The sequence below is a fragment of the Ictidomys tridecemlineatus genome, chromosome X (genome assembly GCF_052094955.1).
Source record: "Ictidomys tridecemlineatus isolate mIctTri1 chromosome X, mIctTri1.hap1, whole genome shotgun sequence".
Classification (NCBI taxonomy): domain Eukaryota; kingdom Metazoa; phylum Chordata; class Mammalia; order Rodentia; family Sciuridae; genus Ictidomys; species Ictidomys tridecemlineatus.
This window is the reverse complement of record NC_135493.1, coordinates 83,868,892-83,940,980: the sequence shown is the minus strand read 5'-3', so window position 1 is coordinate 83,940,980 and position 72,089 is coordinate 83,868,892. Positions and strand designations below refer to the sequence as shown.

At 38.3% G+C, this 72,089-nt stretch overlaps 1 protein-coding gene across 1 annotated transcript; it reads right to left on the bottom strand.

Annotated features, from left to right (window-relative positions):
* Nucleotides 1-20,800: 20,800 nt before the first annotated feature.
* LOC120888333 (putative G antigen family E member 3) lies at nucleotides 20,801-62,171 on the bottom strand. Its single transcript, XM_040280870.2, has 5 exons — nucleotides 62,068-62,171; nucleotides 61,204-61,295; nucleotides 60,648-60,756; nucleotides 38,743-38,871; nucleotides 20,801-20,909 (listed from the first exon to the last, which is right to left on the bottom strand). Exons 2-5 carry the CDS (start codon nucleotides 61,285-61,287, stop codon nucleotides 20,872-20,874), a joined length of 360 nt encoding a protein of 119 aa, XP_040136804.1. The 5' UTR covers nucleotides 61,288-61,295; nucleotides 62,068-62,171; the 3' UTR covers nucleotides 20,801-20,871.
* Nucleotides 62,172-72,089: the final 9,918 nt, after the last annotated feature.

Below are 72,089 nucleotides of genomic sequence, written 5' to 3'. Positions count from 1 at the left end.
GAAGGATATGGAATTGACAACCCCCCCAAAAAAACTGTCTGACCCAGAGAAAGATGGAGGAGGAAGGCAATCAATAATCCTCTCTCAGTAAATTGTTTCCCAGTAACAATGGGTGCCCGAGGTGGGGGGGAAGCAAACTTTCATCTCTTCCTGGATTCATCCCCAGTGTCTTCACCAAAAACAAACATTCATCCCTTCCCAACCACAATGGGTTCTGAAGGGAGGAGGTGGATACTGAAATGCCGGCCCTTTCCCCATTGCCCATGAGTCCTGGAAGGAGAAAAGCAAATAGTGAAGCTCTGGGAAACAATGAATCCTGGAGAAAGAAGATAAACAGTGAATGAGTTCTGAGCTTTCCTGTGATTTCCTCACAGTGACAATGAGTTCTGGGCTTTTTACAACTTTTTTTCCCCCGACTGCTCAAATGGTTCTGCCTCAGTCTCCAATGATTAACTCACCCTCATTGTAAACTATAAAACTCAGAGCCCCTCTGTAACTGGCAGTCATTTCTCTATCCAGAAAATGAGCCCTTCCAGTGCCTGACTGATTATCTCCACTGCAGAATAAAGGAAAGCTTGCTGATCCGTTTGAGGTTGCTTATTTGTGTTTTCATAATGGTGCTGAAACCATGTTGATTATTTTTGCCTACAGGGATGGGCAGTACAGGGGAAATGTCTGTCTAAAGCCATTAAATTGTACTTATGTAGAATGATTTTGAGAGATCTAGTGTACATTATGATGATTATATAATAATATTGTTTTGTAATTGGAAATATGCTAATTGTGCAGGTGTCAGGTGCTCTTACCATACATATACCAAAAATGTAAAAATGTAACTATGTGAAGGGATGAATATGTTAATTGAACCTAGTGCTTCACAAGTGTGCTATTGCTGAGTCACAGCCCCAGCCCCAGAATAAAGGTTTATTAAAGGTAAAATAAAAGAGTTTGGAAAAATAGTTTTCTATATCAATGCTAGACACATGGCTGTTTGGTGTGGGAGGACCATGGGGAGAGAGGAATCATTAAGATCTCAAGAACTTCCAATTTCACTACCAGAAATAGACGCAGTTTAAGCAGAAAGGAGATTTCCTCACAGTGCAACAAATATGACCAGAACTGACCTTGCCACTGGAGACTGTAAAAACTGGGACTTGGAATCCATCTTAAAAGGGCACCTTTGTGTACCAGGAGGAGCGGGGGTCTCCACACTTTTTGTTGTATTATATCTATCTATATATCTCTATCTACCTACCTATCTATTCTGTTTACAACATCCATATGATCTAACAGACTGAAGAAGTCTCCATCTCTCTTTTTTTTTCCTTTTTCTTCTTTCTCTCTTACTGGAATGGCAAGTGCCCAGCCCAAAAGTCAGTGTGGAAACAGGTGTCTATGGCATAACTGCTGTCATCTCCGAACTGCAATGTGCTGAAAGGCTGAAGGCAGGACCATTGAATCAGGTGGCTTAGTTCCACACACAACATCCCAAACACAACATCCAGAGTTGGACATGATTTGGAAAGCTGAGTGTGAGTAGGGGAAATTCTTGGGGACTCTCAAAGCCATGCTGGCTACTCACAACAGTGGGGTGGGGGAGAGAGAAGGGGGAAGGGAGAGGGGAGAGGGGAGAGAAGAGAGAGAAGATGGGAGGAGAGAGAGAGAGAGAGAGAGAGAGAGAGAGAGAGAGAGAGAGAGAGAGAGAGAGAGAGAGAGAGAAAGCTGATATCAAGCTGGGATTACAGGTGTGTACCCACAGTACTCAGTAATTCATAATGTAGGATTTTTAGAACTACCTACCATGAGACATCTGACACCAAACCCAAAGACATTCTGAAGATCAAGTATCTACTACACCTTCCAATATCAGACCCAATCTAAAGCAGGAAGCCTTACTAATAACTCCCTCCATCTCAGAATTATTGGCAAAAAATATTTTGACTTTTTAATGTTAGCTCTTTTTATTCCACTGGTATAACTTTATATGCTGATTTCATAGTTTCCTCCACTCTATTGGAAATTGCATTCTATAATCCATTCTTGTGCATTTTTCATTGGTCATGATATATTAATTGGAAATATACATGTTACTGTTCTCTATTTTTATTATACTTTTTGCCCCCCTTTTTTCTCTCTCCTTGCTATTAACTCTCCAGCCTACCTTCTGTCTCCACTCCCACCCTCCTTTAAGCATTTTTCCTCTGTAGTTGCTTTATAATAGTTGTATTTTCTTTCATTTTGGTAGTTTGGGAGCTGGCAATTAAACCCAGAGGCACTCAACTACTGAACCTCATCCTAAGCTCCTTCTTATTTTAGTGCTTTGACAGGGTCTTTGTAGGTCTCTGGGATAGTCATCAGCCCTGTTATCCTATTGCCTCAGTTCTCCAAACAGGTGGGGATCCACATGTGTGCCTTTTACCCCCTGGTTTTTAAAAAATACCATGAAATTTTGTACTAATTAGAGCAATCCAATCTATTTCTCTCCTTACACTCCTCAACACTATCTTACACCCTCACTCTCACTTTTATTGTCCATGACTTTTTTCATCTTTTGCCTCTATCTCTGCCCTCTCTATCTACCAAGACTTAATTTTGATTTATATGTGGTTTTTAAGTGTGTGTGTGTGTGTGTGTGTGTGTGTGTGCATTAATGTATGTGATTTTTGAGGATGTGCATAGGTAAGTTCTATTTTTTGGTTTGCTTTTTCTTTTGCAGGTTATTTCATTTGTTTTTTGCTTTGGTTTAGACTTATTTATACTTTTTATATACTTATTTCTGTTCCACTTTGTTCTGTATGTTCTAGTTTTCTCTTGTTTGGTTTGCTTAGATGTTGTGTTTTTTCTTACTTTTTAGTGGGAAGTTGTTTGTCACTGTTATCTTCTTTAGGGTATTGTATTAATCAGGTCTATAATTATATCTTTTTATTTTTGCTATTTTCTATAGTATCACCCCTCATTTTTCATCTACTCATGTTTTCATCTTCTGCTTCTCTTTCTTCCTGCTACCTATTATTTTTTCTCTTTTTCTCCTTTTATACAGCCTCCTAGGGCTGAGGATGTGGCTCAGTGGTCGAGTGCTTTCCTAGCATGTGCAAGGCCCCAAGTTCAATCCCCAGCACCAAAAAAAAAAATACACAAAATACAGCCACTTCTTTCTCTTTGATTTTCATGTAATATGTAGTATAATAAGTTGTATTGCCAGCTAGTTGGGCTGGCAATCTATGCTGGGTTCACAAAATCTGACTGCATCAATAACTGAGAAAACAGTGAAGAAAGCACTCAAACACACAGAAAAATACCTTTTCAAAATACAGGATGGCTCTTGACCTCAGGGGTCCAGTGGAAAGAGAGAGCACGCCTGAGACCCTATTTATTAAGGGGAAGACTCTAAAGAAAGTTCCACCCAAATGAAGCAAGGAACTAGGTTTCAGGGAGGGTGTAGCCCAGTCTCATTGGATGACGCCCACTCCCAGAGTATCATTCCCCTGCCAAGCAGAGGTGAGATCCACCTGCTTCTGTGTGCAGTGGAAATAAGTCTCACACCTCTGTCACTCAAAGCTAAGGGTCTGTGCTCACTTCTGTGTGGCTGCTCCTGACATAGTTGCACTTTACCAATACAAATATTTCAGTCTATTTTAGTGTACTATTGCTCCTTTTCCACTTTGGACATAAAGGAGTTGTTGAAAACATATTAATGTTTTAAAGACTTAGTAGTATGTCATTTGGTCTTAAGTGTTTGTTGTTACAGGTAATCATAAGCTTCCCTTAAAGGGGTGTAAGTGATCAAAACACTGAAAATATGTCAACTGGACCCCTTGACATGGAGATATTCCCCTGGCTTGGACCACTCAGTAAAGTGGTCCAAGCCTACTAAGGAGTCATTGAGTTAACAGTGGGCGAGAAATTCACTTCCAGGAGACTGGAAAATCTTAACATAGAAATATATGAAATATGAGAAAGCAAGGAAATAAAATGCCTCCAAGTCTATAAACCCCCAAGAACTGAATCCTCAGATATCAATGTAGAGAAAATGCTAGACAAAGAATTCAAACTGATGATGCTTAAAGGGATAAGTAACTAAAAGAAGATATAAGGAATAAGCTAAAAGAGAAAATACAAAGGTAGAAAGACTATTTCAGTAAAGAGAAAGAGAGATCCTAAAAAGGAACCAAGCAAATATTCTGGAAAAAAAGAATCAATAAATCAGTTAAAAATTCAATAGAAAGTATCACTAAGAGATAGACTATGCAGAAGATAAATTTTCAGTCCTTGAAGACAAGGTGTATAATCTTGAAAATTTAGTTATCAATACTTTAAATGCAATAAAAGATCTATAAAGAATAGGAAATCTGGGACAATATAATGAAACCAAATCTAGGGGTCATTGGCATTGAGAAAGGCAGTGAGATACAAACTAAGGGTACGCATAAACTTTTCAATGAAATTATATCAGAAAATATTCAGAATGCAATGGAAATCCAAATAAGGAGCAAATAGAACACTACATATACAAGATTTTTTAAAAGCTCCTTTGTAAGATACCTTATTATTAAAAGACTTACAGATTATGGAAAGAATTTTAAATGCTGCAAGAGAAGAACAAGAGGTCTCATTTGGAGGTTAACCAATACAAATCACCACTGATCTCTCAGCTCAGACATTTTGATCATAGGATGGCTTGGAATAATATATATCAAGCTCTGAAAGATGAGGACTGCTAGTCAATACTGACTGCTTCATGCAGCAAAGCTATCCTTCAGAATTGAGGGTGACATAAAAGCTTCCCATGATAAGGGAAACTAAAAGAATTTGTGACTAGTAAACTGGCAGTACAGTAAAAATATAAATATTTCATGCACAGGAAATAAACAATAAGCTTCAGAACCAGAAAGTAAAGGAATCTCACTATAAGAGTAGCTTAGGAGATGACAGACAAATCTGAATAAAACATTATAAGTAAATCAAAATGTTAAGAATTAATTATCATATCTCTATAGTAAATAGTCTCAACTCATCAATTAAAAGACATAGACTGCCAGAGTGCTTTAATGACAAGATTTAACCACATGGTATTTTTAAGATACTCATCTTACAGGCAAAGATATTCATAGGCTGAAGGTGAAAGGGTAGAAAAAGATATACTATGCAAGTGGAGAACTAAAACAAGGAGGAGTAGCAACTCTCATTTGATAAAGCAGATTTCAAGCCAAAATCAATCACAAAAGAAAAGTAAGGTCACTTCATACAGGTAAAGTGGCCTAGCCAACAAGAAGATACAATGATTATAAATATTTATGTCTGAAACATTGGTATACACACTGATATGAAGCAAATATTACTTGAAATAAATTTCTAGGTAGACTCCAATACAATAATACTGGGTGATTTCAATACACTTTCTCACAAGCAGATAGGTCATCCAGATTTAAGGACACTAAGAACTCTTCAGATCTAAGAATACTATCAATCAAATGGACCTAACAGAATATTTTATGCATCAACAACTGAGTTCATTATCTCAGCTGCACATGGAAACTTTCCCCAAACAGGCCATTTTTAGGACACAAAGCAAGTATTAGGAACTAGAAAAAATTGAGGTAATGTATCATATCATAGTAGAATGAAACTAGAAAACAATGACAACATAAAAAAACAGAAATCTTTTTAATGCATGGAGATTCAGTATTATACTTGATAATAAAGATTATGTCATAGGAGTAACCAGATGAGAAATTTAACAAATGTTCTAGAAACATATGATAACAGCGATACAATATACTAAAACCTCTGGACGCTATAAAGGCAATTCCAAAAAGAAAGTCTAGAGCACTGAAAACCTACAGACAAAGAAAATATAAAGGTTCCAAATGAACAACGTAATATCCTAAGGTCGTAGAAGCATTAACAAACTAATTGAAAAACCAGTATAAGAGAGAAAAGAATTAATATTAGATCTGAAATTACTGAAATTGAGAATAAAAATGTAAAAGATCAACAAATCAAAGAATTACTTGTTTGAAAAGATGAACAAGTTTCTTGGATACTTTGTTAAACCAACCAAAAGAAAGAGAGAGAAAACTCAAATGAATAAAATCAGACATGAAAAAGGAGATATGGATACATGCTCTTCTGATACAGATGATTATTAGAAACTATTTTGAAAACTTATATTAACACAAATTGTTAAATCTAGAAGATACTGACAAGGTTCTAGACACATAAGACTTACCACAATTGAACCAAGAAGATACAGACCAATTTTAAACAATGAAATTGAAGCAGTAACAAAAATCCTCCCAGTGAAGAAAAACCTGGGACTGGATAGATCTACCAGACTTTTAAGGAAGAATTAACGCCAATCTCCTCAAATTATTCCATAATATAGAAAGGAAGGGAATACTCCCAAATTCATCTATGAAGCCAGTATTGCCCTGATACCAAAATCAGAGAAAGACACACCAAGAAAACTACAGACCAAGATCCCTGATGAACATAGATGCAAAAATCCTTAATTCAATACTAGCAATCCAATTTCTAAAACACAATAATATTGGACACCATGATCCCAGGGATGCAAAGCTGATTCAACATATGCAAATGAATTAATGTAATGCATCACACAAATAGAACCAGGATAAAAAATACATGTTCATCTCTACAGATGCAGAAAGAGCCTTGCACAAAATCCAGCACCACTTCATGTTAAATATACAGGGAAAACTAGGGTTAGAAGGAACTTACTTCAACATTATAAAGGCTATATATGACAAACCCAAACCTAACATCATACTGAATGGAGAAAAACTGAGAGCATTTCTAATAAATTAGACAAGATGTGCACTTTCACCACTCCTATTCAGTAGAATTCTTAAAACTGTCACCAGAGCAATCAGGCAAGAGAAGGAAATTAATGTGATACAAATAGGAAAAGAAGTAGTCAAATTATTTGTTTGCTGAAAACATGATCCTGTACTTAGAAGACTCAAGTACTCCACCAGAAGTCTTAAGGTCTGAAAAATTCAGCAAAGTAGCAGGATATAAGATTGATCTATAAAAATCAACTGCTTTCCTCTGTTCCAATGATGAATCAGCCAACAAAGTAATGAAGCAAACAATTCCGTTCATGATAGCCTAAAACAAAATAAAATACTTGGGAACAAATCCAACCAACATGGTAAAAAGACCTCTACAGTTAAAATTATAGAATACTAAAGAGAGAAATTGAAGAAGACACAAGAACATGGAAAGACCTACCATGCAGTTCAATATGCAAATTAACATTTTCAAAATGGCCATATTACCGAAAGTAATACACAGATTTAATGTGAACTCTATTAAATTACCAATGACATCCTTCACAGAACTAGAAAAAACAATCCTAAAGTTCATTTGGAAGAATAAAAAACTCAGACTAGTCAAAACAATACTGAGAAAGAAGAACAATGTTGGAGGCATCACAATAGCTGATTTCAATTATACTACAGAGAAATAGTAACTAGAACAGCATGGTAATGGAATCAAAACAAGCATAAAAACCAATTAAGCATAATAGAAGAAAAAGTGGAAACTCCCCCACATGTTTACAGTCATCTGAGAATTGACAAAAGAGCCAAAAAAACATACTTTAGAGAAAAGATAGCCTTTTAAATAAATGGTGCTGGGAAAACTGGATATCCACATGTAGAAAAATAAAATTAGATCCCGAACTATCACCTCACACAAAAATCATCACAAAGTAGATCTAAGACCCAGAAATTAGACCAGAAACACTTCAACTGCTAGAAGAAAACAGAGTCAAAGCTCCAACATAGAGAGTCAGTGGAATGAATCTGACCTAACTTTCCTTTGTACTTATATGAATATACCACAGTGAATCTCACCAACATGTACATCTACAAGACACTAATATAAAAAATATATAAGTAGCACAAAGAACAGTAGACTAGAGGGAAGGGAATAGAAGTGGGAGGAAATGAGGGGAAGGGGAAATACTGGGGACTGAAGTAGAACAAATTATATTCAATACTTTTATAATTATGTCACAGTATATTCTGTCATATATAGCTAAAAAGAACCAGTAAAAAGTGTAAAAATCCCCTCCAACATAATTGCATTAGCACCAACTTCCTTATTACAACTACTAAAGCTAAAGAAATTAAAATAATAAATGATAAGTGGGATGGCTTCAAAGCTTCAGCACAGCAAAGGAAACAATTATAACATTAATAAGAGCCTATAAATGGGAGACTATCTTTGCCAGCTAGTTTTCTAACAAGAGAATAATATCCAAAATATATATAGTACTTGAAAACTTAACAACAATAACAACAACATAGTATGATTGTGAGAGGGGTAGGGTCTTTTGCTACAACAGGGAAATGCTAGTCATTCAAGTATACTCCAGTCCAAGTGCAGTCTCTGCATGTGGTCTAGAGCTCAGGAGACCACATGCACTTGCTGGTCCTTTTGCCTGTGAGTTCTCATCTGTCCAAGTGTTATTTACCATGTGCATAATGGACACTGTTATCTGTAGTTAGAACCTATATTTCATCAAGCATTTTATATTTGGTGGAAGTCTTAAGGTGCCCCATATCAAAGATGACCGTTTGGTCTGAAAACACTGAATTTCCAATGAGCAGTACAAAATTGATTTCTCAGTAGCATTTGCAAATACTTTTATAGCATAGTATATTTACCTTTTAGGATGTTCTATTTTACCTTTAACTATTTTCCAAACTGTAGGTTGTAATGCAGTTGAAATGTTAAGAAATCATACATGAAACAGAATTATCTGGAGGACCATCTTATTCTTATGTTGATCAATGTCTATAAATTTTTTTATTTTGCTTTTTTTTATTAGTTGTTCAAAACATTACAAAGCTCTTGACATATCATATTTCATACATTTGATTCAAGCAGATTATGAACTCCCATTTTTACCCTGTATACATATTGCAGATTCACATCGGTTACACATCCCCTTTTTTACATACTGCCATACTAGTGATTTTCAGACTTTTTATCTTGCTAGTTGAGCAACTACAAAACCCACGAAATTAGAAAGAAAAAAAAATCTCAGCAAGGGGGGGCTGTACAAAAGTGCCCATTTCACTGCACTATAATGAATGACAAACATGGAACATTCCCAACTTTACATTTTATGTACAAAAGAATTTAATTGAAATACCTGTATAAAAATATCATCTCCAGACATCTTGCACTTCCTCAATGCCTGCTCACACTGAGGTCACAGAAACATGGCTGCTAAAATAAAATAATGGGAATATTCCCAGTTTTCTAAAAAAAAATACCAATGTTTGCTCATTTGATAAATTGCATCTATTTAATTTTTTTCATTTTATAATCTTGAGTTCTAATAATGTGCCAATTACTCTATAATTTGAATTCCTGGGGATCTACTTTTCTATCTTAAGTTTCTTTGATTTATTTTTATTTCCATGATGATTTAATTTTTCCTTTCAATGATTTCATCGAGAGTGTGTGTATAAAAATATTTTTTTTCTTGTTGGATGATGAATAACTTCCCTGATTATGTTTTTCCAAGATTCTTGATGATTTTCTATTTTTTCTTGATTTTTAAAAATTTTAATTGTTAAATAATAACTGCATCTATTTATGTAACATGATTGATTTTTTTTTGTACTAGGGATTGAACACAGGGGCACTTTACCACTGAGCCACATCTCCAGACTTTGTATATATTTTATTTAGAGACAGGGTCTTACAAAGTTGGTTAAGACCTCGCTAAGTCGCTGAGGGTGACTTTAAACTTGTGATCCTCCTGCCTCAACCTCCCGAGTTTCTGGGTTTACAAGCATGTGCCACCACACCTGGCTTGCTTATATGTATATGTATGTGTGTATGTGTGTGTGTGTGTGTGTGTGTATTTGTATAATTCAATATATATAATTATATACTTATGTATAATTTAACAGATAAGTAGATCATAAAACAGAAAGGACAGCCTTGCAACAAATTGTTTATTTTGGAGTGGTGTTGAGGATAATTTTTTATTTACTCTCCCATATTTTATAATGTTTTATAAAGAGCATCCACTGCTTTTTTATTCAGAAAAGAAATTGGCAGCTGGGTGCAGTGTAATCCTAGTGGCTCTAAAGGATGAGGCAGGAGGATTACAAGTTCAAGACAGCCTCAGCCACTTAGCAAGGACCTAAGCAACTTAGAGATCCTTGTCTCAAAATAAAAACAAACAAAAAGACTGGCCAATGTGGCTCAGTGGTTAAGTCCCTTTTGGTTCAATCCCTGGAGGGAGAGAGAGAGAGAGAGAGAGAGAGAGAGAGAGAGAGAGAGAGAGAGAGAGAGAGAGAAAAGAAACTGACATAATTTTACATCAAAAATATTAAATTCATTTACATTTTAGGCACCATTTGAGGCATGGAGGATAGGGAGGACCTTGGTTTCTAGTTCTTTTTTGGTTATTATTAATGTTACTATTAATATTATTAATTCTGTAACAAATAGCTTAGCTTGGGAGTGGCACAAAATATTGTTATGTTTTCACTGTAGTGAAAAAGGCAAATAAACTTAACAAGCAATAGATTACAGCCAAGTTTCATCAGTCTAACACTAACAGAGGTCTCTATGTCTCAGAGTAGACCCTTGGGAATCTACCTGAACCTGCATCATTCAAATATATGTCTTCATCTATCATTATTTATGTAGGTTTCAAAAATTGGCATATATATATATATATATATATATATATATATATATATATATATATAATTTTCCCAAAACTTCCTTAGGTTGGACCTCTAACAACTCCCAATCTTCCCAACTTTAGTTACAGTGGACCAGTCCCTTTATGTGAGGGAAGCATCAGTGTTTTTTCTCCTACTAATGGAATCTCTGATTTTAGCTATTACAGCAACTTGAAGTAATGAAAAGCCAGTGGCAACATGTTTTAGTGGGCCCTGAGCTAAGGAATGAAATCATTTATTTCCTCTTTTTTGCTACCTCAAAGCCTCTGGATAACATGTTCAAATGAAATTTCTAAAATTAAAATGGTATCAAAATATTATAAAATAAGCATTGGTGAATTTTGAAATCCCATATACTTCATAATTTAAAGAAACTTTGTTCAAAAAATGTGAAAATTACTTTCTTTGCCATTGTTAATCCAACTTGTTAATGCTTCCTTTAAATTTTCTCCAAATTTTTTAGGATCTAACACAATGGGTGCAATAAATGAGAAGTGATGAATATAAATTCAGAAAGAGAGCAAAACTTCTATGGTATACTGAATACAAGCACATAGACCAATGAGCTGAAGTGAGAGCCCAGAAATGAATCCACTCACTCATGGAAAATTGATGTTCAACAAAGTGAACAAGAACAAACAAGGAGAGAGGACATTCTATTTAATAAATAGTGCTCGGCAAGCTGGATATCCAATGGGTTTGTCAGTTTTCCTTGTTGTATTAAAATACCCAAGGCTGTGTACTTCATAAAGGAAAGAGCCAATTTTAGTTCATAGCATTGATGGCAGAATTTGCAAACAGAATGTCATCAGTCCTGGCCCCTAAGCTGCATCACCTGATAGATGGTGGAAGCACATGTGAAAGAGAGATTTCAAGGCAAGACAGATAGTCTTAGAACATAAGGGATCAGGTTTGCTCTCATAAATACCATCTCTCAAGCAATAAGCAGACTTTTCATGAGGACTATCTTAATTTCTACCAAGGTCATTGCCACGTGACCTATTGACTTGCCAGCAGGTCTAACCACATAATGATACCACCACTTCTCACATTGTCACAATGAAGACCAAGGTTCCAAAATACTAACCCTTAGGAGACAGAAAGGGACATATAGATCCCAATGCAGTAATAGAGGATGAATTTACTATACCACTCTCACAAATAGGTAGGTCTTCCAGACCCATTGTCTTTATGTTCCTCACTTAGCTGCCAGCTTTTGTGTCGAAGAGGCATAGCTGGTTGTAGTAGATCTCAGTCTCTAGACTCCTGGTATATGGTGTGATAGCACCATTTGTATACTGACAAACTGTGTATTTCTATGTTGGGGGTGGTAAAAACTTCTAAATTGGAGATTCCAGTAATTGGGGTTTAGTCTTGACCCAACTTTGGAACTCCAGGATAGGTTTTTGTGAATTTATCCACACCCTCTATTTCTGGAGAGATGCTGGTCTCAGCAGGAAGTCTGGATCTCTAGGGTCTCTAGTAAAATCCACTTTTAGGATGTAGAGACAAAAAACCTCCATGGATTTTACCTTCACCACTATGGATATGAAATACTGGGTATCTTCCCAGCCAACAACAATGGGAGATTTCTCCCTTGAGATTGAGAGCCTGAATGCTTCAGGTAAACTTTTATTTGTGGCTATTTTAGTCTCTCGGGGTTTAGTTACATTGTGGGAATATGTTTGGTCAGCTGAAGGAACTTCCTGATTTCTGGTTTCTCAGGGGTAGAAATGTGTGGTTTCCCTCCTGGTTGGAGCACAGCAGGCAGCCCCTTTTCTCACCAGTAGGAGTGCAGGGAAAAGAACAAAATTACAACCAATAAACAGAATATACAAGCACTCTGGGAAAAAAATTAAAAATCAAATTTTTGACTCATAGCTCTTGAGGAAGGAGTTGAGATAGAGGATAATGGTGCAGAAAATTTATTCAGTGAAATAACAGCAGAAAATTTCCCTAATTGTTATGGTTTAGATGTGGTGTCCCTCAAAGGCTCATGTGTGAGACAATTCAATAAGATTTGGAGGAGATATGATTGGGTTATAGCCTTAACATAATAATTTAATAAATCCCTGATGGGATTAACTGAGTGGTAACTGGAGGCAAGTGGGGGGGGGTAGCTGGAGGAAGGTTCATCTGGGGCGTGACTATGGGGTATATATCTTGTATCTGGAAGAGTGGAGTCTCTCTTTCTACTTCCTGATCACCATCTGAGCTGCTTCCCTCTGCCACGCTCTTCTGCCATGATATTCAGCCTCACCTCAAGCCCCAAGGAATGGAGCCTGCTATCTATGGATGGAGACCTCTGAAACCATGAGCCCCTGAATAAACCTTTTCTCCTCTACAGTTGTTCTGGTTGGGTCATTTAGTCACAGTGGCAAAAAAGGCTGACAGAAAAACTAAGCTTGGGAATGAGTTGGACATGAAGAAACTGGGTTCATTTAGAACTCTAAATGGGCATGACCAGAAAAGAACCTCTCTGTGATCCATTATAATTAAAATACCAAAGATTCAGAAAAAGAAGAGATTTGAAAAGCTTTAAGACTGAAAAACTGTTACAGGGCTGGGGACTGCCATGAAACTGAGGCAGTTTAGAGACACAACCTTCATGCTCCAATCCTTTCTATCATGTAAGAATAATTTCTGACATGTTGCTTTGAGTAACAGGCATGAATTTATTAGAAAGGATAAGAAAGAGAAACAGGAATACTCTTAAGGGATGGAGTAGGTCCTCTCAGAGAAGAAAAGAATGGCATGCTCCTCTTACTCTCCAGATTTATTGGGGGTCCCAGAGAAACTTCCAGGAAGTCATACCCAGGTCTACCCTTTGACTTCTGACTGACAGCAGAGAACAAGAGGGATTGACTCCAAGAGGGGATGGTGTAGTGTTTACAGAGTTGAAGATTTTATGGAAATTGTGTCCCCATTTTGACTCAATTTCCTGCTCCCCCTTAATGAGTTTATTATTTTTTGAATAACCCTCAGGAAGCATTCTTTGTGAGGGTCTTGATGTTTTAATTACCAGGGTGATGGAGTCTGTAATAGTTTTTGTGACAAGGGAAGGTCTAGGCCCTCTGGTAGGGTGACATGATCTTAAAATAATATTTTTTTCTTAAGGGGATATAATTATGTCTTGGAGAAGTTATGATATTCCAAGCCCACATCTTTGAGATATTTAATTCTCAGAAAGGCTTTCTGAGGTTTAGGCACTTTCCATTGTCTTTTCCCTGGTCACCCATTCATGGTTGGCTAGCTACTTAACAACACCAAATCACTTATAAAGGCAAGACACATCAGAATAATAACAGATTTCTCAGGATAAACTAAGATCAGGAGGACATGGAATAATGTATTTCAAGTCAAGAAAGGAAATAAATCCCAAACATTGTTACTATATACAGCAAAGCTAAGTTTAATAATTGAAAAAAATTAAAATCATCCATATAAACATAAACTAAAGGAATTCTTGACCACAAAGCCAACCAACATTGTAGAAGGTCTTTGAACCATGCACACAAAAGAAGATTAAAAACAACTAAGATGGCATGGGAAAGAATAAATATCATTAAAAAATGGATAAGCAATCAAGAATTAGTAATGAATCAAATGTTTGAAAAAAATGACAGGAAGTAATACACAACTCTCTATAATAGCACAGAATGGAAATGATATTAATTATCCAATTAAAAGATGTAGACTAAAGGATTGATTAAAAAACAAGACTTAGCGATATGATATCTATAAGAAACACACCTGACCAGCAAAGACAATCACAGAATGAAAGTGTAAGATGGAAAATGACATTCCATGCAGTTGGAATCCCATAACAACCAGAAGTAGCTATGGTCATATCCAACAAAGAAGACATTAAGCCAAAATTACTCAGAAGACACAAAAAGGTCACCATACACAGGTCATGGGAAACACCTGCAAAGAATATATAAGCATTTTAAATATTTTCCCTGAATATAAGTACACTAAACTTCATAAAAACAGCGCTCCTCAACATAAAGAGACAGACAGATCCCAATACAATAATAATGGATGATTTAATACAACCCTCATAAATACATAGGCCATTCAGACAAAAAAATCAAAATCAACAAAGGTACTTATTACTGACTTAAACTATACATAAACCAAATGGACTTAACTGACATGTACAGAATATTTCATCCAACAACTGTGCACACTTATTTTTCAACTGCTCATGGAATGTATACCACAGTAGTTCATTTTTTATACTACAAAGTACTTTTAGCAAATACAAAAAGTTCATATAATTTGTTTGCATGGTATCAGATCATAATAGAGTGAAATTAGAAATCAACAGCAAGAAAAGGTAGAGAAATTATACAAATAGAGTTTTTTAATATCTTCACTTTTATTTATTTATTTTTATATGGTGCTGAGGATCGAACCCAGGGGCTCATGCATACAAGGCAAGAACTCTACTGTTGAGCCACAACCACAGCTCCACAAATAGAATTTGAAAATACACTTTTTAATGATTGAAGCAATCAGGAAATAAATTTAATAAATCTCATAATCAAACTAAAATAGAAACACAACATACCAGAATCAGTGGGATACAGTGAAGGCTCTTCTAAGAGGGAAATTTGTAGGTATGAGTGCCTTCCAAAAATCAGAAATAGCTTACGTAAATAACCTAATGATGTATCTCAAGGTCCTAGAAAGACATACACAGACAAATCCCTAAACCAGTTGAAGGAAAGAAGTAATTAAGATCAAAGCTAAACTTAATAAACTAAAGAATAACACAGAAGATCAATGAAACAAGAATTGGCTTATTGTAAAGATAAATAAGACTGAAAAACTTGTAGCCAAAAAAAAAAAAGGAAGAGAAGACCCAAAGTAATACAGTTAGGAAAATTGGGAAATTAAAAAAGACACCACTGAAAACTTATATTCCTATCAAGTGGGAAACTGAGAAAAATGGAGAATTTTCTAGACATATATGACTTTCAAAAGTTGAACCAGGAGGGTATAGAAAACCTTAACAGACCTATAACAAGCAATGTGACTGAAGCAGTAATAAAAAAAAAACCTGAAAACAAATAAAAGCACAGGCCCTGATGTGTTTACTCACAGCTGAATCATATAAGACTTTTAATAAAGAACTAAACCTGATACTCTGAAATTATTCCATGACATAGAAAGGGAAAGAACATTTCCAAACCCTTTTCATGAAACCATAATCACCTTGAAACTAAAACCAAACAGGGAGTAATCAATGAAAGAAAGACCAATATTCTTGATGAGCACATATGAAAAATCCTTAATAATATACTTGTGAGCAAAATGCAATATTACATTAAAATATCAAACAGCATAATTGAGATGGTTTCATTCCAGGAATTTCAGGATGGTTCAATGTAGACAAATTAAGTGTAATACACCAGAGAAAGAGAAAATCACATGATCATCTCTTTATGTGCAAAAAAGTGTTTGACAAAATCCAGTAGCCCTTCACAAAAACAATGATGAGGAACCTAGAGATAAAATACAAAGATATTCATCTATAAACAGAAACAAAGGAAGGATGCACCTCCCTCCATGACTATTCAATGTAGTAATTGAAATTTCAGCCAAGGGAATTAAGCAAGAAAATAAAGGGGATGCAAAGAAGAAAAGAAGAAGACAAATTATCCCAATTTGTAGATGATATGAGGCTGCACTTTGAAGATCCTAAGAGCTCCACCAGAATACTGATAGAGCTCATAAACACATTCAGCAAGATAGCAGGATACAAAATCAACATACAAATATCAACAGCTTTTCTATACAACAATAATGAACCCACTGAGAAGGAAACCATGAAAAAAATAATTCCATTCACAATATGCTTAACACCAAAAAAAAAAAAAACACTGAAAATTAATCTAACCAAGGAGGTGAAAGACCTCTGCAAGGACAATTATAGACACTGAAAAAAGAAAGAGAAGACATTAGGCGATGAAAATAATTGCCATGTACATGAGTAGGCAGAATTATCATCATTAAAATATACATATTACCCAAAGAGATCTACAGAGATTCAGTACAGCCTCCATTAAAAATAATTATATTTTTCACTGAACTAGAAAAATAATCTTTTTTATTATACCAGGAATTGAACCCAGAGGCACTTAACCACTGAGCCACATCCCCAGCCCCACCCCCACCCCATTGTTGTATTTTATTTGGAGACAGGGTGTCACTGAGTCGCCTAGGGCCTCACTAAGTTGCTGAGGCTGGCTTTGAACTTGTGATCCTCCTGCCTCAGCTTCCTGAGCTGCTGAGATTACAGGTATGTGTCACTGCACCTAGCCCTCGAAAAATAATCTTAAAAAGATTTAATATGGAAAAACGAAAGACAGAGAATGGCCAAAACAATCCTGAACAAAAAAGTAATACTAAATGTCGAATTCCTCGGGACAACACTTAGGGTCACTCCAGGGGAACTGGGCTGCACAAAATAACCACACAAGAGACAGAGATATATTTTTCTTTGGTGATCTTGTGATGGCTCCTCTGGCCTTAAGGGTCCAGGGTGGGGGGGAGCTCCTGCTGAACTCTTTTATTGAGGAGGAGCCAAATGAGGCAAGGGGTCAGGTTTCAGGGGGTTGAGTCTAGCCTCTTGAGGTCTGCTGTCAGCAGGTTGACTGATATCTAGGAAGGCCACACCCAAAGGCAGAGCAAGAGAAAGGGACACACAAGGGATGTTTCCATGGAACATTCTATCCCAAACAGGGCAAAGGGGTAATATCACAAAGAAACAGGTGAGTATAGCTCAATCCATGGGGCAATGCACCTACATCTGAAGACCTGTCCTTGAACTTCTGGGATCAGGGCAATGTCCAGATCACTACAAGACAGAGTAACAGTCAGAGCCCCTCTGCTCAGGGAAGAAGAATGCAAAATCATTCAGACTGGCTGCCCACAACTAGAGGCATTAATATACCTAATTTCAAATTATACTACTGAGCCATGGTAACAAAAACAGCTTGTAAAAACAAGCATGTAGATCAATGGAATAGAATAGACAACACAAAAACAAACCCATATATAGATAGTCTTCTGATTCTTGATAAAGGTACCAAAACCATCTGCTGGAGAAAACATAATCTCTTCAATAAATGGCACGAGGGAAACTGGATACCCATTTGTAAAAGAATGAAACTAGATGCTTATACATCACCCTGAACAAAAGTTAACACAAAGTGGATTAAAGGCCTAGGTATACACACAGAAACTGTGTAACTGCTAGAGGAAAACACAACATATAGGCAAAGGCAGCAACTTCCTGAAAAGGACTTGTTTAGCACAGGGAGTTATATCAAGAATAAATAAAAGGAGTGATATCAAATTAAAAAGCATCTGCACATTAAAGGAAATAATTAAGTGCATGAAGAGAGAACCTACAGGGTGGGAGGAAATATTTGCCAGCTACCTTTCTGACAGTGCAGTAGCATCCAAAATATATAAAGAACTCAAAAAAACCAAAGCCCCCAAAATTGATTCATTCAATATAAGGACAAATGAAGTATACAGATGCTTCTCAAAAGTACAAATAGCCAATGATTATATGAAAAAAAAATGTTTGAGGACCTTTAGCCATCAGGGAAATGCAAATCAAACTACACTGAGATTTATCACACCCCAGTCAGGATAGCAATTATCAAGAATAGAAATAATGATAAATGAGGGTGAGGACACAGGGGAAGAGGAAACAATATACAATTGTTGGTGGAAATGTAAATTAGCACAGCCACCATGGATATTAGTATGAAGGTTCCTCATAAAATTAAAAAAAGGAAATATGATCTACTTATGGTGCTCCTCAGTGTTTAAGCAAAAGAATTAAAGACAGCATAATTTAGACACACATGCATGCTGCTTATTGTAGTACTAGTCACTATAGCTAAGTTATGGGATCATCTGTATATCAGAGAGAACATTTGGCCTTTTGTTTTTTCGAGATTGGCTTAATTCAACTAGCATGATAGTCTCCAGTTCCATCCATTTACTGGCAAGTGTTATTATTTCATTTCTCTTTATGTCTGAGTAGTATTCCATTGTGTATATATACCACATATTCTTTATGTGTCCATTTTTGTTGAAGGGCTAACTCACAAAAAGGGAAGAATAGAACAACTTGGCTTAGACAAAGGGGAATTAAGAGAAGGGAGGGGGAATGTGAATAGGAAATATTGCTTTCCTATGTGCATATATGAATATATGACCAATAAAATTCCACATCAGGTAAAACTACAAGAATGGGAAGTTATACTCTATATATGTAAAATATGTCAAAATACATTTACTGTAGTGGGAGGAAATATTTGCCAGCTATAGTGTATAACAAGAACCAAAAAAAAACCTTATTTTTTTAAAAAAAAGGAAAAAAAGAAAATTAAAATTAAAAAAAAACATATGGAATTAGCTTAGGTGTCCAAAACACATGAATGTAGAAAAAATGTGGTATATATATACAGTGGAGTTTCATTCAGCCTTAAGTAAGAATGAATTTATGTCATGTTCTGAAAAATTGATGGAACCTGAGAGCCTTTTTTGTTAAGTTAAATAAGTGAGCCAAAAATAAAAAAAAATAAAATTCTTCTGATTAATGATTCTAACTGCTATTTTTATATTCCAGGTGAAGGGCCAAACTCAGGAAATTGAGGTTGTGTTTTCTCTCATGAATGAAAACTGGAGAGAATAAAGGGAAAGAAATTGAGTATGGGGGATTTGATGAATACTGAAGGGAGACTAGTACAGTTGAGGAAAGGGAGTATGAGGAGAGGAGAGGGAAGGGGTAGGGGAAATATGTTGACAAAATTATATTGTTATAACATGTACATGTACCAATATGTAACAATGAATACCACTGTTATATATAATTACAATGCACCAAGTAAAATACAAAAACTAATAAACCGAAGTGCTAGAATATCTAATGCCTTTAGAGTTTGCTATTCCTGGTACTTTCATCAAGCTATATTGCCTAGGGTTTTCTCACATAATTGGCAGCATACAGCCATCAATATTTTATGAACGCGTCAGGTTATTACTGTATCAATAAATACAACAAAAACTCAGTAGTAAACTCTTTTAGAAGTACTTGCTTTGAAAAATTCAAAGGCTTTGAGCTTGGAACTCCAAGTCTGTTTTATACTGGAATCAATTTTTACATTGCTTGAAGATAAAAAATATTTCATAAGCAATGAAATTGTCACACTGAAATTTAGCCCCCAAATAATACACAATTAGTGTAAGGTTCTTATTAAAACTGTTTTATTTTTAAAAAGTCAATAATAAATGGAGCTATTGTCATTAGCAACATGCAGGTCTAGGGTTGGACTGCTCATTCATGACCATACAGCAGAGATCAGAATTATCTAGGCAAGTTGATGGAGTTGTGATTTTTAACATTCCTTGCATAAAAGTTTATTATCAGCATAGAAAAGGAAGCAGGTAGTTTTGAGAGGGACAGCTCCATAATAGTTGTCTGGCAGGGAAGATAAGTGCCTTAAAGAGTCTGAAGTCATGGAGGACTGGAGCTACTTCTTCTGTCTTTGTCTTTTAAGTGGGGTCCAATGATGAAATAACATAACTGAAAAAGAGCCATACGTCAGAAAATCTAGCTCAAAATTATCAAAGCCTTACAGAGACTTTAGTTTCAGAGAATAGGAAATAAGTTTTATTCCTCAAGGCATATATGATAGTAGTGTTTCCATGGAACTGGTTGTGCCTGTCCATTATTATAATCTATGAAAAAGAAAAATAATATGATGCTTCCAATAGCAGAAGCAAGCTATTATTATTCAATGATGATATGATTGTGTATTTTGAAATTCCAAAGTACCAAGAGACAAATATGGAATAAATATGTTTAGCAGCATTGCTGGATAGAAAAACTATCTATCTATATCTATATTTGTACATAACAGCTTTTACATATTCACCTTGAAATACAAAATTCCAAACATGACACAATTTTCAATAATATTAAATACCTAGGGAAAATATTTACAAAAAATACAGAAGACATCACTGGAGAAATCTGTAAAAGTTTATTGAAAGAATTTGAAGTCCAATATTCAATATGACAATGGCCTGACTGGTTTCAGCTTGTCTTCATTTGTACATCCTGTTGCCCTTCACCTGGAATATAAAAATAGCAGTTAGAATCATTAATCAGAAGAATTTTATTTTTTTTTATTTTTTATTTTTTTGGGGGGGGGTACCAGGGATTGAACTCAGGGGCACTCAACCACTGAGCCACATCCCAGCCCTATTTTTATTTTATTTAGAGACAGGATCTCGCTGAGTTGCCTAGCACCTCACTGTTACTGAGGCTGGCTTTGAACTCTCAGTCCTCCTACTGGGATTATAGGCATGCACCACTGCACCTGTTGGAACTTTATTTACATCATATTAAAAGCATAGAAACAACATCAGAGCTTTGGTTCTATAAAATTCAGTAATCAAAGTGTCACTGTTTTGCTTATATGCAGTTAGGCCTCTGGGGAGACTTTGAAGAAAGACTCCCATGCACATACATTATCTACATTATCGCTGTTATTACAACACATCATATTTTCATTGGTACAGGAAATTAAGGGACTGAGTACTATCCACATTAAATGAAATGAACTTGTCCTCAAAAATCAAGAGCCAAATTTTAGACATCTTTGCTAAAAATTCTATGAAATACATTTAAAAATCCATGAAACAAAATGAATCACTAAAAAAGATGTGGCTGAAGTATTGTGCCTGGAAATAATAATTTGAATATATGGTAGCTAAAACAGTTACTGCCACATTTGCATCTGCAAAAGTGATGTGAAAGAGAAATTCAGCATTGCATTTGTCTTTCTCTACTGTGGAAAATAGGTTTTTTTCTGCTAGTTCACCTCCAAGTGTTTCTTTTGTTGTTTTTAAAATATTTTTTTAGTTATTGATGGACCTTTATTTTATTTATTTGTATGTGGTGCTGAGAATCGAATCCAGTGCCTTATGCATGCTGTGCAAGTGCTCTACCACTGAGCCACAACCCCAGCCCCTCCAAATGTTTTCTAGGTAGGGTAAACATGATTCCTCAGTTTTCACCTCCTTTTACACTTGAAAGCATTTCCTTTGCAAAATAGTTTATCCGTGCTAATTTTCAGCCATTACTATCATTTTAAACATCAAAAGGAGAAGAGATATACTGTCTTATTGTAGAGTGAAAAATAAACGAATGAATATACAGGTCTATAAATAAGGATGTAAAAAGAATAAATGAAGGAGGAGGGGGGGGGGAGTAAGATACTTGGTAACCCCAAACCTTTGCATCTAAAATGTGCTTACAAGGGACAATTGCCAAAGTTCAGAAATTCTTCCATAATATTTATTGTGTTTAGATTAATTTTCCATTGGGATATAACATGTAATGCATATTTTCCTCCATCATCAAAAATTTCATTCATACTTTGACACTATTAGATTTCAAAGTGTGTTCCCTTTCAATTATACAATATATTTAATGCCTGTTATTATTTCCCATTTGGGGGATTATTCCATTTTCTTTATTGTCATCTAATCTGAATTGAGTACTTGATTCAATAGTTATATTGTCAAACAGCAATTTTGTCATTTATCAGTTGCATTACAGAAAAGTAATTTGTACAGACCTTTTATTAAGTACTTCTTTCCTTTTCCCTTAGGTATAACTTTTTACGCTACATGTACACATATGTTGTTATCGATTTTAACGTTATATTCATTTAAATGAATGAGATTCCTAGGATTTCATTTTAGTCATGGTAGAAGGTCCTGGAAGTGATCAGAAAATGATCTTCCAATGCAAAGAGTCTAATAGAATGGTTTAGCATTATAGATAAAAAACATTCTGAACCCTAAGTCTTGGTAATTTCTTCCCTAAATATGAAGTGTTTCATTAAGTTCAGAAGCCCTTGTAACTAATGTCCATTAGTTTGTAAAATGTACTTATGTGTAAAATGTACTTATGTTGACTGTACATGATGTCATATAGTGTTTGAACTTCAAATCTTATACACTATTACCTCAAGGCAGAATTTTTTAATACATGATATGGATGACATGATTATCTCATATGCAGTCCACTGCCTTAGTAAAAACCTACTCCATTACCTGCCTGAATTTCCATGCTTACTTTATGGGCCCAAAAAACAACTCCAGGATTCTGATAACTCCATCACCACCCCCAACACTCACCCCATCTATAAAGACAGCCATCCTTGCTTCTGGCTGCTTTACTCCCTCTTCCTAGCCTCTCCGTAATCAAGCACGCATCTTGAAAGAAGGACAATAACCTCCAGATCCAGGGATCCCTGAGTCCCACCTGCTGGAAGCACCACTGGTGGTACCTCCTCACAGTTCAAAACACTGGGATTCCTTATAGGGCTGATCTAAGGACCTATCTGCTGACATCTAGCAAGAAAGGATCAGGTCTGCCAAAGAAGGAAGGAAAGACAAAAAGTGCAACCTGTTTGAGCCCTGCTAGGGGCACAGACAGCAGAGGGCAGGGCACATATACAGTAACTGAGGCAAGACAAAGTGCATGCACACTGAATTAATTGGCTGTCTGAAATGGGGGCTGGACATTTCCTGCCTCAACAGAAACATCCTGTCTTGCACAATGAGATCCTTCAGCAATCCCTCATACCTGCTTTGTCCTTCTGTTGGAACTCACATTCAGAATAGTCTATATTTAGGGAAAGATATTTTTTGGAAAGACCCAAAGTGAAAGCAATATTTATTAAGGAATTTAATACACCACTGTAATCTTAATTTTGTATGTGTTTTGAATAGACAATATGCAATCATTGCATTGAGATGTATTTATTTTGGGGGCCACATTGTATATATTTAAATATATGGACATGTAACAGATTCCCTGACTATGCCTGTTGTTGTTCATCTGTCTCAGATACATCCTTAGATATTGATCTGAGATCGAAGCTAAGGTAACTGTCATATGATATACTTAAGCATAACTCTGCTCATCAGAATACAGAAGATCACCAAATATCAGCCCAATTAAAAGTGCATACAATAATGCTAATATTTTGCTTAATGCTATAATGAAGTGTAGTACTTTAATAGAGAAACTAACATCTAAAGGATGAAAAGGCCTAAGATACATTTATTCAGATTTTGAAGTCTAGTGTCTGAGGAAATCATTGAAGATAGGTGATGGGGATTAGAATCAGAAAGAAATTGTGATGTCATGTTTTAGGGTTGGTGGACACGGCAAAGCTCTGATTTTTTAAATTTTTTATATTTAATTTACTCCTACTAGTTGACTATATTGGGTATAGTTTGTGATTTCAATAAATATGTATACCATGTTTAATCAACAACCAGTGCAAATAGCATTTCCTTCACCTCAAACATTTATCTTTTCTTCTAGTTAGAATATTCCAAATCATTTCTGCTTCTTATTCTGAAATACACAACCAATAGTTTAATGTAGCCACCCTGCTCTTTTATAGTATACTAGTGCTTGCCCGCCTATCTAACTATATTTTGGTACCTGATTCACATCCACTGGTCTATTTCCTTCCCTTCTTCTCCTTGAAGTCTCTGTTGACATCGGTTCTACTCTCTACTTCTATGAGGTCAGCTTTCTATGCTTCCACTTTTGAGTGGTAACATGTGATATGTCTGTCTGTATTAAAGGCATGATTCCAGAGACATGAATTTCAAGGAATGTAGGGATGAAAAAATGTCATTTGACACTAAGTTGTGGCAGAATTGGCATTTTCTTGCTGATGGTGAAATAAACCATGAAGATTTCGCAACTTTATTCTCCTAGGAAAGAGAATCCTATATTAGTAAAGTTATGTTGATGTAGATAGTGGAATATAAACACTTTTTTTTACATGTACATAAGGTCATGTGTATGGTTTCAGTTTTCTTTTACTCTTTTTATATTACTCAAAATTTAGTGTGGGAAATTGCATATGGAAGTTAAGGAGAAGAAAGGGGGCCCTAATGAATAAGTCTGTTTCGTTTTCACTAAGTTAAGATATTGTACTGCCCAGGCTCATATAGTTTCCATAAAACTGGGCATCTTTCAAGGAAATACACTGTGTGGGAAACAGAGGTTTTTCAATCTCTCTCTTTCTCTAAAGAGTAACTTGAATAGACATTTGGTTTTCAATTTTTTATATGATGGAGTATATTCTCTTGACAATAGTTTACATTTTGTCATTTTGTTCTTTCTCAGCAAGGGTATTATCATTACCAAACTTTACTGAGTTTTTTTATTCTTCATTCTAGTTTTTAGTGTAATGCCCTTCAAAATTCTCAACAAATGGGCAAGAGTGAATTCTAGATTTAGATTTTCTGTGAGCAAGTAATTAGAAAATGGTCAGGTTCATGGGGCTGGGGATGTGGCTCAAGCAGTAACATGATCGCCTGGCATGCGCATGGCGCTGGGTTGAATCCTCAGCACCACATAAAAATAAAATAAAGATGTTGTGTCCACCGAAAACTGAAAAATAAATATTAAAAATTCTCTCTCTCTCTCTCTCTCTCAGAAAATGGTCAGGTTCATGCCATCAGATTGGCAGAGGGTTGTGCTTCCTGAGGACATGTGCTTGATGAGTCCTGAAGAGCTCCACTACAACAGCTCTAAGGTCAGGATACTACCTGATGCCCATCTCCTCCTTCCTCTCTCCATTTCTGTGGGAGATTTTACCCCTGAACAATCAGAAGAGTGCAAAGGATTGTTTTTGTTTTGTATGTAAGCTGTGAAATGGCTTTGGGGACACATTGAAGTAGGAAAAGCTATGAAAGACCTTACTGAGACAAGGAGAATTGCCCAATCATACTAAGGACTCCTCTGGGTTGCTAAAACAGAAGTTGGAGCTAGGATTGATGGCAGTCTCTCCACCTGAGAGTTGGTTCAAATACCTACATAAGCAGTCCTCCCCATATTCTTGGAAGAGATTTTTTACTTAGGTTTGCACTGAACACAGGGGATGCAGGAAGGTCTGAGAATGTATAGATTCTGGGCAGCTGACATTAGAGTACTATAAACAGTGTCATCTAAACACACACTGGTGGTTGATGTTATGTCATCTATTTCCTATTATGTTAAATGCAACTCTCATATTTCCTTCATAAATTGGGAGCACACTAGGGAGGTGGAGGTCTCTTTGTCACAATAGAGAAATGATAGACATTTAAGTACTCTCCAGTCCAATGCAGTCTCTGCATGTGTGATCCAGAGCTCAGGGGATCACAGGCACCTGCTGGCTCTTTTGTCTGTGAGTGGACATCTGTCCAAGTGATGCATGTCATGTGCAAAACAGACACAATTTTCTGAAGTTGGAACTTATATTTCATCATGAATTATATATTTGGTTAAAGTCCTAACATGCCCCATATCAGAGATGGTGATTGTGCCTGAAAACACTGAATTGCCAAGGAGAAATTTAAAAACTGAGCTTCACACACTATTTGCAAATTATTGTATATCATGATTTATTCACCATTGAGGATGTTATGTTATACTCTTTACTCTTTTCCAAAGTGTAGTTTGTAATCCAGTTTGCAAATGTTAAGAGATCAAATATGAAGTAAAAATATATGGAGGACTGTCACATTCTTATGTTGACCAATGTCTATAAAAATATATGCATTATAACATATATATGGCTCTGTATTTTCACAAGTTGCTTTAAAACATAAAGGAATCATTTATATTACATGAAATTTTCATGTTGCTAATTGAGAAGATACAAAATCTAAAAAATTACAAAAATCTCAGCAAGTGAATATATAAAAGTGCATATTTCACTGCACCATTATGAATGATGTGAATGGAATATCTTCAGTCACAAAAATTACATTTACTCATTTGATAAATGTTTATACTGTTGATAATGTGCCTATCACTTTGGAATTTGAATTTCTTGGGAGTTAATTTTCAATCTTAATTTTCCTCCATTTGTACTTTTATGTTCATAACAACTTAAATTTTCACTTCAATGTTTTCAATAAGTATTTTCATATAAAAATAGAAATATTTTTGTTAGATGTTGAATAATTTCCCTAACTGTGTTATTCCAAGGTTGTTGATGACTTGTCAAATTTTTCATTTCTTTTATAAATTGATTATTAAATAATAATTGCATATATTTATGGGTACAATGAGATGTTTGAGATATGTATATAATTGAAGAGATAAGAAGAACTTTAAAGAGAATGGATAGCCATACAACATATTATTCATTTTGGCATGGTGGAGTTGTGGATAATTTTTACTTTATTCTTCCATATTTTGTAAATTTTTATAAAGGATATCCACATATTTTTCAGTAAAAATTAAATTAAGAATTTTGCATCAAAATATTAGATTTTTTTGCATTGCATACAATGGAAATTGCTTACACAAGTATTAGTGTGCTGTCATGAACACATTTTTATAAAGTCTATATTGCTCTTTAGTCCTCATTCGAGGCATGGAGGATAGGGAGGACATCGGTTTCTAATTTTTCTTGGTTATTATTATTGAAACATAACATTGGGTGTTTTCCCAAAGGCTAAACCATTACAATATTATTTCATGACATCAGTATGGTCTTTATTTTTTATTCCAGTGGAAAGGGCAAGTCAGAATATTAGAAACAAGTTCCATTAGTCTAACACTCATGGGGGTCTCTACTTCTCAGAGTAGTCATATGAAGTCTGTCACCTGAAGACTTGTCTGAGTTTATTTCAAATATATTTCCTCATCTAGAAGGCACTTACCTCAAATATATAAAGTCTGTATATACCAAACTAAAAGCCAAAAACCATATTTGATGAAGAAAAATGCAAAATATATTCACCTAAAATCAGCAACAAGGGAGAATTGTACCTCCTCTCTACTTCTGTTCAATGTAGTAATTGATAATTCAGCCAAGGAAATTAGGAAATAAAATAAATAAAAGGGATACAAATAGCAAAAGAAGAATTCCAATTATCCCAATTTGCAGATGATATAAGGTTGTATTTGAAGACTCTAAGAATTCTCCCAGAATACTGATAGAGATCATAAACACATTCAGCAAAGTATCAGGATACAAAATCAACATATAAATATTAATAGTTTTTCTATATACCAATAATGACCACTGAGAAAGAAATCAGGAAAATATTTCCACTCACTATATGCTCAACAACAACAATATAATAAAAAAAACAAAGTAAAAAAAAACTCTAGAAATAAATTTAACCAAGCAGATGAAAGTCCTCTACAAGGAAAATTACAGAACCTTGAAAAGAGAAACAGAAGACATGAGAAGATGGAAAGACCTTCAAAGTATATGAATAAGCAAAATTAACATCACTAAAATGCACATGTTACCACAAGAGGTCTACAGAATGAGAACCATCATCAAAATAAAATTATATTTTTCACAGAACTAGAAAAATAATGTTAAAGAAAGTTCATATGGAGGTGCAATATGGCGGCGGGCACGGAGAGATCAAGTCTCTGACCTCTTCAGCTGTGCGTGCATAGGGAGTCTTAAACCGTTGAAATGCTGTTTGCTTAGGATCACTAGGCAATGCTGAGATGACGTGAATCTGTGGCGAACAGTCTGTGCCTCTCAGAACACACACCAAGCCCGGATCAGCTGAATTCAAGCTCCTGTTCACCTGCGTCTCGCAAACAAACTGCTGTGACTCAGCACTAAACGATCCCGCTGAAACAACTGGTCGGCCCTTCTGAACCTGCCGAGGTTAATACCAACCGAGCCTTAATAGGCAGTGGCCACAGGATTGAGCTGGGGCTTGGGAGAGCCAGTCAGAACCCACCCGTTGCATTGGTCACAATTGTCATTAACAAGTGGTAAATTGCTCAATGTAATATTTTTGTGTGCTATTTAGAAAAGAGGGTGTGTGATTTTTTTTGGTTTTGTTTTGTTTTTTGCCAACTTTGATAAAAATGCAAAGTCAAATAAAAGATGTCTTGGTTTGATGTCATAGAATGATCCAAGGGGGAAGTATAGGTACTATTTTCACCAGGAGAGATAATGAAGGAATAGTAACAGAAAGCACAGTTTGTGAGTAAAGCTGTCTGGAACAAGTTACCAAATATACAAAGCAAAAGGACAATTTGGGGATGAAGCTCCAAAATTGGGCAGCCTCTAATGATGTGCATTTTCTTTCACTTTCTTTGAATGAACCTCAGTTTGAGAAGGACCCAAAATGAACCTCAGTTTGAGAAGGACCCACTTACCCAAGCTTTAGAGAATCCCTAGTAGAAAATTATATGTCAGTCCTGACGTAATACTGAAAGACCCCAGCCCAACAACGTCAGGCCTAGTTGCAAAACCACCAAGGCATGTCACAAACCTACACAGGCACTAGAGGTGTTTTTCAGATAATCAGTTAGGTGTAAACCAGGTCCCAAGGCATGCCTGAATAAGCAGGAACAAGAGGACCAGAGTGCAAACATGTAGCTTTTATGTGGTTTTTCCAGTAACATAAAGTGAAAAACAACTTTGCCCTTTAGGTAGCCTATATGCTGAGTTTAGAATTAACTAATGAGAAACCTATTGCTTACCGTGCGCGAAAACTGCCCCTTTACCCTATAAATATCTCTGTATCCCCAAGCCCGGTGTGCCAGCTCACCAAAGCTCCGGCTGAGGTTCTGCTGGGCACCCACAGGCGCCTGTATCTCAATAAACCACCTCATGCTTTTGCAGCCAGTGTTTCGTGTGATTCTCCTCGGACAGGGAAACGGGGGTCTTTCAACACTATGCTGTTTCCATACTGTGATGGCTAAACCTCACTTAACCAGATTCAGCCAGGGCCCATATTCAAAACTTGATTGTTGATACATAAAATAATAAGCATTTAAACCAGTTTACAGATATTTTCTTGACCAGTTCCTTTTAGAGATTCTTTCAGAGAGTAAACCTGATTGAACCTGTTTGTTGTTGGCGCTTGTTGAAAACAAGCTTTCCTTCCAATGATATAATGCTTCATTTTTGAAGTGTTGAAGCTGTGCTCCCATTAAGTTGTGGCAGGAGAGGAGATTAAGGTAATTACAACACTCAGTTCTGTGTCTTACAAGCACTTTGTTTTGTCTCTGCAAGAAAATACCATTCCAGTCATTTCCCACGAAATACAGATATTTTACCAACATAATATATGCTTTGATTGGTGCAGCATTATGCTTTGGGCAGTATTACAAAATAGCTGGCAAGTGCTTTCTGCATTTAAATATTGTAAAAATAGAATAAGTTATAACTGCTATAAAGCAGAACTTGCGTTGCATTTTTTTTTTTAATGTTGAAGTCACCTTGTATGTTTGTTTGGTCAATGTTTCCACAGTATTTATTAAACATACTTTTTTTTCCTTCAAATAAAAAAGTAACCATGAAAAAAAAAAACAGGCAATGGGAAGGAACTGTCGCCATTTGCTTGGGATACCACCATGGCAGAGAACTGACGTCACCAGAATGCAGCGGAGGAGATAACTTCATTGAAACCGGCGGTGGCAGGTGTGTAACCCCCTAGCCTTCCTTCTCCACACAGTGGGGAAACCTCCAGGGCCCCTCCCAGCTCTCCTGTGAGCACGATAGTCAGACCGAGGGAATCAGGAGTGGAGCGGGACCTGCGGCACAGAACCCCCAGTGACCACTCCCACCAGTGCTGACAACTGAGGTCTCTTGCACCAGCTCCCGGGGGCGTGGCTACCATAGGGCAAGCAAAATACGCAGAGGGTTCTCAGCCCCAAGCTCCACAACCTTAGGGTCTGAGGGAAGGGCAAGCAGGGAGAGTGTACCCAGTCCTTCAAGAAAATAGGGCTCCCGTGTGCAGCAGACCTGGCGTGTAGCCAGTATTGTGGTGAGCGTCACCGGTGAGCGGGGCCTGGCTGGAGGAAAAGTGGGGAAGTGACCAGGCACTCAGGATTGGAGACCTGCCCAGTCGGGAGGAGGAGCTGCTGCACAGTGATTGGTTCCTGCATATAGAGAGGAGAAGCTTGGCCCTGTGGGCTCAGTGCCACATGCTGGAAGAGAAGTTAATCAAACTCTAAGACTGCATTTATTAAAATTTTGTTTTAATTTGGGTTTTTTCTTCATCTTCATTTTTTTATTATTTTTCATTTTTTAATTATTTTTTTATTTTTATTTTTATTTGTTTGATTACTTTTTAAATTTTTTTTTCTTTTTTTATTTTCTACTTTTTTTCTTTTGTCTTTTCATTTCTTTTCAATTTCCTTATTCCTCCTTCCTTGAATTCTACCCGTTTACTCTCATTCTCTTTAGTGACTTCTTCCCTTCCCTTCTAATACCTTTCCTCCCAAGCATCAAATAAATTTATAGGAGTAAACAGTAACTCAGCAGTCAAACAGAACAAGAAGTAACATGAGCAGCATGAAAAAGCAAGGAAGAAAAGGAGTACAAACAATGCAGGACAGCCTAAATATTCAGGAGCACCTAGAGGCATCAGAAAAATGGTCAAATAAAGAACTCAAGGAATACCTTAGACAGATGGAATGGAATCTTAAAGAGGATATGAGACAGCAAATTCAAACAATGAAAGAACACATTGAAAATGAATTACATAAACAGATAAAAGAAGCAAATAAGCATCTTTATCAGGAGATAGAGATTATTAAAAAAATCAAACAATAATTCTAGAAATGAAGGAAACTATAAACCAAATTAAAAACTCAAATGAGAGTATCACTAACAGAGTGGAGCAAGCATGCCGCAGTCTGGCTGGGCACAATTCAGGAGACACTTGTTAAAAGAAACCAACTTTATTTTTAGAACACACACACCACACCACACAGCTCCTCAGGAAAAACCCTCAGAGCCCAACTGCCACTACCGGCTTCCCACAAGCCTCTCAACCTCCCCAACTCCTCCTGCTCTTGAGGCCAATTGGCTGGGTCGTGTGGGCTGAGCCAAAAAAAGTCCCCCAATGAGCAGCTCTGTGGTCTGAAAGGGCAGGGAAACAGCCCAATGAGCATCACCACAGAGGAACCAATCAGTTGGCAGCTAGAAAATTGCTTGGGCCACTGTGAGCCAATCATCAGCTGGCAGCTGAAAGTTTGCTGGCAGCTGGAAGTTTGCTGGCAGCTGGAAGTTTGCTGGGGCCCCTTTCAGCTGTAGCTCTCAACATCTCCCCCTCTCTGTTTAAACAACAAGCATGTGGCTTAGGGACCGTGCATGCCTTAGGTTGTCCAATACTACAATATATGACAGTAGAATGCATTACAATTCATATTACACATATAGAGCACAATTTTTCATATTTCTAGTTGTACACTTGTCTCACGTTTTCTTTGAATCCTAGGTTTTAAGTAATGTTTGACCAGCAAATGTTGTTCAAATAAGAAGGGAGAAACAGTTGCTATTTACAACCCAATGACATCACTTAAGAATGGTGTGTATATTCTTAGCATCCCTGTCTTGTTCCAGTTTTTAGAGGGAATGCTTTTAATTTTTCTCCACTTAGAATGATGTTGGCCTTGGGTTTAGCATAGATCTTCCAATGTTGAGGCATACTCCTATTATCCCTAGTTTTTCTTGTGTTTTCAACATGATGTTTTTTGTCAAGTGATTTTTCTGAACCTATTGAGATAATCATATGATTCTACTCTTTAAATCTATTAAGGTGATGAATTACATATATTGATTTCTATATGGTGAACCAATCTTGCATCTGTGGGATAAACCCCACTTGATTGTGCTGTACTATCTTTTTAATATATTTTTGTATTCAATTTACCAGAATTTTATTGAAAATTTTTGCATCTATGTTCATTAGAGATATTCATCTTAAGTTTGATTTCCTTGATGTATTGTTGTCTGGTTTTGGAATCAGGGTGATACTGGCCTCATAGATGATTTTGGAAGGGTTCCCTCTTTTTCTACTTCATGAAATAATTTGAAGAGTATTGGTATTAGTTCTTCATTGAAAGTCTTGTAGAACCCAGCTCTAAATCCATCTGGTCCTGGGATTTTCTTGGTTGGCAGGCTTTCAATGGTGTCTTCTATTTCACTGCTTGAAACTGATCTGTTAAACTCGTGTATATTCTCCTGATTCAGTTTGGTTAGATCATATTTCTCTAGAAATATGTTGATGTCTTAAAGATTTTCTATTTTCTTGAGTATAAATTTTCAAAATAGTTTCTAGTTATCTTCTTATTCTATTAGTGTCCTTATGGTGTTTCCTTTTCCATCACAAATTATAGTAATTTGAGTTTTATCTCTCCTTCTATTCATTAGCATGGCTAAGGATTTATCAATTTTATTTTTTTCAAAAAACCAACTTTTCACTTTGTCAATTTTTTCAATGTTTCTTATGTTTCAATTTCATTGATTTCAGCTCTAATTTTAATTATTTCCTGTCTTCTACTACTTTTGGTGTTAATTTGTTCATCTTTTTCTAGGGCTTTGAGACGTAATATCAGGTCATTTATTTGTTGACTTTTTATGCTTTTAAGGATTGAACTCAATGCAATGAACTTTCTTCTTAGTACTGCCTTCTTAGTACTGTGTCCCAGAGATTTCAATATGTTGTATCAGTGTTCTCATTTACCTCTAAGAATTTTTTAATCTCCTCTCTGATGTCTTCTGCTATCCACTATTCATTCAATACCATATTATTTAGTCTCCAGTTTTTGTAGTAGTTTCTATTTTTTATTTTATCATCGATTTCTAACTTCATTTCATTAGAATGCAGGGTAGTATTTGATGGAATACAGGGTATTATTTCTAATTTTTTTTGTATCTGCAAAGAGTTGCTTTGTGGCATAATATATGGTCTATTTTAGAGAAGATGGAAGCAGCTGGAGGATCCCCATATTGGAAGATGGGTAGCTGCTACCCTGTGGGGTCTGCAGACACAGAAGTCATGGATCTTGTGCATGTCAGGCTTACAATAACTTTTGTATAAATTACCTAGTGTTAAAAGTATTCATGAGAAAAACACCAGGTGATCCAAACTGAGATGAGGCTGGGAAGTGCTGGGGGTGGGGGTGGGGTTGGAAGGTAGTATACTCCATTTACATTCAATGTTATTATTGAGCTATGATTTTTATTCCCTGTCATTTTGATTTATTTATGGTTTTTAATTTAAATTAGTTTCTCCATTGATTGATTTTAGTGTAGTTCCTCACTTTGCTCATTTTCACATTTTTAAAATTTCTTCTTCATGAAATATTTTATTGAGTATATTTTGTAAAGCAAGCTTTCTAGTTGTGAATTATTTGTTTATCATAGAAATGTTTATTTTATCTTCAAATCTGAAGCTTAATTTTGCTGGGTTTGGGTTTAGAATTCTTGGTTGGCAACCATTTTTCTTTCAGATCTTGGTATACATTATTCCAGACCTACCAGCTTTGAGGGTCTGGATTGAGAGATCCCTCTTAATGTGACCTGTTGTTTTTCTCTGGCAGCCTTTAAAATTCTGTCCTTATTCTGTATGTTAGGCATTGTGGGTCTGTTGTAATTTTGTATACTTGGGGTCCTATGAGCCTCCTGTATTTTATTTTCCATTTCATTCTTTAGGTTTGAAAATTTTTTATATTATTTCATTGAAAAGATTGAGCATTCTTTTGGTTTGTATCTCTGAGCCTTCATATATTCCAATAAATTTTTTAAATTTATTTTTTAGTTGTAGTTGGACACAATATCTTTATTTTATTCATTCAATTTTATGTGGTGCTGAGGATCAAACCCAGGGTTTCACACATGCAAGGCAAGCATTCTATCACTGAGCCAAAACCCCAGCCCTACTCCAATAAATTGAATTTGGTCCTTTTAGGTTATCCTAAATTTATTGGAAGTTCTGTTCTTGGTCTCTTAATAAGTTTTTTCTATGTTTGACTTTGTTTTCATGATTATATATTTTGTCCTCATTCCCTAAATCTCTGTCTTCAAAGTGATCTAGTCTGTTGGTGATGCTTTCAATTGAATTTCTAATTTGGTTTATTGATTCCTTTATTAGGAGAATTTTTGCTTTTTGTTTTTTCAGAATCTCTCTTTATTGAAGCAATCTTTCACTTCCTCTATTTTCTCTCTGATTTCACACCTTATACTGCCCTTTACTTTGTGGATCAGTTTAACTATGTACATTCTAAACTCTTTCTCTAATATTTCTTCCACTGTGCTGTCAAAGGATTCTATTATTAGAGTGTCTTGGTTTGTTTGGGGTAATTTGTTCCCTTGATCTTTCATGTTGTTTGTGTGTCTACCAATCTAACAGTATGGATCTGAGGCAATAGAGTTTCTACACCATGAACTTATAGTGTCCCTTAAAGTTTCTAGCACATTATTGTTTAGGGAGAGAAAAATAATAGCAACAATGAAAACAATATATAGCATTAAGCCAAATATCCCTAGTATGATGTCTAGAATGTTAATTACCCCTAAAATCAGAAATGATATGATCAGTTATCGCCTACAATAAAAACAGCAAATTTGCAAAAGGGTTTCCAATTTAAAATTGTGGACAGGGAGATAAGAGAAGTAATAAGTTATAATATTTATGAGGGAGGCAGACAGAAGACAGAAGTAAAAAATTAAAGGAAGAGTGAAAAAGAGAATAATAGAGATTGATTGTTAGCAGATAAAAAGAAAAAGAATCAAAGGAAACAGGTAAGAAAAAATATATATAAAGTAAAAATTTAAAAATAAAAATAAAATACAAAACAAAACTAAAATATACTAATCAAATACCCTAGTCTTCAAAAAACTGACCTATGAAAAATGACTGGCTTCAAAAATGCTATAAATGAGGAAAAAAGCAAATATGAATAAATATAAATTTCTATGCAAAATCAAGGTCACAATTAAACAGAAAAGAAAAAAACTCAATGAAGAGCTAAAGAATTATTTCTGTTGGAGTTCAAAAGATTCTCAGCTTCTTTTCTCAGCAATTTTAGGTGGGGTTGTCTGGCGCATGATACTCTACCCTCAGGATTTCTGTAAAGAGAGAGGTAATCCCATTGGCAGAATTCCTGGAGGCAGGGTTTAGGCTTAGGTGGCTCCAGGCTCTTTGCTGAAGAGAAAATCCCAATTTTTCTAGGGATTTTAAATCAGTGCACTTCCAGGGCACAGAAATTGCTGATCCATGATGAACCCAAGGGATCTTCCATGGCTTCCACTTGTGTGGTGGAGGAACCCATATTTAGTCCCTTACATCACCTGTGGACCCCATGTTTCCTGTTCTTGGGTTAAGTCTCCAAAATCAATCTCTCCTGCCCCTGCCCTTCCATATTCTTGGCCAGACACATCTCTCCTGGCTATTCCTGCAAGCAGCTAAATTGGAGGGGGAAGGATAGAGCCGGTTGGGTTTCCCATTACCAGTTTTCCCCTGTGTAAACCTCTCTCCATGTTTGATTTTCTCCTGGTCACTTAATCACACTCTATGTTGGGCAGTGTGTGTTTACTGGACCTATATTTCAGGCCAGACTCAGGTTTTCCAGGAATCAGCTCCCTCACCTGCTGGCCACTGTGCTGTGGCTGTAAAGTCGTTCCTTCCTTTGTCCTCGACATGCTGCCTGAAGAGATGCTGGCTTCTGTTCCGCACAAGGATATTGTGCAGTGCACCTTTCAGTTTAGTTGGTCAATATCCTTGATATCTAAATGCTCTGTACTCGGACACATCTAAGGTTTCCTTTAATTTACTTATACTTCCATTTTGCTGATGGAGAGACCACTCTCGCTTGTGCTTCTGGTATGGCTGTGGCATCAGCTGTGCTGCTGGGGGTTTCTTCCTTATTTTATTATATCCAACCTCCTGATTATCCAATCTAATTTGAATATCCAATTTAAAATTCCAGTAATGTAGCCCCTTTTTCTGTTTACCCATCTTGCTGATAAACTGCCTGTGTGCTTTCTTGTTTTCATACCAGGGAACAGTTAAGAAAGTAAATTCCTCTATTCTGCCATCTTCCTTTATTTTATTTTATTTTATTTTTGATACTAGAAATTAAACTGTGGGACATTTAACAACTTATCCACATACACAGCCCTTTTTATATTTCATTTAGAGGCAGAGTCTCAAAAAATTACTTAGTCTTTGCAAAGGTACTGAGGCTGGCATAGAATGTGCAATGCTCCTGAATCAGAAGCTGCTTGGATTACAGGTATGCACCAGCACGCCTGGCAACAACAGTGATTTTGTCATTTCTTTGTTGAATTACTGTTTATTTTATCAAAAAGTAATTCATAAAGGTCTTTTATTAAGTATCTCTTTCCCTTTCCATGAGGTTTATTCTGTTGCTCTAAAATAGCTTTTTACACTGCATGTTCACATATTTTGTTACTAATTTTAACACTGTATTCATTTAAAGGAATGACTGTAAGGTTTGCATTTTATTCACATTAAGAAGGGTCCTAGAAGTGATCAGAGAAGAATCTTCCACTGTAAATAGTCTAATAGAATGGTGCAGCCTTTAGAAGAAAGAAAAACATACAGAAGACCAACTAGAGGTCATTTCTTCCCTAAATATCAAGTGTTTCTTTTAAATTCAGAAGTCTGTGTAACTAATCATAATCAGTTTGTAAAACATTTGTGTAAAACATACTTACATTGACTACACAGGAGATCATATGGTACTTGAACATCAAATCTTAACCTAAGTTATCTCAAGGTAGAAGCTTTTAATAATAATACATGATATGGAAGACATTATTATCTCATATGCTGTCCACTGCCTTACTGGAAACAGTACTTCATTACCTGTCTGAGTTTCCCTGCTTCATTTTATGGTCCTTTAAGGATAGGATTCATATCTGACTCACCTTCACTATTCTCTGCAAATATTGAGGATGCATTACACAATGTGTGCTAATGAATATTCTTATTTATGAATGGAATAACTTCATGATCCAGACCAAGAGAGGTGGCACACATGTGTAATCCAAGCTAATCCAAGGATGAGGCAAAAGGAGTACAATTTCCAGTTCAGCCAGAGCAGCTCAGGGAGATGAAGTCTCAACATAAAAATTAGAAGAGCCAGGTATGTAGTTCAGTGATAGAGCATCCTTGGGTTTAATCCCCAGCACTACACAACAACAACAACAACTCCTGATCAGTTTACCAAAGAAAAAAGTAAGAGACTATACCTCTAGAAGTCTGAGAGTTGGGCAAGAAGTACAGGCATCTTCCTCACACACACCTTGAGTGTCTCTGATCTCTATATACTCTCCCTGCATCACAAGCCACAGAAACTATACTACCTATTGCCATGTTATTTATTATTCTGTCACTCAAAGCTCCATTGGGAGAAGGATTGTAGCTGTCATTATTGAGAGTCAGCTAATTAAAAAACTGAAAGGCTATCACAACACACATTTGTGTCTTTTAACAGAAAAAAAAATACATCAGAGTGTTTTCTCACTTGCTTAGTGATACAGAACACTCTTCATACATTTTATTTTGATGCAGGCACAAATTTTATGGTAAACAATTCATGCAAAAGAGAAGCCTTCTTCATTCTATACAACACAAAAGAGAATGTAATAATCAACTATGAAAATGATTTTAATGTGTATGATTTTGAATTCAAAATTAATGAATTCAAAATTTTTGATAAGGGCAAAGATGGTTTACAAGTTAAGGATTCATCCCCAATCCCTCAAAATATGTTGGGATTGGCACTAGAATCTAATCATCACAGCAGCTTATTTCAGAAGAACTGGTTCTAAAAACTATATAAGTTTTTAAAAACAGAAATTGTAAAACAACCTAAAAATTGTTACCTGTTAAAGAGAATTATACTCAAAAATTGGAAATTGTTTTCATATTTTATAATTCAATATGGTTTTGACCCACTTTGCTTTTATAAGGCAAATCAGACATTTGGGGTCTGAACTAACTTGCAAACAATCTTTATATTTCAATTCTGTTTTATTGTAGCAGTACTGTTATCACTATATTATTAAGTTTAATATATTGTGGAAGATCAATCTCCATAATTTTGCAATATGAAGGATTACAATACCTGCTTCTGTCACTTGAGTGGGATCTAGACTGGTTACAAACTCCATCTTGACATCAAGACAATCTCCTTCTTTTTTACCTCCAGTCTTTATCAGAGACAGTTCATGGAGATCAGCTTTGAGGCTGGCCCCTTGAATATAAAAAGGTTTTAAGTGAACTCAGCAAGATGGAAGCATAGGAGTCTCATCAATTTATTTCTTCCCTTGCATGCAATGAATAAACAACTACAGATATGTCAATTTCCTATCAGTGAAATTTAGAAACTAGTTGAGAGAGCCCTAAATTCTAGAATATACCTGCATATAAATGGACAGGATAACTAGAAACACATTCTCATCACAAACCCTACCTCAGTTCCTTACAGTCAGGAAGGAATACCCAACTCTCAGCTTGTCCTAAATGAGACCACAAATACAGCTCCTCTGTTTTACTTTTCCCACTCTAAGGAACTGGTTTTCAAACTCACATTATGAAATGCAACAACTTTTCAGAGTACCCTCAGACAACAGAATAAAACAGTGTTCTACATAGGCATGAGAGCACATACACCCTGTCCCCACAATTAGTACAGAGTAAGTAAGCAATAATTCTCAAGTTCCTGTTGTGCTGTGGAAGAGATTTTCCTATACACTTTCCCACCTTCTACCATAGGATTGGGCTACTGAATTCAGCCTTCATACAGGTGCCAGCCAGGCAGGGAAACAATAGACCACTCAGAGCCTGAATGGGCAATTGGGTACTTCCATTGCCTTCCCCACCACACCCAGTCGTGAGGATTAAACCAGGTCTCCAACTTTCCCATGAACAGAGATTGTGCACATATCAAGCCCTCACTTTTTAGAACTTTCAGCCAGGTAACAAACTCCTGAGCCACCCTACTCTGACAGTTGATGGTGCTCTACATTCATGAGTCCCCCTGACCAAAGAGAATCAAATGCCCCTTTATAGATTCAGTGTCTTATGATTTAGACATGATGAATACCCCAGATCTCATGTGGCAGACAATGCAGAAATGCTCAGAGTTGAAATGACTAAATTATGGTGTTGCAGATTAAACTTCTGATATGGTTAAATGGGTGTTTATTGTAGGTAGGCTGTGTGTGGCTGGAGGAGATAGGTCACTGGGATGTGCTTTTGTGGTTTACATTTTGTCCCTGATTCTACTTCCTGGTTTCCATGCCTTAAGCTGCTTTCCTCCCCCATGATGTTCTGCCATGATATTCTACCTCACTTCTGGCCTGGAGCTATGGACTTAAACAACTATGGACTAAACCTCTGAAACTGTGGGTCCAAATAAATTTTTCTGCCTTTAAGTTGTTATTTTCAGACCTTTGTTTGCAGTGATGCAAAACCTGACTAAAACAAATATTCAAAGGAATTGTGATGTACATATATGTGCATATATAAACCTAGTCTTCATTATGCTAAATCAAATTATCCACATAGGGCTGGGATTGTGGCTCAGTGGCAGAGCACTTGCCTTGCATGTATGGAGTACTGGGTTCAATCTTCAACACCACATAAAAATAAATAAATAAAATAAAGGTACAAATTTATCCATATAGACACAATAACGTACTGCATTATCTCACTTGTAAATTTACTTTTTTAAAAAAGAGTTGAATGCACAGAAGTGAAGGAAAATAGAAGTGGGAATGGGGTGGAGGGAAAATGTCATTTATAGAGTTTTAAATTGTACTTATGTAGAATGAATCAGTCCAGATATCTAATGTACAATATAATGAATCCTTAATAGTACTTTGTTGTAACTAGAAATTTTTAGAAAGTGTGGGTTCCAGGTGCTCTTACCACATGTCCATTCAAAATATAGAAAAGTAAACATGTGAAGTGATAGATAAGTTAATTTGAATGATTACAGTAATCATTTCCCTCTGTTTATGTTCATCAAAACATCTTTTGTTGATGTCAAATTTACACAATGGAAACAAAAGGATATAATGGTTTACTTTTTTTCAGAGTAAAACATGTAGTATGAATATAAGAATGGTACTCTTCACCGCATGTTGTGAAGTGAATCCTGTAGGCTGGGGTAGTAATGCATTAGTTACATTATATGCATTACCTAATATGTTATTACTCCAAGAGCATAACAGGAGGACTCTGTTCCCCTCCCCAAATAAGGAAAGATTTTGCAAATATTACCTGTTTCTTTTTTCAAGTCTCCCTTCAGACAATATAGTTAACTCTTTTGTACTTACCTGTTATTTTACTCAACATATAAAATCAGTAATTTTAGGGCCTCTTTAGTTGGGTTGTGAGTCCAAGTTGAAATTACTTCTCTCAATACTCAAGTCCTTAGTGCTTAGTATGTTACATGGTTTGAGTAGGCACCAATAAATGAGGGGTGAAAAAAGTCTTAGTAACAACTAAATTTCAGTAAATAATATAGTAAGAATCAATAAATGGCATGGCAACAAATTTTTAAAAATCTTCAGAGTGAAAGAAACAATAATGTGAAAAGAGTCTGTAGACTGGGAGAAAAATCTATTGCTAGCTACTATTCTGACAAGGGATATTAATTCAGCATATATAAAGAGCACAAGAAACTTAACACCAAAACAAAACAAATGACCCAATCAATAAATGGGTAAATGAAGTAAACAGAAATTTCTTAAAAGAAAGAATATAAATGGTTAAAAAATATGAAAAATATATGTTCAGTATCCCCAGCCATCAGAGAAATGCAAATCAAAATTACATTTGGATTTCATCGCACTTCAATCAGAATACAAGAATGCACTCAATAAATATATAAGTAATAATAAATGCCAGAGAAGAGGAGCAGGGAAAGGTACACTTATGATTTGTTGGTGGAAGTGCAAAATTAGTATAACCACTATGAAAATAAGTATGGAGGGTCCCTTCAAGACTAGTAATGGAACCTCTATATGACCTATCTATCCTACTTCTTGGTATTTATCCAAAAGAACTAAAATCGGCATACTACAGCAATACATGCATATCAGTTCATAGCACCAAAATTCACAATAGCTATGTTATGCAACCAGCCTACATATCCATCACCAAACTAGGGGAGTGCATAATTGAGTTTCACTCATTCATAAATATAAATGAAATAAACTTATTTACTGATCAATGAATGGAACTGAAAATATCATGATAAGTGAAATAAGCCAGACTCAGAAAGTGAAGAGCAAATGTTTCTCTCATATATGGACACTAGAGTTAACAAAAGGAGCAAAAACTGGATCTCATGAAAATAGGAGAGAAACCATTAGAGTAAGGGATTGAGACAGGGAATGTGAGGTCAAAGGTATGTACCAGGTAATAAAATAGACCAAATTATACTGTGTCCTTATCTAAATATGTCAAAACTAATCCCACATTTGTTACTGAATGATCAGTACTTGTCCCAGATGTCAATTTAATAACTAGGACAAAGTTTTGAGAAAAAGAAAAAAGAAGGTTTATTGCTCTGCTAGCAAAGGAGAAGCACAGAGGCTCTTGTCCCAGAGGCTGTAATTCTCCCCATTAGAGAGAACAGAGGTTGCCAATGTTACCTGATGCCAATCCAATAATGATGTTTTGGTTTTGAAAACAGAAAAAAGAAGGTTTATTGTTTTGTTAGCAGAGGAGAAGCACTGGGGACACCAGTCCCACAGGCTGTTATTCTATTCTTCAGGAATAATAGAGGGTTTTGAACCAAGATATTCACTCAATATCATGTGTATCCATAAGACTTGGGTCCTAATTAGAATGAGATGTATTGCATGTTTATACAACATGTGCAATTGATTCTACTGTCATAAGGAACATGATAGGGAAAACAGAGGGTTTTAAAGAAGAGAATAATGACACGTTGGGGTTTGTGATTTTCTTGTTCATTTGGGAGATATCTATTTCTTAGATATTTTGGTGCTATCTCTGAAGTCAGAATAACTTGGATCCTATGGTGATTGTATGTTCAAGACAGATAACTTAGCCTAGGATGGGGAAAAGGTAATTTTGTTCCCCTACCCCAGGTTATGGATGGGGAGAGGGAGAAGAGTAAAAGAAAATATGTCCATTTAAAAAATAAGCCTAATTGAAAGAGAAACAAGAGCTATATTCAAAGCATGAGGTAGACAGCTATTACATTTCCCAACTGTCAATTTCTATGGAAAAATTGGTTACAACATCTCCAAACTGCTTCCTGCTGAAAGATGACAAAGTTGGAGAAAAGTGGCTCAAAGTCTTTGTACTCTGTTGATTGGGGAATGGACAGTTAAGGGTATTTAACATCAGGGCTGTCCAGAGGCCCATCGTGGTGGTTTGCAGGTTACTAGACAAGGAATAAATAAGGCAAGAATCATGCTAGGACAACAATAAATAAGACATCAAAACATTACTTTTTTGTACTTTTTTGTAAACAATTACCACAAAAGCAATTGGTAGACTGTTTCTAAAACTGAGGACAAACTGGTGACACTACAGTCCTACAGTATAGTTATTATTGGGCACTCCCATATAAGAACCCTTCTTTTGTAGCCTCCAATTTTACTTACTTTTTGTAGGGATGACACAAGTGTACATCTCAAATTATCCTTTTCTGCCAGGTGTTTAAGACCAAGTTGATCAAAATTTACTTTGTTCCTATCTACAACTTACAAAGAGCCCCCTGAGATTTTTCAGGGTCACTCTTGAGAAGTTGTGAGAAGCTTCTTGGCTCCTTTATCTTTCTTCTACAAGACATGCTATCTGCCAGGATTGGTCGAAGTGTTACTGATCATATGTGGCTTCCTTTGGAAACATTGGGGACATTTCCCTGCCCAATGACTCTTCTCTTGGCAGAATGTGCACTGGTTGGGTTCCTGTTCTCCAGGGTCCCCATGATCTCCCTATTTGGGAGATTGGGTGACTCAGAGTTGCAAGTCACTTAGAGGGTTGCCATCATTCCCTGGGTCCTATCCTTAGACAGCAAGGGTCAAATATTGGCTGATTTTTGCTTGATTCTTTTGCTTTCTTGAATCTGGTATCCACATTATTGGTTTTCAACATTCAAAAAGGCCAGTTTTACCAGGCTTAAAGTGGGCATAATGGGTTTTAACTTCAATGTCTATAATTTTATCTCCCTCTTTTATTTAATTAGTGTCAGTATTAATACTGGGAGTCAGTCTTATACCATGTCTGTCCTGTAGGTGATTATTTATTGTTTCACATTAACTCAGTCCCTTTGCAAAACACCAATAGGTGACAATTATAAAATATACAGGGAAAATACAAAATGAAGTTAACAAGAGAAAAAACATATTCAATTTGAATAATAGCTATGAACCAATAAACATAATGTTTACAATTATATAACCTTAATTAGTTATGTAGAATATCCCCTGTTTATTTTGAGGTCACAGTAATTTTTATAACAACAATCTATCCTTTGAACATCCCTTAAAATGAGCTTAATGCTAGCCTGCTTTGGAGACAAACTGATATGGAGTAAGGTGAGAGGCACAGCCTTATCTCAGGTAAGGCAGTGCTATTGACAAAAAAAGCACAATATGACATTACTTTTGAAATATGAATCAAACAAAACTAAGAGAGCTCCTTATTTTCTTTTTGTGAAAAAGTGGCTAAATGCTCCCATGTTCCACTTGTCAACTTTTAAATAAATGATGCTCACCTTATCATCTTTTTTTAAAAAAAACTGTAGTTATAAACAGAATTTATTTATTTGTGTTTCTTTTTTTAATGTGGTGCTGAAGATTGAACCCAGTGCCTCATGCATTCTAGGCAAATGCTCTGAGCTACAGCCCCAGCCCTGGCCTTATTATCTTTTAAAAATACATTTAAATTCCCACCCAGTGTAAAATTTAACATAAATTATATACATATTTTATTGATAACAGGCTACCTTTCTTTATCCAGTTACAGAACACTCAGTGACACAAATCCCCAATTAAATTTGCTCTTTTTATATAAGTTTAAAAGAGGTTACCACTACAGACAACTTTAGTTTGGAGAACATGAGCTTGGTAAAGTGCTATCCTAAACTTTACATTTTAAAAGACTTTTATGCTAGAAGAAATGAATGTTCATAATATACAAAGATGCCAGTAATAGGTTTGCATCACAGTTACACAAATGTCCTTGCATTAATGAGGTTTAACTTTTAAACTATAATTCAGACTCTATAGTGTATGATAATGATAATTTAAAGTCTGTGTAGGTTAGCAGTACTAGCAAAAATCAAAGAATATCTTTATACATAATCTCTTATACATTTAGAAAACAATGTTAAAATGATAAGAAATAGACTTACAGCAAACATATAAAAGCCAGTTCTTCAAATGGCGGTGTAGTCCTTTTATGTCAGATGTAATGTATAAAAGAGAGCACAAATTGGTTACATTGTCTGTGAACCTACATGAATTTCATTTTATAAACCTTTACAGAACACATAGACCAGGCTGGGACAAACATATTTAGTTTCAGATGTATACATATCTTATTAAAATTTTGTTCTTTTTAGATATATATTACAGTAGAGTACATTTTGACATTTATACATACATGGAATATATCTTTAGTCACATATATTTAGGGTGTCTGGCAAAGCTGACCCAATTAATGTTTTAAAATTTTTCTATATGAGAATGGATCCCCATTAATACCCTCTCTTAAGGGTTTTCCCCCAACACCAAGGCGAATTATTTCCTCATAAAAAAATCTGATTTAAGATAATATTGATCACCTTTCTCAGATTCACTTTGGTCCAACTGGCCTTACTTACTTTTAGTAGACTTCCAGCAGAGCATATTTTCTTTAATTTTCCTGGGAGGGACTTGCAAATGAAGGTGTTGCTTTTTGGGTGATAATGTTATCTGTATATTTTATTTACACAACAAATTTTATCCCAGGATCAGACAGTCTGGCATATACAAAGAATTGTGCCCTAATCTTGTTTTCTTTCCAGTTTGCATTTAAGGAGTTGGAGTATAGGATATTGTTGAGTTTGACCTGTCTCACAATGTCATCAACTTTAAGCATGTTTCCCACTGTCAGTTGTACCCAGAGACCTTTTGAAAAAAATATCCAGGACACTCCATCCAATAAATGCCACATTGTTCATACAGAGACTGTTAGGAGACCCTCTCTGCAGAAATCATCAGCGTCAAGATGTAGATACCTACATACAAGGAGAGTCTAGGAGGCCCTTGTATTTTGTCTCTGTGGGCAGCAGGCAGGGCTTCACACAGAAGTGTGCCCTTGCCAAAAGGTTATAATCTGACAGTGCTGGAATCCATTACCATGTCTTTTGTGATGGCTGTGCATGTCATGATGTTATGAAAAGATAAGGGAGCCAAGAAGCTTCTCACAAGTTCTCAAGAGAGACCCTCAAAAATCTCAACAGACCTTTTGAAAAAAATATCCAAGGCACTCCGTCCAGTAAATGCCACATTGATCATACAGAGACTGTAAGGGGACTCTCTCTGCAGAAATCATCAGGATCAAGATGTAGGTACCTACATACAAAGTATGTAGTAAGTTGTGGATAGGAAAAAGGTCACATCATTGTTTGAAGAGGGCTCCTAAAACACCATAGGTGAAAAGGGTCTGGAAAACAAAGCAGAGGCCAGGTTCTCTTTGCCTATTTCTCTTCAGCCCAGGCAACTTTCCTGAGATATTTTTTCTCCATATCCCAGGATGGGTTTGCTGGACCCATGGGAGGATGATTTGTAGGTGCCTAGGTCCAGGCTGAGAAGCAATGCTAGGACTACCAGGACTGAATTCAAAGGATTTTAAGTTTTTAGCCTTTTCTTCTGGTGTCTTGCTATTCTTACACATCAGACACTATACCATTTTCCACACACAACTTTTACTTTTACTTACTTTTTGGCTGTTCAAACTCCTTATTATGCAACTGCATACACACCTGTACATACAGAATTTATTTCATTTATTTTAACTCTGCCAAAAGAACTTCAACTATAAGAATGTACAATAATTCAGAAAACCATTCAAAGGCCAGATTATTTACAAACATCACCTTTTTCTTGGATAGGCTCACACCTATATGTGGCCTATTAGCCAAGATCTTTCTTCCCAAGAAGCTACCTATATGATCAATGCAGTATTGCCCATGTCTTAAAAGTCCAGTTACAGGTACAAATAAAAAATTCAGAGACAGACAACCAGAAAGGATCCTCCAAACTATGGGCAACAGATGGAAACCTTTAAAAGAGACCAACCAGGTGGGGGGAAAATACCTCCAAGTTCACAACTCCCACTCAACCTTGACTTTTATACCAGTGGCAACACAGATGTCCTCACAAAGCAGGACCAGATATTCCCACAAAGGGGAACCAGATATGTAGAATCAAGGGTCTGATGTGCACATCAGGGGAGTTACCAGATAGCCAAGATGTGAATATACTGAATTCAGTTTCCTTTTTCTTAAAGTAGGCTAAAATGAAGCAATCCATATAGTTCAGTGAGAGAAGGTGGGAGTTTCCTGAAGCAAAAGAGGTTGCAGCAGCTGCTGGGGCAGTCCCTCAGTCCCTCCCTTTAATCACAAGAATATCTCCTGTGGCTCAACCTGAGGCAAACTCACCCATCTCCTAACTCTCCAGCAGTTGGCTAACAAATTTGCCAGTCTCCTTGCATCCTCAGCATGGAAGTGGGGTTGCTTAAAGTGTAAGACCTGCCCAAGAAAGCATTAGTGGGAGCTGCTCTCAGGTCCCATCTGGATCACCAATTTGTTACTGAAAGCTTATCTTTGTCTATGATGCCAATTCAACAACAAAGACATGGTTTTAAGAAAAAGGAAAACAATGACAAAACATGTGGGCAATTGGTGAATCTGTTGTGGGATTCTCACACAGAGGGATAGGACACCAGGGCTTTCAGCAGGAAGCATTGTTTATAGTTCTCACAGTGGCCCAGCAGATTCATATCCAAAGGCTGAGCCCCAAGTGCAACAGAGCATTGACTTATATACCCTCTGTTAGGCCCCATGTTATGTTAGCCCCTTCCTCTCCTTTATATATTAACATACATTGTGATTGGGTATTCTGTATTATAGGTTTGCAACAGAGTTAGGACAGAGTTACTATATTTATGTCAGAGTTATGGCAGAATTGCACATGTGCAGTGAATGTGCCAATTTGCCTTCTCTTTGTTCTGAGAGAACACTTACCACCTTCCCCCCTTTGATGCTCAGATCCTCTGAGGATCATAGAGCATAATCCTGATTAAATGGCTTATATTTCCATAACATCATGATATATATGGCCATTTTCCTTTCAAACATAGTCTCAATGAGACTGGAAACAGATCTTATAATTAGGAGTAGCAGGCAAGGTAGGAGTGTGAGGGCCCCTAGAATTAAAACCACAACACTTATAAGAGTTTTGAATTTCCCAAAAGTTGAAAAACATCCTTCAAATAACTCCCTGGGTACCCACCCTTTCCATGTTTGGACCAGGACAAGGGTGATTTTTCTCATGATCTGTGATTATTCTATGATCTTGTCTGCATCATCTATTTGTAAGCAACTGTTGCTTAGGTTAAAGTTCCCACATACTCCACCTTCTGAAGCAAGCAAGTAGTCTAGGTCTAAATGATATTGTAAATAGCATTGCGCATTTTAGTACTTTGTTTGACCAATGAATTGAGGGCTCTTGTAGTTCTAATAATTATAATTTCAACACCAGCCTGTAGCCCAATAATAGGGTTTAACCTGTAGATGATAGTATGGTTCCCATAGGACCTGTCCTCTACACAGGTGGCAGAGCCATAATAGAGAATTATCCATTTGGGGAGCCATTTACTATCTTTCCAGTTACCAATTACCAGGGCTTGCCACCCCCTTTAGGATCCTTGGTCATCACATATGAAGATTGCCAACTGCTCCTCTCTGGCTAATGGAAGGAGGAAAAAGGAGGATAGAATTGTCCAAAGTAGAGAAGGTTTGGACCAGAAGTGGGATAATTTAGCATAAGCTGCCCTTCCACATAGACAGTAGAGTCCACCTGGGGATTGCCATTATGTTTCTGTGGAGTCATTGCCCCAGGCCTGTTTGAGGTTAACAAAATTTATCATGGGTGGGGATTTGGTTCTGTGTAACTTGAGGACCCCACACTGTTTTTTTCTGGGTAGTTATATTATAGAATTTTTGGCCTAGACATGTTAAAGTCTTCACTGAAATGTTAAACAGTTTCCCTCTCAGGCAAAATAAGATTTTCCAATAATTGAGGTTTTGAGGAACCAAACACCAGTAATTGAATGGGGATACATTATTTCACTACAGGGCTCATGGGGATCTATCTCTTCAGCTTCCTATGGCCATTGATCCCCCATGTTAGTTCCTCCACACATATAGCAAGAAGAGACATTCAGAGATATTTTCTGCTATAGTTTCTGCTAAGTTTATAAACAGACTTCTGGTTGTATTGGAGATGATGAATTCAGACTTCATCTCTTCTTAAAATAAATGGAAAACATGGTGGGATGGGAGGAAGACTCAAGTGGAGTTGTGATGTTTTTGTTGTGTATTAGGGCCCAGGGGTCTGTTCTCTGTACATATATAGATATGCCAATTTTGTGTCCATTTCCTCATTTTGAATCCCCTGGGTCAAGCATAGTAAAATTAACAGTTTACATGCTCCTGAACTGTAGTTGGGTATAGCAACACTCTTTGGGGGAAGCACTGTTACCTTGCCCCTTCCAGGCTGCCCATGAAACACAGTTCCAGGTGGGAAAGTAACCAATTTTATTAGTACATCCAGATTGAGTTGATGGTTGCTCACACATGTATTTATCATTGAGCCTGTACCCAAGATATCTTGTTCCCAAGATATCCCTCTATAAACCTCTGTAGATCACCAAGACCAGTACATATCTATGGCTTGACATTCATCAAAGAAGACTGACACTGGCATCTTTGAATTAGTGATTTGGGTCTGCTTAATTATCTGACCCATACTATTAACACTTCAGGCCTCTAGCCACTCCTCAGTTGGGAAGTACTGTGGGTGAAGACAAATATATTGATCCCTTGCTGGCAGATATGATAAGTAGTCTTATTATGTTTACACTTCCCTTAAACTGGTCATTTTCAGGAGAAATAGATATGATAAAACAGGGTTGTGAAAATGTCCTAGCTTGATTGGGCCACCCAAAGATTTGGGTCACAAGATAAGGGACTTAAGTGTACAAATGGGAATTAGATCACACACAGCCAATAGCAATACATCATTCGATCAAATGGAGGTAAAATATTACTAATAGAAACTTTTCAACCCATTGCCAGTTGGCCAGAGCAGTCTCTGCTAAATTCTATAGTGAAAATTAAGGCTAAGACCATGGCAACAGAGAGGGGTAAGGGGTAACAATGCCAAACAATTACAGTGAGGAGGCCAATATAGGAAATAATAATAGTCTGTTTATCCTGGCAGGTGGTCAATTCCTCAAGCTTCTGCCGTGCGTAGATTAGTCAGCTTCCGGGGTGACTAAAGCAGGGCTGTTGTCCTCATGGTTGTCTCGGGATACAGCTCGCTTGTTTCTGATGGTCAACTTGCATGGTGCAGTTGGATCAGGAATGCATTCCCAGTCATGAGAAGCTGGTTTCACTCTGCTGTGCTGAATCCAAGGGACCATCTTGGCCACCTTTGCTGCAGTAGGGGTGGATAAAATAACAATGAACGCACCCCTCCAAATGGTCTTTAGGGGTTGAGCATTCCATTCTCAGGACTGAACAGCATCTCCTGGTTTAAAGGAGTATGCAACTATGATCATATTCACAGGTAGCTGTACCCTAACCCAATGGTGTATAGTGGTCAGGGTTGAGCAAAGAGCCTGAATCTAGTGCCCCAGAGTAATGTTGCCCAATTCTTTTAGATCTCTTTGTATGCCCCTTAGAGTGGGAAGAAGTAGTCCACAAAAATTTCATAAGGGGAGAACTGTGTTTGTCTAGTAGGGTTAGATCTAATCCTTAACAAAGCAATTGATAACACCTGGTCCCAGTGTAGGTTTGCTTAGTTGTAACTTTAGAGTTTGGTTCATTTGCTCCATCTTCCCAGATCTCTGGGGATGGCATGCAATGTGTAACTTCCAGGTGATCTTCAACCCGTTTACCACCAATTGCACCACCTCAGTCAGAAAGCAAGACCATTATCTGATCCCATTGTGACTGGAATTCCAATCTGAGGTATGATTTCCTTTAGGAGAATTGGGCCACTTAATGTGTCTTCTCTGTGTGAGTAGGAAGGACTGTATTCAACCTGAAAAAGTACACACAAAGGCTAGCAAAATTATAGCCTTGGACCTGTAGGAGCTCAGTAAAGTCCACAACTATGTTTTCAAATGGGGCTCCTCCAAAGATTTGCACCACAGGGGATGCCTTGGGTCCCTGATGTGAGTTATTCCAGGCACATGTTTCATATTGTTCACACACTGCTTGGGCTATGCTGGAGAGATGGGGAATGTAGAAATGTCAACTCAATGTGGCCTTCAGAGCTGTCCAGCTAATGTGGGTCTCCCAGAGAACTATTTGACAAAGGCTGGGGCTAGGGCCTCAGGAATTGCTATTCAGCCATCTTCAAATCTCCATCTACCTGGGGCATAACTCACATTTTCAGTTTTAAACCTGGTGTTCTCATGTTGTGAGTAATTAGGGTCCCATTCTGCCAGTGGACTAGGGAATAGGGCTGCATTCAGGACTGTTGGTTCTGGTTGCCCACTTGGAGGCTGTGAGCTTTGTCTTTTGGTCTGCTTTACAATTTCCCTGATCAATCATAGTGTTTTCCTGTTGAAAACAGGCTGCCACCTTTTTAGGAGCCCATCCAGCATCTAGGAGTTCAAGGATTTCTTTGCCATACTTTGTCTTTCCCTTCTGAGTTGATTAGACCATTCTCTCTATAAAAAGCTCCATATGTACATGGTGGGTGACGAAGGCATATTTAGAGTATGTGTATATATTGACATGTATCCAGACTGCCAATTGAAGGGCTTGGGTCAATGTAATGAGTTCTACTTTTTGTGATGAGGTTCCTTTTGGTAAAGGTTTTGCCTGGATGGTGGAATTTAGGGTCACATGGAGTAGCCAGCAAGGTATTTTCCCTCTTCCACAAAACTGCTACCATTGGTGAAGTACTCAGTATTGGGATCTTTGAGAGTCTGGTCTTTTAATTCCAGTCAGCTGGAAAAAACCTCATTCATGACTTCAATGTAGTCATGATCTGGTTGACTTGGCCTAACAGGCAATAGGTTCATGGGGTTTATGGTCTGCACTACTTTTTTGTGGATGTGTGGTCACACAGCATTCCCTGATACCTGACCATCTGGACATCAGTCAGTCAATATTGCCCCTTCTAGTCCATTAATTTCTGCACTGAGTGTGGCACTCAGATGGTTAATTCTTGTCCCATACTCAATTTGTCAGCCACTGATGCCAAGAATCCCACGGCTGCAAGGCTGCAAGTGCTCGTAGGCAGGGTGTCCAGCCTAGAGTGACAGAGTCAATTTGCTTGGGGAGGTATGCCACTGGATGATGCCATTACTCCAACATTTAGGTCAGAACCCTCACCACAATGCCAGTATGGTCATGTACATACAAAAAGAAAGGCTTGGACATTGGTGAAGGCCTGCTTGATTTCCTCAAAGGCCTTTTGTTGGGCTTGTTCCCATAACAAAGATTCTTATTCTCCCTGCCCCTCCCCCACTTTGTGGCCTCATAAAGGGTTTTTGCCAAGATAGATAAATTAGGTATCCAGATTCTACATAAACCTGTGGCCTCAAGGAACTCTCAAATCTGGTGTCAGTTTGACAGGACCAGATTGATTAGATAGCCTGTTTTTTCACTGGGCCAAGTTGAAATTGTCCTTGGAATAAGGGAAAACCAAGATATTTGACATTTTCTTGACAGATTTGGGTCTTTTTCCTTGAAATCTTGTAGCCAGCTTCCCATACGAGGGTGAGGAGTTGTCGTGACCCTTTCAAACAATTCTGTGTCTCTCTGGCCAGTAGTAGAACATCCACATACTGGAGCAGTGTACAGATATGTTTGTCTACTGGGAAAGCTTTTAGATCAGAGGATAATATTGTGTCAAAAATAGTTGCAGAATTTTTAAATTTTTAAGAAGTCTAATCTATGTCAGCTGGCTTTTTCTCTGTTCTCAGGATTTTCCCACTGGAAGGCAAAGATTGTTGACTCTGAGAGGCAAAGTGGATACAGAAGAAGGCCTCTTCTTTTTGCCCAGATATGTCAAGAAGGAAGCTTCAGTGAAGACGAGGTCCAGGAAAGTATGTGTTAGGGACAACTGGGTGTAGGGTAACAGTGGCCTGGTTTATTGCTCATAAGTCATGAACTGGCTGACAGTTGCCTATTCCTGGCTTTTGGACTGGCAAGAGATGTGTGCTCCAGGATGACTGGCAGAGTATAAGTATTTTATATTTGGGAAGTCTCACCAGGTGCCTCTGGATCCCAATTTGTGCCTCCCCCCCTTCCCCTCACAACCTCTTATATGTAATTTTGTGTAACATTGAGGGTCTCCTTCCATTTCCATACAATTTCCCTTCTCTCTCCCTTTCCCTCCCCCCACTTGTCTCTGTTTAATGTTAATCTTTCCCTCATGCTCTTCTTCCCTGCTCTGTTCTTAGTTGCTCTCCTTATATCAAAGATGACATTTGGCATTTGTTTTTTAAGGATTGGCTAGTTTCACTTAGTATAATGTGCTCTAATGCCATTCATTTCCCTGCAAATTCCATGATTTTGTCATTTTTTAGTGCTGCATAATACTCCATTGTGTATAAGTGCCACATTTTTTTATCCATTCATCTATTGAAGGGCATCTGGGTTGGTTCCACAGTCTAGCTATTGTGAATTGTGCTGCTATGATCATTGATGTGGCAGTATCCCTATAGTATGCTCTTTTAAGGTCCTCAGGGAATAGTCCGAGAAGGGCAATAGCTGGGTCCAATGGTGGTTCCATTCCCAGCTTTCCAAAGAAGCTCCATACTGCTTTCCAAATTGGCCACACCAATATGCAGTCCCACCAGCAATGTACAAGTGTACCCTTTTCCCCACATCCTCGCCAGCACTTATTGTTATTTGACTTCGTAATGGCTGCCAATCTTACTGGAATGAGATGGTATCTTAGGGTGGTTTTGATTTGCATTTCTCTGACTGCTAGAGATGATGAGCATTTTTTCATGTACTTGTTGATTGATTGTATGTCCTCCTCTGTGAAGTGTCTTTTCAGGTCCTTTGCCCATTTGTTGATTGGGTTATTTGTTATCTTATTGTTTAATTTTTTGAGTTCTTTGTATATTCTGGATATTAGGGCTCTATCTGAAGTGTGAGGGGTAAAAATTTGTTCCCAGGATGTAGGCTCCCTATTTACCTCTCTTATTGTTTCTCTTGCTGAGAAAAAACTTTCTAGTTTAAGTAAGTCCCATTTGTTTATTCTTGTTATTAACTCTTGGGCTATGGGCATCCTACTAAGGAATTTGGAGCCCAACCCCACAATATGTAGATCAGAGCCAAATTTTTCTTCTATCAGGCACAGAGTCTCTGATTTGATATCAAGCTCTTTGATCCATTTTGAGTTAACTTTTGTGCATGGCGAGAGAAAAGGGTTCAGCTTCATTTTGTTGCATATGGATTTCCAGTTTTCCCAGCACCATTTGTTGAAGATGCTATCCTTCCTCCATTGCATGCTTTTAGCCCCTTTATCAAATATAAAAAAGTTGCAATTTTGTGGATTGGTCTCTGTGTCCTCTATTCTGTACCATTGGTCCACCCGCCTCTTTTGGTACCAGTACCATGTTACTATTGCTCTGTAGTACAGTTTGAAATCTGGTATCGCTATACCTCCAGATTCACACTTCCTGCTTAGAATTGCTTTTGCTATTCTGGGTCTCTTGTTTTTCCATATGAATGTCATGATTGCTTTATCTATTTCTACAAGAAATAGCTTTGGGATTTTGATTGGCATCGCATTAAACCTATAGAGAACTTTGGGTAATGTCGCCATTTTGATGATGTTAGTTCTGCCTATCCATGAACAGGGAATATTTTTCCATCTTCTAAGATCTTCTTCTATTTCTCTCTTTAGGGTTCTGTAGTTTTCATTGTATAAGTCTTTCACCTCTTTGGTTAGGTTGATTCCCAAGTATTTTATTTTTTTGAGGATATTGTGAATGGAGTGGTTTTCCTCATTTCCATTTCAGAAGTTTTGTTGCTGATATACAGAAATGCCTTTGATTTATGCATGTTGATTTTATATCCTGCCACTTTTCTGAATTCATTTATTAACTCTAGCAGTTTCTTTGTAGACCCTTTTGGGTCTGTTAGATATATTATCATATCATCTGCAAATAGTGATAATTTAAGTTCTTCTTTTCCTATTTTTATGCCTTTAATTTCTTTTGTCTGTCTAATTGCTCTGGCTAGTATTTCAAGAACTAAATTGAATAGAAGTGGTGATAGAGGGCATCCCTGTCTTGTTCCAGATTTTAGAGGGAATGCCTTCAGTTTTTCTCCATTTAGAATGATGCTAGCCTGAGGCTTAGCATATATAGCTTTTACAATGTTGAGGTAAGTTCCTGTTATCCCTAGTTTTTCTAGTGTTTTGAACATAAAGGGATGCTGTACTTTGTCAAATGCTTTTTCTGCATCTATCAAGATGATCATATGGTTCTTATCTTTAAGTCTATTGATGTGGTGAATAACATTTATTGATTTCCATATAGTGAACCATCCTTGCATCCCAGGGATGAATCCTACTTGATCATGGTGCACATTTTTTTTGATATGCTTTTGTATTCGATTCACCAGGATTTTATTGAGAATTTTTGCATCTAAGTTCATTAGAGATATTGGTCTGTAGTTTTATTTCTTTGAAGTGTCGTTGTCTGGTTTCGGGATCACAGTGATGTTGGCCTCATAGAATGAATTTGGAAGAGCTCCTTCTTTTTCTATTTCTTGAAATACCTTGAAAATATTGGTATTAATTCTTCTTTGAAGGTTTTGTAAAACTCCACTGTATACCCATCTGGTCCAGGGCTTTTCTTGGTTGGTAGTCTTTTGATGGCTTCTTCTATTTCTTCCTTTGTTATTGGTCTGTTTAAATTGTGTGTGTCCTCCTGACTCAATCTGGGCAGATCATATGACTTAAGAAATTTATGGATATCTTCACTATCTTCTATTTTATTGGAATATAGGGTTACAAAATACTTTCTAATTATCTTCTGTATTTCTGTGGTGTCTGTTGTGATATTGCCTTTTTCATCCCGGTCGCCGAGTCGAGTCGCACGGGCAGCGGCTAGCGGGTCCGGACCTCTGCGCTGCGCTGCATGGCGGAGATTCACTCGTCTGGGGCAAACTGTCACCTCCAAAAATCCTACCAATTGCCGGCCCGGTCTCTCTTCAGTGGAATTTTGCCAGAAGCCTCTCAGCAGGTAGAATCCAAGCATATGGATGCGTCTCTCTGACCCCATTACTGAGGAGGTAATGAAAGCCCACCGCCCACTGCCATGTTGGATCCCAATGATCCCAATTTGTGCCTTGTGGGGAATGAGACATTGCTTGGTGGGTGGGCCCAGCACCTGGCTTTAGTTCTACTATTGGGGGTATATTTCGGGCCAAACAAAGAGGATTTTCTTCAGCCAATACCCCAGGCACCTTGAAAGGAAGTTCAGGCCCTTGTTGTGGCCTTTGAGACTATAAAGGCAGCACTCTTCTCCTTGGGGGACCATGACAGGATTTTTGTTTCTGGCTGTGAGAATTTAAAGTTACCTGGGCCTGCAGTTTTCCTAATAGATCCTGATCCATTAAAGCCACAGGGCAGTTGGGGAGATATAGAAATTTGTGAATAAATTCAGGCTGCTTAAATTACATCATTGAGGCAGTAAGAAGGGGTGATTATCTCAGCTATCTGTGGCTCCCACAATAGTGACTTGCCTCTGTAAGAGGAGCCCACAGGTTGAGTCAACATGGAATATTCTGCCCTGGTATTGATTATGAAGTCCATGGGTCAGCCCCCCATGATCATTTGGACCTTAGGCTCCTGGGGGCCTAACAAAATGTAGCCCAGTGTGTCCTAATCACAGTTTCATATGGTGAGCAATCCAACAAAATCATCCTCGGGAGCTTAATGTGGTCACCATATTGATTGGTACTAACCTTGAACCAATCATTCTCTCCCCTTTTGTCTGGAGATTGGGTAATATTCCTCTGTTGGCCATCCTCATTCTTCCAGTGACCTTCTTGAAGGCAATGAGCATAATGATTCCTTCCTAATCTCACCTCTAGATGAGGTGATCTTTCATGTCGGTTCTTCCTCTGATCTCAGCTCTGGCCTGCAGGACACCTCTCCAGGAGTACCTCAGCTGTTACACTAGAGCATTGGTAAGTAGATCTACCTTCCACTTCATTGTCTGGTCCAACTCATATTGGACTTCTTGGTCTAGTTGACAAATACTTTCAGTGCAACCTCCAGTTGCTGGCTGGCATTAATTCCTGTGGAGCCCTCTAACTTCTGTAGGTTACACTAGATGTCTTCCTGGGTCTAGACAACAAAGACTGCATTAACCATTCACTGATTCTTAGCTACCTAAGTTGAAGCAGGTGTAAAGACAAAACACTCCACATAGCTTCTCATATAATTGACTTGGGCCCTCTTCAGGTCCCTAGAGAACATCTGAGGTCTTTCTCATGTTCATGGCCTTCCTCCATCCTTCTTTCATGCTGCCGTAAAAAATCTCTTGATAATGCTCATGAGTCTGAAATTCCCAGTCATCATTAATGTCCCATTGGGGATCTTCCTTGGGGATTTGGCTCTGAGTATAAGCCTGCTTATTCATGGTTCCTGCAGGGGCATGTTCCTTCAAGCACTTTAATGTGGCCTGGGTAATTCAGCAGCGTTCTGCAGTGTTAAAGTCAGGAATAGCTGGCAGCAATCAGTCCAAGTGTGCATGTGGGTCTAAATAAGAGATCACATTGAATCCATCATACCCTGAGGTTTCTCAATTAAATAGGGGGTATGGTTTTTCTAATTAAAAAGCTCAGTAGTTGTAAAAGTCTGATATATGAAGGTGCACTGTCCCCCTTTCACCTGACCATCTTGATTATAGTAGATGGGCCCCTGGGTTTCTTAGCCAGTATAAACCCTGACTTAGACTAGGGTCATAGACTTTGCAGAAAGACTGGCACTGCCCTAAGATATATGAGGATCACCATGGACCTGCAGATCAGGACTCCATATTCATTCAATGCTCAGTCCATCTCATTCATTCACCATTCACTCACATTCAAAAAGCACCTCCAATCTGCCACCCTATTCTTTAGAGCTACAGTTCTGTCTTATACAATATAGACTACTTGGACAACTATTTTCTTCAGGCTCCCCTTCTGCCATTTAGGGACAGGTCCACCTCTTGACTTGGGTTCCTACCTGTCTAATGGGTGATGCTGCTTTGCTTAATCCTGGACCCCACCAGGTTCCTTTGTAACCCTGGCATGCTGGGAGGGCTAGTCACTTACAGATCAATTGGTCCATTGGCAATAGGCAAACTCACTTCTTCCAGCATCCCAGGGCTTGCTCCCCAGTGACAAAGAGGTGAAATCACTATCTCTGAATCCCCAACATGAGCCCACAAGAAATGTTGCAGGACTCTTGCATGCAGAGACAGGACACCAGGGCTTTCAGAAGGAAGCAGCATTTGTTTTAGCCTGCACTACAGCAGATTCATACCCAGAGGCTGAACCCCAAATACAGCATGTCTTTGCCTTATATAACCTCTGTTAGTACCCCTGATACATGTTTGCCCCTTTGTTTCCCCTTTATGATAACATACATTCTGGTTGGGTATTCTATACTATAGAATGGCAGCAGAGTTGTGACAGAGTCATGACAGAGTTATAGCAGAGTTGCACATGAGCAGTGAGGATGCCACTTTACTTTCTTTTTGTACTGGCAGCATGTGCATACAAAATTACTGAGTACACCACATCACCTTCTTTTTGTTCCAGGAGCACCCTTACCTAAAATCAAGGTGAAATTATATGAGTGTATATACCACTGTTATCATTACTCTGTAAACTTCATTTCCTTGAAACTATGAAGTTAATATCAAAAAGAATATACAACAGCTAGATTATAGTTCAAAAAGACAGGAGTTTTTTTTGTAACATTAACAGCAACTAGGAACGGACTCTACATTGTTGTTTTCCTGCATTACGAAATCTCAATTCTAAATAGCTGCCTATGTATGAGCATGCTACATATTTCTCAGAAGGAATGACTTAAGTGGATATGTAGGGCTATGACAAATAGAATTGTGACTTTCATCGTTTTTAAGGCTAATATAAGTGATTATGTATACAAAAGGCATATTTAGGTCCAGTTGCCCTCTATGGAACATGCCAGAAGTGAATCTCACATAGTACAAAGTAGCAAAAAAATAAAGCAACAAAATTTGTGACTGACTGAAAAATTATAGTTTTACAGTGAAAATAAAGAAAAGAGCAGAAAATAAAAGTAGAGCAGAATTAATGGACATTCTCATCAGTCACGTTCTGGAAAACGCTTCACAATGAACTGCTAAAAGAATCCATGATCTGAATTTGTAGATGTTTAGCTTGCAAACACTTTTTTCAATAAATTTACTGTATTATAATCTAGGAATATTTTTGATATTTCTAATCCTAGAAGAATTCAAATAGCCATTAAAAAGGTACCAATAAATCAAGCTGTGTCACTATCCTGAATTACCCAGTTTTTACCAATCTTATAGGAAAACAATATCAATGAAAGAAACAGTGGTTATGATTCATCGAGCTCTTTCCCGTTTGAACTGTCTCTTCTTGGGCAAGTGCTGAGGGATATGACATTATATAAAGCATTTTAAGTAAAATCATTCACTTTTCTTTACAAAGGATAGATTATGAAAAAACACTATGTTAGAATCAAAGTAAGGCTCTGATTATCCTAGGCAGTTGCTCTAGTTCAGATATTAGGTATGCATCAAAATCTCACCTATGAGAAAATGCAAGCAAGTTTAGATGTTAAATGATTGGCTTAAGAGAGACTTAACTTAGTGCATTAGTCCACTGATAGGGATTAAATGGATAGTAATTGTAGGAAGGTAGAGTGTGACTGGAGGAAGTTGGTGGCTGGGGACATGCCCTTAGGCTTTACATTTTGCCCTTAGTGAGGGGAGAGCGCTCTCTCTTCTCTCTTCTCTCTTCTCTCTTCTCTCTCTCTCTCCTTCCTGATGGTCAAGTCCTGAGCTGCTTTCCTCTGCTGTGCCCTAATGTTCTGCCTCATGTCTGGCACAGAAAAATGGAGTTGGCTGTCTGGACTAAAACACTGAAACTGTGAGCCCTACATAAACTTTTCCACTGCTACATTGTTCTTGTTGGGCAATAACAGTGCAATAGCAGTGATCACAGCAGTGCAAAAGCTAAAATAGCAGGTGCTCTTTGGTCAAATACAACTTATGTGACTTGGTTTTCTTGTGTAGGAAAGAATTTAAGATCCCAATGTAAATGGGCCTTATATGTTATTATCATAAGTGTATTGATGACATGTGCTCTACACAGGCTAGTTTTAAAAGGTGCTTCCACTTCTGATGCAGTGACTAAAAAATCATGTACAATTTTATGATTAAAATTACACATAATTTCCTTAGATTTGCTAATGTACAGCCAGCTTTGGACAGCAAGCTTTCAAAGACCTATAGAGTAAATCTCCATAGAAAGAACAACATTCTTATAGCAAGAGAAAACACAAAGCTCTAATCTCTCCAGTTTCCCATCAAATGTTCAATAAAGGTTTGAAATACTTTACATATATTTTCCTTCCTACTGTTATGGGTGATATCATAATGCATGATAAACACATACACTCAACCCACACATGTATTTTTTTTCCTTCCCATCACCTTGATCCTTAGGTTGTCTTTCACTTTCTCTTTCCTTAATAAGTGTATTCTCCTGATTTTCTCTTGGTGGCACAGTTTGCTGAGGTGCTTCCTCACCAGACTCCTGGGCCTGTTGGAGTATGTGAGTAAAAATTAAAAGTTTGGCTGATATTACAAGTACTAACTTAAATATGCATAATAAATTTATATATATATATATATATATATATATATAAATAATATCTTTTTCAACCTGATTCTACGTACTTATTTTCAACAAAGCTACTCTTCCTAGGATGAGGTCACTCCCACAGGAGTTAACTGCAATGATTTTGTGTACAGATTTTAATCTATGTTGGATTGGATATGTTCAATATACTGTTAATGGGTATCAGAAGGAAATCATCAGGCATATTTCCTGGGAACATAAGAGCATTCATCCAGGCCAGCACAGAAGAGAATTCTCCTTGAGAACTCTATAAGCAGGGAAATTATTAACATTGTATCTATAATATCAACAACATTTCTCAAAAATCTTTTTTTATTAACAGAAAATATAAAGTATGAAAATACTCACAACTACAGACTCAACAGGCTGAGAAGACTCTTGTTCATCCTGTCTTCCTCCAGCTTTAGTTCTTGGTCTTTCTTGTCTTCTCATGTTCCACTCTAAAACCAAAATAATGTGATTTGAAGTATGAATTTAAAGGACAACATAGTTGACCATTCCATGTAGTCTAGATAATGTGTAATTTCTTAAAATGTAGAAAAATCTTTCAAAATAAATCCTAGGGTACTACTAATACACAATGTATGCCCCGTGTTCAATGAGTCTGTATTTTATCCATGCTAACAGAAATTCTCTTAAGGCACATGGCAAACAGAAATATGTTTTGGTTGAGATTTGGTTGGACAAGTTCATGTATCATCATGGAGACATGTAGGAAAATTCTCGTAGACAAATAAAATTCAAAGGGCTATTGAATATAAACACTTCCAGCAACTAAGCCCATTCTAAAATAACATTTTTCTGGAAATACACAGTCTTCTTAATCCCCTCCCAAACCCTTTACAACTATTTTGGTACCAGCCATAGCACAGATGATATGGTGAGATATAGATGGCTTAGTCTGCCACCCATTGTCACTCTGTGCATCTTGGGGACACAGAGGCAACCCCATGCTGTCCCCACATTTTCAGGCTCTTTCTCGCTATCTTGCCCCATCTATTATGACAGCCACCCTCAATAGGGCCCACATTACTCCCTCGTCCCAGCCCCTCTAAGATCAGAAACACTCATTGTGGTGCGCCACCTGTGAGATGGATGACGACCTCCAGATCCTCCCTATGGAGCCCCCAGTCTAACATGCTGGAAGCACATTGGCACCTCTTCACACTACTGGACAGTAGTCCTTCTGAGAGAGCCGATCTAAGAACCTACCTCCTGACACTCAGCAAGAAAGAATGGAGCCTGTGAAAACTAGGAAGTAAATACGACTGACCGCACAATCCGCCTGGGCACCTCTCTGGGCACGGGAAGCAAAACGCATGCGCAGCAACTGACACACAGCAGGGAGCATGCGCAGTGTTGCTTGTCTGGAGAGGGGGATGGGCTTTTCCCGCCTCCATGGAGACATTCTGTCTTGCGCACTGACGTCTTTTAGGAACCCTTCCCCCACCTTCTTTTTCCCCTCTGCTGGGATTTACTTTTTCTATCACAAAGTTTGAGAGTAGACAGACCAAGGTTGTCTTTAAGGAAAGATGTGTTTCAGAAAGACCCAGTGTGAAAGCAATACTTTTTAAGAAAGTTAATACATATTTCCCCCCTCTATTACAATTGAACGTGGGTGCTCTCCACTACTGAGTCACATCCCAGCCCTCTTTAATTTTCTTTTGAGTTGGAGTCTGTAGAAGTCGTGAAACTGGTCTCAAAGTTTTAATTCTCCTGTCTCAGTTGGGATTTGTGCACTCTACAAACTTATTTATGTATGTGTTTTGAACAGATAATTTCATGCTTGCTGCTGCTGCTTTTTTCCCTTTTCTTTCCTTCTTTCTGTCATGATTTCACTGTCTATATCCACTCCTATAGAATCAATGCATTCAAACATATTTAATTTTGATGGTCCCATTGTATACCTTTAAATTTCCTGAAGAAACTTTTGAAACATTTCCTTGACCATTTCAGGGCTCAGCTATATCCTTAGATATTGGTCCTGGGATCTAGGCCAAGGTTATTGTCACATGATGTACAGTAATAATGGCTATGCTTATCATACACAGATGATCATCATTCCCAAATATTAGCCCAATCACTGGTGCATAAGATAAAGCTGGCATTTTTGCTTAACACTGTAATGAAGTGTAGTACTTTAATAGGGAAACTAGCATCTAAGATAAGAAAAGGCCTAAGTGATACTTATTCTGATGTAGAAGTGTAGCGTAGAAAGAGATCATTGAAGGTGGGTGATGGGGGTTATAATTGGGAAGGAATTGTGGTGTAAAGTTTTAGGATATATAGACAGAGAAATGCTATTTTTTCATTTTTAGTTTTAATTTGCCCATAATAATTAACTATATTGTATATTGGTATAGTTTGTGATATGTGTGTGTATGTATATGAATGTATGTGTGTGTTTGTGTGTGTGTGTGTGTATAGATGTTGAGAGCCACAGCCCAAGGGGCCCCAGCAAACTTCCAGCTACAAGCAAACTTCCAGCTACAAGCAAACTTTCAGACTGCCAGCTGATGATTGGCTCACAGTGGCCCCAGCAACATCTAGCTGATTGGCTCCTCTGTGGTGATGCTCATTGGGCTGTTTCCCCGCCCTTTCAGACTGCCAGCTGATGATTGGCTCACAGCGGCCCCAGCAACATCTAGCTGATTGGCTCCTCTGTGGTGATGCTCATTGTGGGACTTCTTTGGCTCCACCCACGCTACCCAGCCAATCGGCCTCAAGAGCAGGAGGATTGTGGGAGGTGGTGAAGCTTGTGTTTGTGTGAGAGGCTTGTGGGAAGCCGGTGGTGGCAGTTGGGCTCTGAGGGTTTTTCCTGAGGAGCTGTTTTGTTTGGCGTGTGTGGTTCTAAAAATAAAGTTCGTTTCTTTTGACAAGTGGCTCCTGAATTGTGCCCAGCCAGACTGCGGCAGAAATCAAGGTGCCACCATGGCTGATTCCTCCCAGGGCCTCCAAAGAAATTCCTTACCTCATTTCCAGCTTCCAGCATCACCCATGTCCTCTGCTCTGTGGCCATTCCTGTCTTCACAGTGAATGACTTCAGTCTATTGTGCTGTCATCATTCAGCCTTCTCTCTAATCTCACCTCTGTATCCTCTTTTTTAAAATATTTTTTTAGTTGTAGATGGACACAATATCAATTTTACTTTTTATTTTTTTAAATATTTCTTTCTTTTAGTTGTACACAGTACCTTTGGGGTTTTTATTTATTTATTTTTTATGTGGTGTTGAGGATCAAACCCAGGGCCTCACACATGCTAGGCAAGCGCTCTACCACTGAGCCACAACCCCAGCCCCATCTTAATTTTATTTATTTATTTTTACATGGTGCTGAAGAGCAAACCCAGTGCCTCACGTATGCAAGGCAAATGCTCTAACACTGAGCTACAACCCCAACCTCTTCTGTACCCTCTTAATAAGGACATTTGTATTATGTTAAGCCCAGGATAATCTGGGATAACTTTCCTCCTAAAAATCCTTAATTCCATGTGCAAAGTCCCTTTTGCCATGTAGAGTCACAAATTCACAGGTTTAGGGGATTAAAGGGAGGCATATCAGGGACACTATTATTCAGTTGACAATAGTTGTCAAACAAAAAAAAAGATTTTTATGATTTTGCACTGTTGGAAGCCGTATATGAATTTTGGGTTTGTTTGAGCCAACACAAGGCAAGAAAGCTGCTTTTCTGGGAACTCCTGAGTGAAATTCCTCAGTTCAAGAAAGCCCCGATCATGCTGATGCCCTGCCTTAGCTCACAGCCTTAGGAAAAAACACAGCCTATGCCCAGATATGGGGGGAACCTGCTAAGCACCAAACAACCTGTTTACTGCAAGATTCCTGCCACACCAAAACAAGACCCCTCCCATACTGAAACCTTATCCCTGCCTTTGATGTTCTTCCCCTTAAATAAAGATTTGGGACTTTTTTAGTTGTTCTTTTCCAGTTCCCATCAGGGCTGGAAGACCCATCAGATTCTTAAATCCAATCTCTAGCTTTATCTTTATTTCTTACTGGTTATTTCAGACTTTTTATCTTCCCAGGCAGCTCACCCCTCCTAGCAGGAACCTGCTCTGACAGGGTCCTGGCTACTCCCTTATACTGTACATGTGAGTAGTAATGAATATGTACCTTGGTTGATTGCCACAAACTCTGACTGCTGTTGGAGACATTTCTGAGTCTCCATTGCAGTCAGATGAGTATTGCTCTCTCTAGCTTCTCTTCACCTGGCATCAGAGTACTTAGCTTGGTTGCCTGGGCCTCGTGTTTCTACAGAAGGAGCTTTGGGATCATTGTGTTAATGTTCAGTGTACTATGGTAAGGGAGGTGGTTTGGGGCCTCTCCTTCCTTCTTTCTCCATAGCTTGGCTCTCCATCTCATGTCCACACCTCACCCTCATAGGAAAGGAGAGTATTGGGGGAAGCTTTGCTTTCCACTCCCCACTCCCATGCTGCTCAGCTGACCTCTGTTTCCTCCCTCCTCCTTGATTCCTTCCACTTTTCCGGCCTGAGAATCTTCTTTTGCTCCCCTTATTCCTCAAAAGTCACTGACTCCAGCACTCCACTGAAACTTGCAGATAAGGAGAGAGAAGTGAGGTGAAATCTATGTGTCCCCACCATCCACAAGTATGGCACATGCAGGACTGAGAGCACCTTCTCAGTGGTTCCTGAACCACTGGCCTCTGGGTCTCTGAGCCACCATGTCACTACCTGTGTAGCAACTCCAAAGGCCATCCTATGTCTCCATGAAGATGAGGAGCCTCTGCTAAGAGCCATAGCCAAGTAGTATGATGCGTGGCATTTTTTGTTGAAAGGTGATGCCAGCAAGCCATTGAGATGATATGATTATGTTAAGATCTGCATTCTTATGGATATTAGACCCCTGCTGTCCACCTCGGCCTGCTAAGGGACTCCTGGAGAGTTCCCATTGGTTGGGGAAGTGCAGTAGGAGGGAATTCCGGAGGAGGTACTTCCTGTTGGGGTCTGGGAGAACGCTGCGTGTGTCAGTCGGCAGTTTTTTCCCAGGAGCGTATGGGGCATTGGCGGCAGTTTCAAAAATAAAGTTTGTTCCTGCTTGAGTGGCTCGTGATTTTGTGCCCAGCCAGACTGCGGCAAGCCTCCTAACTTGTTCTGGCAACTGGGTATCCTCCAAAATGAGAGACTCCAAGAACCAGGGCCCACAGGAAAGCTGCTTGCTTTGATTTAGATATTATGGAAATAGGTCATGCATCACACATAGAACTGATTTTTTGAGTGTAGGTGTGTGTGTGTGTATGTGTGTGTGTGCATACATTAGCATATTGAGCATATGTATGTATGTGTATATGTGGATATGTGCATGGGTGTACATGTCTTATGTGTGTAACTGTGCATAGATGGGATTTTAGGTATATATGCACAAATCTCTGCAGGTATATACATGTATGTGTGCCTATGTGTGCCCATGTACATTGTTTATGTGTGTGTACATGCCCTGGAAAGTGCTTACCTCCTCATGGCAGCTTTGTGCCAATCCATGACCCTGGGCCTCCTTGCACCCAGCACCAGCTATCCCGTGTCCATTGTTGTGTCTGATTGGCTCACCAGATCCCATCTCATGTCTAGGACTCGTTCAACCACTCAACCTCTTTCAGGAGCTCAGTGCTGGGGAACTCCACATATCTTGTCTCAGGTGCTCATATACCCTCTTTGACATGCTTAGAGCTGGGTGATCCCACACATGATTTGGAGGAATTTTGTGACTAATTAGATCAGCCTGCCACTTGCTCTGATGAGGTTAAATAAATGAACAAGTGCTTTGAGGTAAATTCATATTTCAATGGCATTGCTTTTAGAATCATTAGCTTTGTCAACTCTCTATCCTGACCTTAAGGAACAGGCAATTATGTTGAAAATATTAATTAAATTGAAAACCACTGAGGCCAAGTTACTGGCCATTTTGAGGATGTGCCCACCCCAGAGCCTGACAGGGCTGTCTATCTCATGCTTTTTTGGAAGCAGGATTTGTTCAGTACATGATGAAAACAAGTCAGTATGTTTAGCTTCCCAGGAACATATTTTGCTGCAAATTCGTTTTGGCTGACAACACAAGAGAATGCAGCCTGTGTTGGCCAAGATGGGTGTCTGTTAAACCTACTCTGGAATCACCAAGTGAGGAAGCCTTCCATGGTGGATGGTTCTCTTCAGGCTGCTGGAAACTCTGTGAGGGTACTGCCTCTATGAGCGCCTTGTGTCCTAGCTGCTGTGGTGGGGTCTCCACAGGGTGGCTGGAGGACCTGTGGTCACTCCTCTAGTGTCTTGTATGACAGGACATTTGGTTTCCTATGGGCAGCTCATTGAGGATCCCAGTCCCTCAGAGTTGAATTGGATTGTAGCTTCTACCACACATGTTTATCTTGCATGTGTGGTTTGAGTGTATATTTGAAAACAAAGAGAGAAATACTGCTTAGGCAGAATTAGGCCTCCTCATGGTGTCTTCCAGCCATAAATGTATATGGCATGAATTATTATGTTTGTTGAATATAAGTGGAAGTAATGTTATTAAAAACCAAATTACAAAGAAAGGATAGAAGTAGCTGTTGATTAAAGAAAAACCACCTGAACTGAATTCTCTAAGTCACAGTTATTTTGATGTCTGTTGATAAAAATGGTAATCCCTTGTAACCCAGCAGATCCTATACACATGACAGGATCTGCTGGGTCACAAGACACCTTTCCAAGGCACTGCACAATCATTTTATTTTGGTTCAATTTTTAAAGGTAGATTATTATCAAAGTTTAGTCTTCATTGATTGACATCTGTCAGCCCACATAACTTATTTAGTAATTCACAAGCAAAGCCCCATTAATATCCCAGCAATTCTGCAAAGTCACAGGGATGAAGTTTTGAAATTGAGGCATCCCCCTCATGGTCACAGTCAGGAGAATGTGCCTGAGCTGAGATGCCCCTGAGAAGAGTGGAAGGCACTGAGGACTTACTGAGAGTTACTAGGACTCTATTTCTGTGGAAGGGGAAATGGTGGTCTGGTTTGGGAAGGGATCTGAGGAACCTGGTTTCCAGGTGATGGCAGATATCTTGAACAAGACAAAATGAGGTGTGAGGAGGGTGACCTTGGATGGCCCTAGGGGAGGTCAGTTTGGGCCCCTGTATGATATCAGGGGGGGCTTCCCAGGGACTAGCCCAAGGGGTATAAGACAAATTCAGAGAGGCAAAACCATGCATGTTTATCTTGTACGTGTGGTTTGAATGTGTATTTGAAAACAAAGTGAATAGCAATGAGGGCTGTGACTTCATAGACATCACATTTAAGATTGGAAGTCACTTTAGTCATAGGTCCTGAATCACTTCTTATAGGCTGATTGCGGGCCATGAAACCTTCAATGGTGATTTGGAAATACTTGAACATTAGGAAATGTTGGAGATTGTGGTTTTAGATACTGGTTGAGAACTGGGTCAGGATTTGACCTTTAGGTGACTGTTGGCAACCTGAATGTGGCATCTTATTGGAGCAATTCACACTTGGCTCACACTCACTTTTGGAACACTCTCCTGAGCTCATGCCCTTTGTGCTTCTTTCTGGACTTCTCTGGGAAGCACACTTATGCACATGACAGTGAGTCCTATGGTGTGAATATCTGCCAGTAATACATATCCCCAGGACCATAGAGACAGGCACATGGCAGATCTTCAGTTGGTGCTGTTGAAGACCTGGGGCTGCAGCCACAGGAATGATTCCTGATTAGAATGTTCTTCCTTCCCTTGCACTCAGATACAATGGCTAGCAACTCCACCTACATTGAGCTCCACCCTGCCCACTGGCCCACAGGTACTTAGGGATGCAGACTTGGGAAGTGACCAATTTGGAAGGGTAGAGAAGGAATGGTATTAGGCCATATGCCATCTTCATTCTGTGATTTCCAAGAGACTAAACTCCAGAGGTCCCTCTTCCATGCTCGGGCATCTCAGGCATCTGTGCTGAGGGCCATTGTCAAGTAGGAATGACGCATCGAAATTTCCTTGCCAAGTGTACCCCATGCTGCTTAGAGGACATTCGATGGGACATTGCATGCATGCTTTAATAAGGTGACCTTGCTCAAGGACCAAGGCCGGTCTGGGTTTAGAGCTGATCAGGTTTGAGGAAGTAACCAGCTCCTTGAGTTTAAGGCGTTGCAAGTTTAAGACAATGGGTTTTAGGGAAGTTGGAGGTTGAAGATTATTGCTGGGATTAGGGTGTTCCTGCTGCTTGTTCCCATTGAGTTCTCTCGTGAGATAAAAATGGGATTTGGAGATAGCCTTGTGGAGTAGGTGAATTGTGCGGGCAGACGGCAGAACGGGATTGCCCCTGGACCTGTGTGGAGGCGGTGTGAGAGCGGGAATAAAGAATTGCTGTTTGAACCTACAAAGGTGTGTGGTGGCTTGTGATTCTGGTGCCAAGCCGAGACATTGGCACATCTGGACTAGAACCAGCATGCATCATGAGTGCAACAGAGGTCCTTATCCAGGCAGGGAATTCAGACTGGTAGAATACCAATTCTACCAGTGGACTAAAAGGGACAGGTGGCCCTGGCTCACCCACAGGTGGACCATCCACTGGCAGTGGGACTGCTGCATATCTGTAAGGGTAGCATCCCTGTGCCAGTCCTGCTCTTCGTCCCAGAGATACATTGCTCCTCTTAGAGCAAAGTACCTGCATGTGGGTGGAACTGTCACCAGTAAGGTGTGGAGTGCACTGGATTCCTACAGTTCAGTGCCCACCCCCCACACCAACCACAATAGAAGCAAGTGGCCTGGGAGCATCCATCATATCTCTTTCTTTGTACCTCATTGCTCAATCCCTGCCTGGCACCCAGGGAGCAGTGATGATCAGCTATTTTTCTCATTTCACAGGTGAAAAGCTGAGGGACAGGAAAATATGCTTCCACACAGGTAGCAGGCCCCATGAAATTGACATGCTTTTCTTTTTTGGGCCAGGACTGCAGAGAAGAAGCTAGCCCTACCAGGCCAGTGGCTGGGCTGCCCAGGACAAGATCAGGAAGCCAGGACATGCATGATTCCTCACTCTTCCCAGTTCTTCCAGCCTCTTCCCAGTCTAGGTGGGACAGAAATTGTCTCTAGACAAACTGGCTGTGCTGGCTTTGGTGGAGAATCTGGTATCAGAGCCAAGTGCATGTCTCCTTTGTGGTTTTCTTTATCATAATTCACAGGACCAGTCTTACTGATGCAATCTTTTTGAATGTTGCTTTCTGGAGTTACAGCTTCCTCCTCATCTGCATGAAATGTATGTGCACATATTCCCTTGGATGGTGTTCGAATGTGGGTATTGTGTGTCTGCATTTGTTTAGTATGTGCCCCCACTGATCTGAGGGTATAACAGTAGTCTACCTCAGGCTTTGAATATAGCCATTACTTCTCTGCCCACTTTGGCTTATTTTAAAATGGACATGTTTTCTTAACTTCTTCTCCCTCTCTCTTTCCATGATCTGGGGTGGGGGAACAGAATTACCTTTTTCCCATCTTAGGCCAAGAGTTCATTGAGTTAATTTGAGTGCACACCCACTATAGGAACCAAGTAAGTCAGACTTAGGGATGGCACCAGAAGATCTAAGAAATGGCAAACATTAACAAGTGAATCACAACCCCCCCACAGGGAATACCTTGAATGAATCACTTCTTTAAAAGCCCTCTTGTCTCCTGGATGGGCAGAATCACAGCCTCTGGGACAGGAGACCCCTGTGCTTCTCCTTTGCTAGTAAAGCAATAAACCTTCTTTTTCCTTCTTCTCAAAACCGTATCATCATTATTGAATTGGCATCAGGGACAAGGACCAAGCTTTCAGTAACAGGAGGTTCTTTCTCATGAACCATGGCACCCTTGCGGGCCACTCACTGTTTTCTGGAGCAGGGGTATCCTTAGCAGTGCTGCTGTCCCCCCATCTGCACTCCAGGGGCTATTGGATCATCTGGGGAAGCAAGTGACATTCTTCTCTCCTTGTAGCTGCTTTAGAAGTGGGGGTGAGGGAAAGGAAAAGGAATAAAACATACTAAACAGATCACATCTTCTGGGACTCTGTTCAATGGATCCTAATGCTTGGATTTACTCAGCTCTTTTATCTGTGGGGATCCAGGAATTTTATTATCTCATTAACTCCGCAGAGCACATACCAACTCAGCAGGCCAGTTTGGGGTAGCTGCCAGCAGAGTCCCTGGCCATCCACAGACTCAGGCTTCTGGCCCTCCTGCTCTGTACACATCCTGCACCTCCCCACACACCTGTCTGGATTAGGCTGTGGCTTCCACCAGATGTGCCCATCTGGAGAGTTCTCATCCTTTTCTCCCTGTTTGGCCCTTCTTCTCTGGCCACCAGACCCATTTTCACGAGTAATGGTTGTGTTCTTGCCCCTTGGTCTGAAGCTTCCATTGACTCCTGAGTGCTCCTACTGAGCTTGAAATCTTGTAGGATCTCATATAGGCTTCAGTTTCAGCTCTGGGTCTTTGTTGTCTAGTCCTGAATGACTTCCTTGACTCATCTGAGCCTCCATCTCCTCATCAATGTGCATGGAAACAATAAGCATGTTTGGTGAGATGTGGAAGGCACAACACCCTAGAGCATGTCAGCAAATGTTCAGTGAACCTACATTGCTGTTGTCATTACCTGTGGTGGCCAAGATGTGAAGCAGTTTCTAAGCCAACTTTTGTTACACTTCCTAGGCAGCAAGTCCAGATAAGGGGTTGAGAAACTAGTGTGCCTGTTCTACTGTCCTTTCCTTCCATGTGACCTCGGAGGTACAGTACTGGGGATGAGGGGCAATAAGTGACCTTCCATTGCATCCAGACATGGAGACAGGGTGGGGTACCATAGCTTCTATCACCTTTAATATGTGGCAGCCCAAATAAAGGGCTGACCCCTTCCCTGATACAGCCCTCCAATGCTTCCCTATGTGTGCAGATTCATCCTGCCAGTGGGCATTCTCATGATGCATGGAAGGGTGAGGTAGAATGTATCAGCATCTCTCTGCAAGCCAGCTAACTGCTTCAGGAGCTGACCGAAGACTTTCCATGCCTCTTTACTTAGCCATGTTGTGGCATAGAGGCAGCCAGAGTCTGATTCCAGCACTTTTCCAGAAGACTTGAAGAATAACCCTAAGGTTTCAGAACCCTCCCTTCCTGACACCAAGCATCTAATCAATGAGCTGGTTTCCCTTAGACCAGACTTGAAATATGACTTCTGTGGGACACC

What these genes read in the sequence shown, in the direction of transcription:
- LOC120888333 (XM_040280870.2), bottom strand. Translation starts at nt 61,287, where the DNA reads ATGAGAAGACAAGAAAGACCAAGAACTAAAGCTGGAGGAAGACAGGAT. An exon ending in AAGACAACCTAAGGATCAAG is followed by an intron (nt 38,872 to 60,647) that starts GTGATGGGAAGG and finishes TTTATATTCAAG; the next exon opens with GGGCCAGCCTCAAAGCTGAT. An exon ending in CACTCAAGTGACAGAAGCAG is followed by an intron (nt 20,910 to 38,742) that starts GTATTGTAATCC and finishes TTTATATTCCAG; the next exon opens with GTGAAGGGCAACAGGATGTA.